Genomic DNA, 60,948 nt, shown 5'->3' with positions numbered 1-60,948 from the left:
GAAAATTGCCAGTTGCTCTGGAACTGAGCATGAAGGCTCAAACTCTGAGACACAGCACTCCCACGCTGGGTGCATACGGGAAGCAGGAAATGCAGTCGTCAGGTACTCTCTGCACCATGGCCTGCAGCATTTCCCAACACCCAGAGCTACCTACAGCCCACTAGCAAGCAAATGGATAAAGGAAATAAGGCAGACACTTCTGTTAGAAACCATGCCATCCATAACAACACGAATAAGCTTGGGGGACATTCTGCTAAGTGAAACAAACCAGTCACAGAACAGATACTACAAGAACCGTCCACTTTTATGAAGCATCTACATTAGAATGTGGCTGCTGGGGGCTGTTCCTGTTCTGCATCAGCTAAAACATGCAGAGTAAGCCTGTGTGTGTCTTCTTGGTCCTGTCATTACAGGAACCCCGCTATTCTGTGGGCAAGTTACTTTTCCCTTGGAGGCTTAACTACTTCCCACCTTCTTGTAGATTCACCCATACCTGGCCAGGGGGCTTGTGTCTAAGTGAGGCTCTAACGAACAATCATAACCTAAAGTCTAAAACAGTATTTGTCCACAGTTCTGGAAGCCATGGTGCTGGTGCTACTCCAAGCCCAATGAACTGCTGCAGGGCACAACCGACCATCTGGGGCTGGTTGTAGTATGCAGGGAAAGGTCAGGCTTCCCTAAGAAGGGAACACACAAGGTCATGACAAGGTTATGATGTAATGACACTATAGAGCGCAAGACTCCACCTCTTGGCCTGTCCCCACTCCACAGCCAAACCCAGACCCAGGCAGGCAACTTACTGCTTGTTTGACTCTGAAGTGCCCAGGCTCACTTGCCCAGGTGCTCTGCCAGCGCCTGAGACTTCCTCTTACTTGTAAGGGAAAATAACAGGAAGGAAGTATTTCTTGCTCCCAAGACCACAAGAATGACAGCTTTGACTGCATAAATGTTACCTTTCATTCTGAAAGACTGGGTCTTGCTATGAAGCCCGAGTTGAATCTTGGAACTCAGGATTCTCCTGCCTCCAACTGCCAAGTGTTAGTATTACAGATGTGTACCACTATGCTGAGCTAAACACTACCTTTTAGTGCACATGCTAGACCTCCCCCTGGTAAGTACTCATAAAATAAGAAATAAATAGGGCTGGGGAGGTGGCTCAGTGGTAGAGCATTTGCCTTGCGTGCATGAGGCCCTGGGTTCGATTCCTCAGCACCACATAAGCAGAAAAAAAGCTGGAAGTGGCGCTGTGGCTCAAGTGGTAGAGCGCTAGCCTTGAGGTGAAGAGCTGAGGGACAGCACCCAGGCCCAGTCTTCAGGCCCAGGACTGGACCGCCCCCCACCAAAAAAAAAAAAAAAAAAAAGAAAGAAAGAAATAGCCACACTGATAAATCTGGGGTTTTTGTTTTTATCTCTTTCAAGGCTTTCAAATGCAATGCGAGATGTCTGTGCCTTCTGTCTGCCTCTGGCCTCCACCTGTCTTCAGTTACTAGTGCCAGAAGCTGATGCCACAGGCTATCCGTAGTTCCCAGATGCCAGGGGCAACCCAAAGTTCCTCACTGCAACCGTCCAGATAAATGGAACGCTGAAGATCCCCGCCGCCCTTTGTCTCTGTTCTCCCTGGGAGAAATCCGGTTTGCAGCCAAATGTGCCTGGGACGTGTTCAATAGATGCAGCCTTGTCCTCTCACACTGTCAGCGTGTGCAGGCTGTGGCTCGAGGCTCCACCGCTAGGCCTGCTCACCTAGACCACTTCCACTGCCCCCAGAGCCTCTGCTGGACGCTGGGGCTTCCGAGGCGCGGGAGGCCTGCTTGGGCAGGCGGATGGGGACGTAGATGTTGGAGGCACAGTGTTCCTTGAGATACTCTCCTCCCTTTTCCTCATATTCTTTCCTGGTGACCCAGGCTCCATTGTCTTCTAAGTGGTCCAAGGCCCATTCCCGAGCACCATACCAGGCGTCCAGCACAGGGTTCGAGGCGAGCTGAACCTGAAACAAGAAGTGGAATGGGGTCTCGCACTTGGGCTCCTGCCATGGATGTTCTGCGACTCGGTGACAGCCCCTCCCTTCGATCCTCAGAAGTACACACAGAGTCCCCAACCAGATCCCAGATGGCGCAGGACAGTCTCTGCACGCTCCCCACGACACAGCACAGAGCACTGGCTTCCCTAAGCAACGGGCCCAGCAGCTCTGCCCTGTGCCAGGTGCTGTCAATCAGAACTTTCAGAAAGGGGTGACCTGAGGGTGACAGAAGGAGGCTTCTAACATGGACATGGGGCCTGGGGTCAGCAGACCTACAGGATCCCTCAACTACTCTGACCTGACCACCACAGTAACCATCCTGCTCCAAGAAGGCTCCTGTGTGTGGATCCCTCCTCACCTCCCACTCCTGTCACCTCTCCTTCCTCCCTCCTCTCCTCCCTCCCTCCAACAGCCACAGGAACTCCAAGCAGGAATAGAGGTTTCAGAATTTCTGGAACAGATGGAGAAAAGGAGGGAGAATAGACACATAAGCCTATGAGAATAACAACTTGTGCAAAGGTGATCCCCCCCTCCTGTGCCCCGGCCCTTTTTGTGGTGCTACAGATGAAACCCAGGGTCTCACACATGCTAGTGCTTTACCACTGAGTCACACCTTCAGCCCCACCATTCTGGCCTAGGAAATGCCAGGGAGACAATGACTATACAGTGCTTGGTAATTTGCCTGATAAAGCAACCAATAAATGGTAACTACCATTACTCCTAATAAGAAATATTGTGGGGCCGGGAATGTGGCTTAGTGGTAGCATGTTTGCCTAGCATGCATGAGGGCCTGGGTTCAATTCTTCAGTACCAAATACACAATAATAAAATTATATTTAAAAAAAAGAAATATTGTAACATCTATGGTAAGTAATAGAATTTTACACAGCCACAAAAAGGATGTTTTAGAGGTGGGTGTGCTGGTATGCATGTGTAATCTCAGCCACTTGGAAGGCTGAGATAGGAGGACTGAGTTAAAGGACAGCCCAGGTAAAAGTAGCATAAGACCCTACTGGCAAAAAAATGAAAAGCAATAGAACTCTGGGAATGGCACTTGTGTGAGCCCCTGAGTTCAATCCCTAGGACTTAAGGAACAAAAGAAGGATGCTCTGGAATGTATTTATTGACAGAAAACAGCTGATCACAAAAATTTGGAAAAACTAAAATTCCTGCAAACAAAAAATCAATGACCTCTTAAAAGGATCAAGTACCATGATCAAGTTACCTTTATCCTGAGGATGCAAGGGTAGTTCAACATATGTAAATAAATACATATAATACATCACATATACAGGACAAAAATTACATGCTTATGACACAGAAAAAGCCTTTTATGATAAAAGCTCTAAAAAAAACTGAGAATAGAAGGAATGGTCCTGACTGGTAATTTGGCTTAGTGGCAGAGTGCCTGCCTAGCATGCATGAAGCCCCAGGTTCCTCAGTACCACATACACAGAAAAAGCCAGAAATGGCGCTGTGGTAGACGGTGCTCAAGTGGTAGACTGCTAGCCTTAAGCAAAAGAAGCTCAAGGACAGTGCTCAGGCCCTGAGTTCTAGCCTCAGGACTGGCAAAAGAAAAAAGAAAAGAAAAGAAGGAATGTTCCTAAACTTAAAAGGCATAACAAACCTAGAGTCACTGTGCTAAAATGAAGAAAAACTGTTACCATTCCCCCCTAAAGTCATGATGGGACCAATGTGTCCACTGTCGTCATTAACAACATGGCACTAGACAAAAGAACATGCATATTCACAGGCACGTACCTATATATACACAACAATATAATAAATATCTACAAATGTATACAGACAAATATACATAAAGCATGATCGTAATTGAGAGTATTCAGGGGGCTGAGGAGGGGAGAGGGAAAAAGAAAGATGGAGGGTAGCTGATTTCAAAATACACTGCACTCTGTATAAAGACAGCATAAGGACTATCAATATGATTATTGATGAATTATATGAGGAAATTATACGATGAATTATATGATGAAAGGGCTGGGGAAAGAGAAAGCAATAAAGAGGACTATTTTTTTCTCTTTTTGCAGTGGTACTGGGCTTGAACTCAGAGCCTGGGCGCTGCCCTTAGCTTTTTCACTCAAGGCTGGTGTTTTACCACTTTAGCCCCACTCCACTTCTGTCTTTTGGGGGAGAGAGGGGGTTATTAGGAGGTAGAGTCTCACAGACTTTCCAGATGCTGGCTTGGAACCACAATCATCAGATCACAGCCTCCTTACTAGGATTACATGTGTGAGTTGCTGGCACCTGGCTGAGAGGGTTATTCTGAACAAAACATATGCACATCTAAAATGCCACAGTAAAGCCCCTTACTGCAGTCCACACATACGCATGCATACGTACACACACAAATACACACACATCAGGAAAATAAGTTATGTTGAAGGGATGAACACCAGCAGGAGAGGGCAGGGCTAATGAAGGTGAATAAAAATAAATATGGTTGAAGTAGTTTGTATGTATGAAAATATAATATTCAAACACACTGAAACTCTTTTAAGAGGAGGAGGAAGTAAGGTAGAGTAATAAAAGAGAAGAGTTTGATCAGGATACACTGTTTACATGTGTAGAAATGTCACAAAGAACTCCCTTAGACAACCAATGTACACTAATAAAACATGTAAAATGCAGATCAAAGGTCACTATGAAAGACAGAAATGTCGGGGCTGGGAAGGTGGCTCAGCGGTAGAGTGCTTGCCTTGAATGAATGAGGCCCTGGGTTCGATTCCTCAGCACCACATAAGCAAAAAGAAAAAAGCTGGAAGTGGCGCTGTGGCTCAAGTGGTACAGCGCTAGCCTTGAGCTGAAGAGCTGAGGGACAGCGCCCAGGCCCAGAGTTCAGGCCCCATGACAGGACCCAAAAAAACAAAAAAGAAAGAAAGAAAGACAGAAATGTCAATTATGGTTATCTCTAAGTGGATTTGACAATATCTTTTCTTTTTCATTTTACTTTTGCAATCAGAAATCAATGACTGCTATTCTCAAACAGTTAAGTGAACAACTAGTACCTGGAAAGAAGACTGAAAAGGCCTCATCTCCAGCAGTTCCTTTTCAATCCTGGCTTTCATCCCTGGATACATCACATTCCCACCAGTGAGGAAAATATTCTGGACCAGTGTTTCTTGAACAGCCTTCGGGTACCTAGGAGAGAAATGACCCTCTAACTTGATATTCATTGAAGACAATGCAGACATAGAAATGAAGCTCTTCTTTGACTCTACTTGAAAAGTTAAAAAAAAAAAAAATCAACCTGTAATCCTAGCTACTTAGAAGGCGCAGACATAGAAATGAAGCTCTTCTTTGAATCTATTTGAAAAGTTAAAAAAAAAAAAAAATCAACTTGTAATCCTGCTACTTAGAAGGCTGAGATCTGAAGGATTGTGGTTTACAGTCAGACAAGTCAGGAAAGTCTGAAAAACTCCATCTTTGACTAGGCAGCAAAAAGATTAGCTTGAGGTGTGATTCAAGTGGCAGGGCACCAACTGTATTCAAGAAAGCCAAGTAAGTGGAAGGCCAAATTCTAGTCCTGGTAGTAACAGAAAAATAGTCAGGTATTGTTGGCTCACATCTGTCATCCTAGCGACTCAGACTGAGATCTGAGGATCACGGTTTGAAGCCATCCTGGGCATGAAAGTCTGTGAGACTCTATCTCCAGTTGAGCTATGGCTCAAAAGTGGTAGAGTGTTAGCCTTAAGCAAAAAAGCTCAGCGACAGTGCTCTGGCTGAGTTCAAGCGCCAAGACCAACAGAAAGAAGCCAAAACTCAATTTTTATTAGTATCTCTACAGAATGCCAGTACAATGTTTCTGATTATATACTCAAAACCTCAATCTGAATGTTCAATTATCCAAATTGTCCAATATGTTCTAGTCATTTCCTTAATATGACTAGAACTTTTCTGGTTTTCTAACCAGAACCATCACCACAATCAAAATATAAACACTTCTATACCTTAGAAGATTTGCTTCCTCTCAAGTTGTGGGCTCATCTTTCTACTTGGCCCTTTTTTGCCTTGAGTTTTGTTTTGTTTCTGCTTGTTGTTTAGGTTTATTTTTTATTTTTTCTAAATCAATAACAAAGCTAGAACTCAGGTCTTGTGTTCTCACTTGGCTTGCTTGCTCGCTCATGGATGGAGTGCTACCACTTAAGCTATTTTGCTAAGTTAACTGGAGATGGAATGTTGGAGTTTTCTGCCCTAGATACCTTCAAATCAACTATTTTGGTTTGTTTTTGAGATGGAGCCTCACTATGCTGCCCAGGCTGATCTTCCACCCATGGTCTCAAGTGATCACACCTCAACACCTCAAGTAGCTGGGACTAAAGGCCCCAATTATACCTGAATTTTATCTTTAATATCTTTTTGTTATTTGTTAAGAGTGTTTGATCATTTTCTTATCCACTAATGAGACAAACTTTAGATCTGCTCAAAGTAGCTACAAAAACATTTTCCTTAACTAAGTGCACTTTCTCTATTCTACCCAAGGCATCAAGCACTACTGATTATGATCCCTGCTTGTCCAACATGAATCACAACACTCTCATCCAGGGAAGTGTGTGTGTGAGTGTGAGTGTGTGTGTGTGTGTTAGGTCCCTATAGAAATGTAAACTCTTCTATAAATAGATAGCCACAGGAAAGAAAACATTTTCATAAGCATTGCAGTATTTTGAGAGTGACTTAAAATCATTAGTCTTACCAGGTGTGGTGGCACACACCTTTAATCCCAGTTCTCTGGGAGGCTGAGGCAGGATTGCAAGTCTGAGGACAGACTGGGATACATAATAAAAACACTGTCTAAAAGATAAAGAATAAATAAAACTACTAGTCTCTAATAATGTGAAGCTTTACAAAAAGCTAGTGCCCCTGGGACCATGCTGTTCAAATTTCAGAGAAGTTCTAAAAGCTCCTCCAACAAACCGGTACACCCACATCTAGAGAACATCTGCAGAGCCCCTATATGCAGGCCTGGTGACAGAGACAGTGACTACCTGGGCACAGCAGATAAATAAGTGGAAAGAACTGCTGGGCAGATTTGGCCAAATTTTTCAACCCCAACTCAGGGAGAGTCACCATCTTACCTGTCCAGAATGTACTGAAGAGTCTCCGCCACACCCGCCTGTTCTTCTCCAATGAGAGATGGCTGGAAAATAATTTCTGGAGCTCGAATTCTTTCTGTCCCAACAAACAGCTGATGGTACGCTGCCAAGTTAAACACGGGCTTTAAAAACCCAAGGTTTAAGAGATATTTTTAGACCATAATGATACTCACCCCATTTGCCACTTTCCTACACTATTGCAGGGGTAGTTTCTGCCCTGTGTTCACACCAGAGAGCAGGTCCAGCCTCTCCCCAGCTCTCCTGACTTCCTGATCCAGTTCTCTAGCCTTGTTCAACCATGGAGCAAACCAGCTTTTAACACTGCAGGTGCCCTGCTCCCATCCCTGAGGCAGGAGCTTCATGGAGAGTGGTGGCGCATGTCTACCCAGGGCTGGCTAGGTCCTTATTCAGCTGGAACACCCCCTGAAGGCCTCAATGACAGAAACATGGACACCAATGAGGCCAAGTGTAGTGGCACCAGCACAACATAAAAGAAAGCTCTACACGCCAGTCTGCAAGCCCAAGACTGCAGTCACTCGGCCACACACTCCTGCCAGGGCAACAGCCACTTAGATTGTGGTACTAGACTTCCTGCATCAGGAAATTCTGGCTGATACTGGATATATGGGTACCCCTCTTCTAGAAAAGACAACCAGGATGTTAGAAACAGCCTGGCCAGGCATTTATGTCCACAGGTTCAAAGTGCATTCATGGTCTGGGTAGCAGAAGCCAAACCTGGACAGTGGCAGCAACAGGCTTCTCCACTTCAGATGCTTCCTCTGAGAACAAGGGCTCGAAATCATTCATGCTGTCCACGTCCTCCAGAGATGGCTCCAGGGGCTCCAGGTCAGGGGTCTAAAAGCAGAAGCCAACTGAATAAACAAAACCAATCTCCCTGCCCCTCCCTTCTATCAGATCACAGTCCTCAAAAATGAATTAGGATCTTGCTCAATGTTCCAAAAGCTTATATAAAAACTGTAAATCTTTCCTAAGCCACTGAAAAAAAGAACACACATAAACAAAAGACTAAAAAGGCAAGAATGGGCTGCTTGTATTGCCTTCCTTTCCTTCTTACATAACCTTCACCAACTCCTGCCTTTTTTTTTTTTTCTTTTCCAGTCCTGGAGCTTGAACTCAGTTTAGACACTGTCCCTAAGCTTCTCTGTGCTCAAGGCTAGCACTCTGCCACTTGGGCCACAGTGCTACTTCTGGCTTTTTTTGAGTAGTTTATGGAGATAAGAGTCTCATGCACTTTTCTGCCCAGGCTGGCTTCAACCCACAATCCTCAGATCTCAGCCTCCTGAATAACAAGAATTCCAAGTGTGAGCTACTGGAGCCCAGCAACCCCTGCCTTCTTTAAAGCCTTCTAGTCATGCCAACTGCAGGTTAGGACTTAGGGAGACAGGTGGCTTGGACCAGTGACACACCCACACCCACTATTACGGGGAACAGGGTGTGACAACGGGGGTCCTTCAAGAGCTAGACTATCAGGAAAGCTACGCACATCTCTAAATAACAATGTGTATGCCAACACCAGTAAGCTTAACCTCCAGTCCCTGACAGCATGTGACTCAAGGCTGCACTAACAGTATGTATGCCAACACTAGTGAGCTTAACTTCCAGTCCCCTACCCCAGGTAACTGAAGGCTCCATGAAAGCAGAGCCCTTCCTATCCATGGAGCCTCACTGAGCAGCTTTTGCTAGCCAACAGTGACTCCAGGTGAAACCTGGGCATGCTGGCACCCACTAAGGAGGGCTCAGGAGCTGTAGGTTTGGTCAGATGTGGGGCCTGAATTCAGGGCCTAGGCGTTGTTCCTGAGCTCTTTTGCTCAAGGCTAGTGTTCTACCACTTTGAGCCACAGTGCTACTTCCAGCTTCTTCTGAGTAGTTTATTAGAGATAAAAGTTTCAGAATTTCCTGCCCAGCCTCCTAAGTATCTAGGACAGGTTTGAGCCACAAGCACACAGCTCTACCTTGTGATTCTTACTCTCCACTCTCCCTCATTTGTGTTTTATCTTGACCCTTCAACCTTCTTTGTCTCAAGGTTGAGACAGCATCTTAAATCCTAAGTTAGGCTGCCCAATCTTCTGGCTTCTCTCTTTGCTGACTGCTCTTTCAATCCATCCCCCTCCCTCCTCCCTACCCCCAGCTCCCTGGGCAAATCTATTAGATGCTGTCAAAAAATTCATAAACCATGTACAAAGCACAAGTTCTGTCCTTAGGGAACATTACAATGGAAGGAGGGAAGAAGCCAATGATCGGCTACAGTGCATCAAATAAAACATGAGTGAAAAGGGGAAGGGAGAGTATGACAAACTATGAAACAATACACTCAACCCAAAGGAGCAGGCCAGGCTCAAGCAGCATCACATAACAGGTATCAGTGGTCCTGCTAGCCTACTGGTGGGTGCACTCCCCTCCCAGGAGTGAGGTCTTCTGGCCAGACCTAACGGTGGGACAGTTTCAGAGCCATCACCATCTGCACCACTATGATCCTACGAACATCACTCATCTCCTGTCTCCTCTCACACTTGCTCTCAACCCCTTGGATGGCTGCCTTCTCCACTCTGTGGCCTCTAAAGGGTGCTCCCTCTCAAGGCCCTCATCACCTCGGGTTTGTTGTCCACCACATCCACCTCGAGGTTGACCTCTGCCTGAGGGATTTTCTGCTTGGCTTGCTCCACAGCCGAACTGAGCTTTCGTAGGTAGGACTGCAATTCTTCTGGGGAGTCCATGTTCAGCTCCATTAGAGCCTTGTGAAACTGATCCATTTGGCCATCCTCTAGAAGTTCCTGAAACCAGAGCAGTCAGAATTCTCCCTCAAAGACAAACAGTGCAATCACAAACCAGGAAGAAAGAGAAGTGGCTTAAAAGCCAAACAAGGAAGTGCAGCCGAGGGGTTCGCAGGACTCCCCAGCACCTTTTCCCAAAACTACATGCCAGCCTTCCTCTCCAGCTGTCTAGGCTAGCATCACATTCTGGTTTCAGGACCATTTGATATGGTGACAGATGTCAGAAATGCTGTCATTTGTGGGGGAAGGAGTTACTGCCTGAAGATGATGATGATACTGTCCCCTGATCTGACCCCAGACAAGTGTGTGTCACTGTGAGAATCCATCCAGATGTATACTTTGCCCTAGGCATGCGACACTTAACACCTGCTGTAACACTGGGCTCAACACTATTAATCTCTCTGAGTTTTCTCTTTTTGTGGTGTGGGGTTTTAAGGTCAGGGCATCACACTTGCTAGGCAAGAGCTCTACCACACGCCATACCTCCAGCCCTATAGTTCTGACCTCGATTTTGAGGATCCCAGAGGTGACTTAGATAGATGACATTTTTTTTGGGGGGGGGGGGGGGGAGTCCAGTCATGGGGCCTGAACTCTGGGCCTGGGCGCTGTCCCTCAGCTCTTCAGCTCAAGGCCAGCGCTCTACCACTTGAGCCACAGTGCCACTTCCAGCTTTTGTTTTTCTGTTTATGTGGTACTGAGTAATCAAACCCAGGGCCTCATGCATGCAAGGCAAGCGCTCTACCACTGAGCCACCTTCCCAGCCCCTAGATGACACATTTTTGACTGGAGAAATCAGAGGTGTCACCTTCCAGCACATGCCGTCACCTGTACATAGAGCAGCCGGTCCAGCCGCTCCTGATCTAGCTGCAGCTTCTCCTCCCGCCGCCGGGCATTGAGCTCCTGCAGCCTCCGCAGCTGCTGCTGCCGCCGCTCTTGCTTTTCCTCAGCCGTCAGGGTGCTGCCCAGGAGCTTGCTGGAGAATGGGAGCTGCATCTTGTGGACATTGTTCTCATAATAATCAGGACACCGCCACTTCTGCAATTCTTCAAGAAACAATTTTGGAACCGGAAATGCAAACTGTTAGAACAAAAATAAAACTTTCTTTTTTAACAAGTTCTGCTTTCTCTCAAAAATGTTCAACCTTTGAGCCAGGTACCAGTGGTTCAAGCCACTGAAAATAGAAGAATCATGGTTTGAGGCCAGTCCAGGCAGAAAAGCTTATGAGACCTTTCTTTTCAATCATAGCAATGATGTGTATGTATCAAAACAAACAAACATGTTTAACTTCAGGAAAAAGCTGTAATATGTTGTACAATTCCAAGACCTGTATTAGAGGGAAGTTATAAAGCAACCTTTTTGAAGAGACACTCTTAATCTAAGTTATCAGTTCTTTAAATAATTTTAGATAGTGAATACTACAAAGGGGAAGGAGGTGCTAATAAAAAGGGGGGGGTGGAGATTTGAGGCCATGTAAGCAAGTAGAGCCACACTGGCACCAATGTAAGGAATGCCCCAGGACACCCTGAAGCTGCAGGCACAAGTCCATCCCCACACTACCTTCCACGTAGTCCTCAGCAATGTAGCTGTGCTCATGCAGGATCTCCTCCATGCGGCTGAGAGTGATGGCCGCCAGGTGCCCAGGGTACTTCAGCTGCAGGAGTCGCTGGAGGTAACCAGCTGCCTGGCTTCCTCCAAGATTGATGCGTTTGCAGTTTTTGGCATCTAGTCTATAATCAAGCAGCAGAAAACAACACTGAAAATTCTGGCAGCATAGAGGACAAGCTATGGAACATGTTGGGAGAAACAGGTGAGTTTAATTTAGACAAAGAAACAGACTAACAGGGGGACATAAAACCCCACAACTGAAAGGCACCAAAATTTCCTTGGTCCAACCCTTAGCCAGGAAGGAATTCCTAGTCCACATCTAGACAGACATAAGGCAATCTAACTCCTAGCCAGGATTTCAGAAAGAAACAAGGTTCAACAGAAAGAACGCATATTCCAAAATCGGCAATTCTCAAACCATAGTCTTCAGACCAAGTATCCTAGAATTAGCTGGGGAAAATGTCAAATGAGCCCATTCCAGAGCCCATTTGGTCTGGGGTAGACCTGGAAATCTGCAGCTTAACAAGCTTCCCAAGTGATTCTAGTGCAGGCCACATTTGAAAAGCTCCACTCCACTTCTACTAGTTCAATCCAAGTGAGTAACTCCACACAAACCAGCCTCCTGTAATCTCCTATGGCTAGATCCCTTTCATATGAACCCAAGTGGAAAACCAGTGTTAACTTTTCTCTTTTGGCTAGCTGGCTGGTTTGTTGGTTTGTGACAATGTCTCCCTATGTAGCCCATGCTACAGCTCTGCCTTTGCTCCCAAGAAGTGGGGACTACAGTACAACACCAGCCTGGCTTCTAAGTTTATTTTCTTTTCTCTTTATTTTTGGTTTTTTTGTTCGTCATGGGGCTTGAACTCTGGGCCTGGGTACTGTCCCTGTACTCTTCAGCTCAAGGCGAGCACTCTACCACTTGAGCTACAGCGCCACTTCCGGTTTTCTAGTGGTTTATTGGAGATAAGAGTCTCATGGACTTTTGTGCCCGGGATGGCTTTGAACCACAGTCCTCAGAGCTCAGCCTCCTGAGTAGCTAGGATTACAGGCATGAGCCACAGGTGCCTGGCCTAAGTTTATTTTCTTAATTTGAGAAAGTAGGAGTAGCAGATCACTAAGAAGGGGCTGCAGGGCTGGTAAGGTGGCTCAGTGGTAGAGCGCTTGCCTTGCATGCCTGAGGCCCTGGGTTCGATTCCTCAGCACCACATAAAAAGAAAAAAGCCGGAAGAGGCGCTGTGGCTCAAGCGCTAGAGCGCTAGCCTTGAGCTGAAGAGCTGAGGGACAGCGCCCAGGCCCAGAGTTCAGGCCCCACAACTGGACCCCCCCCCAAAAAAAAGAAGGTGCTGCATATTGGAATGCTGACATAGTGGTAGAGCATAAACTTGAGCTTAAGAGCAGCAACCAAGGTCCTGAGTTCAAGTTCCAGGACAAGGTAGGACAGGGCAAAAGAAAGGACAGCTAAGGAAAAATGAAAGGAAAGGCTGATGTTACATCATACCTCACCAGGAGATGCCAGCAGAGAGCAGGATATTTTCCAAACTAATTCCCGAGTCTTCAGGAAAAATAATTTTCTCTCAATGCAACATAAAAATCATGCTACTGCCGGGCACCAGTGGTTCACACCTATATTCCTAGTTACCCAGGAAGCTGAGATCAGAGGATTGTGGTTCAAAGCCAGCCTGGGCAGGAAAGTCCATGAGATTCTTATCTCCAATAAACCACCAGAAAACCATAAGTGGTGTTGTAGCTCAAGTGGTAGAGTGTTCACCTTGAGCTGAACTGATGAGGGACAGTGCCCAGGCCCAGCGTTCAAGCTCCATGATCAACCAAAAAAAAAAGTCATGCTACTTTATTTTTTGCATGTTCTCCTTACATAAAGAACTCTGGGGGCTGGGAAGGTGGCTCAGTGGTAGAGCGTTGCCTTGCATGCATGAGGCCCTGGGTTCGATTCCTCAGCACCACATAAGCAAAAAGAAAAAAAAATCTGGAAGTGGCGCTGTGGCTCAAGTGGTAGAGCACTAGCCTTGAGCTGAAGAGCTGAGGGACAGCGCCCAGACCCAGAGTTCAAGCCCAGGACTGGCAAAAAAAAAAAAAAAAGAGGGAGATTGGGAATGGTTCAAGTGGTAAATCAAGCATGAGGCTCTGATTTTAACCCCAGCAGTGAAAAAAATTTTTTTAAAATACAAAATACAACAGAATGCAAAGCTGGTATAAATTAAATGTATCCAATGATTCATTCAAAACATTTTTATTGAGTTGTCTACTAGCTGCAGACACTGAATTAACCACCTCCCCATACAGTAGAATTATAACCTTCTAGAAGTATGGATTTAGAAAAGAGACCATTTACTCCAACTCCCTCCAGGAGATCCCAGAGAACCAGTGCAGAGACTGACTCAAAGTTACACAGTGATGCAGGTCAGAGCTAAGCCCCAGTCTGCAGTCTACTATCTGCTTCCTCCTCTCTAAGTGTAATAGGCACCAAAAACATCTCAAAATAACCCTCAAATGCCCAGGAACAGCTCACCTTCCTTCCAAGATGGGTAAAATGTGAGTACACTGGTGTCCAGATGAAATGATGAGCCCACTGGAGGCTGAGTTCTTTGGCCTATTGTGGTAAAAGCTGAAGAGGCCATCGATCCCATAGGCAACCTTGGGAATCCTGTAGCATTCAAAGAGGAGCTCCGACATCATTTGGCGTGAATACAGAGGGTTGCACACAGGTTCAGTCAAAACGATGGGATGATCCACACAACCCTACTTTGAAAGAAAAGGACAAACTCTGAGTAACAATAGATAGAGCCCCCAAATTCTTACTGCAGAGCAGATATGCTTTAGGGGTCTAAGTAAAAACCTGTTTAGAAGCAATTATAAAACATCCATGTCAGTGGGCGCTGCTGGCTCACACCTGTAGTTATCCTAGCTACTCAGAAGGCTGAGATCTCAGAATCACGGTTCAAAGCCAGCCCAGACTCTTATCTCCAATAAACCACTCAGAAAACCAGAAGTGGCACAGTGGCTCAAAGCACTAGCCTTGAGCTGAAGAGCTGACTGACAGTGTTCAGGCCCAGAGTTTAATGCCCCATGACCAACAACAACAAAAATCTATCTCATCTGATTTGGACTTCATGTTGGAAAATATCAAAGTAGGATCCACTTAAGACTATTTAAATAGGCCTCGTCCAAACTGTTACTAAATTGTGATGACTCTATCTTCAAGATAGCTCCAGCACATAGGTTATTGAGGGGAAAAAACAACCCTCTTACCTGCCCCCTATTTCCCTGACAGCTCCCTTTCCACATAGTAGCTGTAGAGACCCTCTGGTGAGACAAGTCACAACATTGCTCTGCTCAACACCTGAAGTGCAACACTCCCTATTTCATGTACAGGGCAAAAACCTACAAGGTCTATACCTCGCTGGCACCTGGCAGGCAGTACCTGTCCCAGACAATCCCCTTCCCTGTGGCTGTCCTACCATGACGGTCAGATCACACTCGGTCCCTCACTCGCTTTCTCCAAGTCCTTCCTCAATCAAACGCTTTAGGCAAGCGCCCATCTCATAGAAGAACTGCAGCTCCCTTCCTCCTATTGGAATACCTTCGCCTCAACCACCGGACGTTTACGGCTAGGCTCACAGATGTATTCCAACCGACTAAACCCGCACGTAGCGGATGCGAAACGCAACTTGGTGAACAAACGAACGAATGAATGAATGAATGTGCCCTTCTACCCCAAGAGTTCAAAAGCGGCCTCGGGCCAGAGTTCCCGGAAGGACCGCTAGGACGTCTGCCCCGCCCACCGCCCCGCCCACCTCGTCCTCCCCCACCGCCAGCGCCCCGCCCTCGCCCCGCCCTCCGCCCTCGCCGCCCCGCCCCTCCCACCGCCAGCGCCCCGCCCTCGCCCCGCCCACCGCCCTCGCCCCGCCCCCCCGCGCCCTCACCTGCGAGGAGACGCCCAGGTGCTGGAAGCTGTAGTCCAGCAGCAGCTCCTGCAGCTCCAGGTTGACGGGCACGTTGCGGTCGAAGGGCGAGCGCAGCATCCAGCGCAGCGGCTCCAGGCTCCCCAGCGCGTGGCCCACCTGCGGGCCCGCCCCGCCCCGCGCCGCGCCCCGCCCGCGGGCGCACACCGCGCGGAACTGCAGGCGCGGCTCCAGGCCCGGGTCTCCCCCAGGGCACGCCCAGCCGGCGCGGGCCTGGAAAGATCCGTTGTCCAGCACCAGAGGCAGCGGCCCCGGCGCCACGGGCGCGGCCTCGGGCACGGGATCCGGCGCGGCGCGGGCGTCGCGGAACGAGAACACGTTCGCAGCCATCTTGGCGCGCCGGCCCCGCCCCTCACGCAGTACGCGCCGACGCCGCGAGTTCCCGTCCGCGGCGTGACGCCGCGCGGCTGAAGCCCTGAAGTACCTTACAACCTGCGCTGGCCACCTCACCTCACTCGCCCCTGGCGGCCTAGCCAGCACTCGAGGCCTCTCAGCCCCTTAAGTCCTAGCTGAAAACTGCCTGTCTCCCAAACAAACGGCTTAACCACGCTCCTTCGCTCTCATTGGACTACTGGCCAGGAAGCCCCGCCTCCCTCCGGAGCGCCGTTAGGCCACGCCCTTCGTGGAGCCCAACCTGACACCACCTCTTTGATGGACACGCCCATTTCCGGGAACGTGCCCCACCGCCCCGCCCCTTCGCGTTTCCCTCGGCCTGTCCAGAAAAACTTGGTGCCAAACGCTGGGGGTACGTCGTTGTTCTAGTGTTGTTCCCTGGCCTGGCCGCTCACTATGCAGATGCGTTCTCTGTGAAATTCATCAGGCTGGCCGCCTAGTATTTGTGCACCTTCAGCATATATAGATTATATGTACATACATTTATTTATATATTTTTTAATTTTATTTTTTGCCAGTCTTGGGACTTGAACTCAGGGCCTGGGCACTGTCCCTGAGCTTCTTTTGCTCCAGGCTAGCACTCTACCACTTGAGCCACAACACCACTTCTGACTTTTTCTGTTTATGTGGTATTGAGCAATCGAACCAAGGGCTTCATGCATGCAAAGTGAGCACTCTACCACTGAGCTAACTTAAGTGCTTTAAATGTCTTTATTCTAGCCCAGTACTTGATTGAAAGTCTGGCTAAATTCTACTTGGAAATAATTTTGCTTTAGAATTGAAAGCATTTAAGCCGGGCACCCATGACTCACACCCATAATCCTAGCTACTCAGGCGGCTAGGGTTGAGGATTGAGATTAAAAGCCAGCCTGGGAAGGAAGGTCCGTGAGACTCTTATCTCGAATAAACCATTCAGAAAACCAGAAGTGGCACTGTGGCTCAAGTGGTGGAAAGCTCACCTTGAGCTGAAGAGCTGAGGGACAGGGCCCAGGCCCAGAGTTTAAGCCCCATGATGAAAAAAAAAAAAGCATTTCCTTGTTTTCCCCCAGGTTTGGTTGTGTTTCATTTTCTGGGGAATTTGAATTTAGAGCCTCATACTCTCCCTCAGGCTTTTCTCTAAGCTGGTACTCTACCACTTGAACCCTACCTCCATCTCTGGCTTTTTCTGGTTAATTGGAGATAAGAGTCTCTAAGTTAGCTTAAGAGAGAGAAGAGAGAGAGAGTGTAGTCAGGACATTTTCTGGTTAATTGGAGGTAAGAGTCTGGAAGTTAGCTTGTGTGTGTGTGTGTGTGTGTGTGTGTGTGTGTGTGTGTGTGTGGTCAGACAGGGCAGAAAAGTCTGTGAGACTCCTATCTCCAATTAACCATCTAAAAAATGGAAATAGAGGCCGGGCGATGGTGGCTCATGCCTGTAATCCTAGCTACTCTGGAGACTGAGATCTGAGGATCGTGGTTCAAAGCCTGCCTGGGCAAGAAAGTCTGTGAGACTCTTATCTCCAATAAACCACTCAGAAAACCAGAAGTAGCACAGTGGCTCAAGTGGTAGAGCACTCACCTTGAGCTGAAGAGCTGAGGGACAGTGCCCAGGCCCAGAGTTCAAGCCCCACAACCAACAAAAAAAAATTAAAAATTAAAAATTAATGGAAGTAGAGTTGTGGCTCAAAGTGATAGACTGCTAGCCTTGAGCAAAAAGTCTCAGAGAGATCACTTAGGCCCTTAGTTCAAGCTCCATGACTGACCAAAAAAAAAAAGTCTCAAGGACTTTACTGCCTGAGTTGATTTTGAGCCATGATCCACAGATCTCAGCCTCCTGAGTAGCTAGGATTACAATGCCACCAATGCCTAGATATTGTATAGCTTTTTATATATAGCTCATTTCAGTGGATTTTTTTGGTAAGGGCCCCTTTTAGATTGGTTGAAGGCATGTACTACCAAAGAATGAGTGTACCTCCTTTCAAGCACCCTAGAAACATCACTAGTCACAAGCTTAAACTTCATCTTAATCTCCTGGCCTTCTCCATACTAGTTAAGCTTAAATTCTAAGCCCACGTGATGTTCAGATACACAAGGATTACTTTTCTTGGGAACTATCCTTTCTCACAGAAGGATAAGAACACAAATATTTCAATCATCTTTATATGTGGGGGGCAAATTGTTTTGGGCCACCCTGAAAAGTTCCAGCAGGTCTTAGCATTATCTGAAGCATGGTTCTGACTGATGTCTGAGGGTCAAACCTTCATCTCTTCCAAGGTGCCTTATTAAGAATAAACATCTTGGGGCTGGGAAGGTGGCTCAGGCTCAGTGGTTGAGCGCTTGCCTTGCATGGGTGAGGCCCTGGGTTCAATTCCCCAGCACCACATAAGCAAAAAGGAAAAAAAAGCCGGAAGTGGGGCTATGGCTCAAGTGGTAGAGCGCTAACCTTGAGCTGAAGAGCTGAGGGACAGCGCCCAGGCCCAGAGTTCAGGCCCCACGACCAGACCCAAAAAAAAAAAAGGAATAAACATCTTGATTATGGGGGATAATAAGTCACATAGGCACCTGATAAACCCCCAAAGAAGGAAACAAGTCATAGAATCTGGAAGATGAGCAGTACCTTGGGGGGGCTTCACAAAGGCCCAAGAAACTTCCCTTTCATATCTCCCCATCACCACCATTCAATTTATCTTATCTGGAGAGATCAACACTTTTGTTAAAGGTCCCCTTGACTCTCAATGAATATCAAGACCCCTTTGAGCTTAAAGCATGGACCACATAACATCATTTAGATCTCCAAGACCTGTCCCAAAGCCTCTATAGAAGATGCCAATGGAGCTCTGCCCACAGGTCCTCACACTGGCTTCTGTCAACATTCCAAGGGGCGCAGAGGCTGGAAGTGCTGGGTAGTTAACAAGTCCATAAGCAGCCCTCTACCCACAACTGATAGAATTTGGAAGACAAAGGCCTAGGTACCCTGGTCTTCCAAATGGGATCACTCTGAAGTTTCCTGAAGGGTGGCTTCAAATAGATTAAGGCAAAGGTGTCTGCCCATAAAATTCCTTGAATTGCTTTTCTTCCTTCTCCTTCCTTTGCCTCTCTTCTGTGTTACTGGGGCTTCCTGGTATTGATTCCCACATGAATGACTTCATTCAAATGTGTCAGATGGAGCCTAGTGTGGCAATGTAGACTGGAGAAGCCCCATCAGAAGCAGCCTCGCTCCCTGCATCCCTTATCTTTGTTTCTGCTTCAGTGTCTCTTCCACTTATTTTTCATACTGTGTTCTTGGACTCTCCCTCTTCATAGCACCCTCTTCAGAGTCAAGGCGCCATCAGAACTGTTTAGGTGGTAGAATACATGTGTTCAGCATAGACTCTCGCCTTTTTTTTTTTCCTGTATGTTAGAATAGTTGTGTAATATTGGAAAGGGAAAAAGAAAAAGAGCAGTGGGAAAGATGCCCAAGACAGCCTTGGACATCTAGATATTCCAAGTGGGAAGATCCAAGCTACTCATGTTCCCATTCACAGAGAAGACTGAGACTACCTGAGGATGGCTTCCTCCTTGATCAAAGCCTCTCTCTAGATCTCTGAAGTCACCTTACCCCCAAGGGCAAGGCCTGAATCCTCTTCAAGTTCTCAATGGTCCCTATGGACCAGATTGGCTCCCTCCCTCCTTCTCTCCTTCCCTTCATGCCACTGTGTAGGAATCCTTCCATCCTAAGATAAGACATAACATACAAGAAAACATGCTCCATAACAGAGCATCCTTGTGGGTTTGGGGAAACAAAAAGCAAAGATTCACTTTTGAAATGCTATGAACTAGAGCACTGAAAATAACCAATAAATAATGATGCACAAGCTGGGAGGGGGGAATTTAGGGAGACAAGAAGCAGTTAGGACTCTGGGGTGTCCTGGAAAGACACTACCCAATATAAAGGTGGAGAACCTTCTTGGAGGACCAGCAGCTTATGCTGTCATGGCTGGAGGGTGGGAGGCTGTTGAATTAGGGCCATCTTGTGACTATGTAGCTGAGGCTTCTGGGTTCTTGTGACAGGACGAGTCTTGGTGGTTATAGGCTAGAAGAGACTCTAAGGTCTCTGACCCTAGGGTCAGTACTTCAGCACATCTCTATGTTAGGTAGGGATGGCCTCGTAGGTCCATAGCAAGTGAAGCCAGGATAAGCCCTAAGAACTGAGGAGGACACCAGGAACTAAGGCAGAGTCCTCCTGCCTCCTCAATTCCACCCTGCAAGTGCCAGACTTGGTTACTTCCTGGGACTCAGATTCTCATGATGATCCTACTATGGCTAGGTTAAGTCAGGACTTCTTCCTTGCATCTTCTGCTCATGCATTTTGGGGGTTGTTGAAGGTGGTGACAAAGGGATGCCAGATCCCATCTACTCCAGCTCCCCATGTTTCACAGAATCCTGAATGCCAATTGAAGATTAGAGTCCTATTGACTAGGCTGCAGAATTCCCTTTGGGGTGTCTAGGGGACTGGTTCTTTGGGACCTACAAACACCAGGATTTGTCCTTTAAGGACCTAGACTACTGGAAGACACCAAGATGGGAGCTAAGACCCAGAGGAGTAGATCCAGGCATGCCAGAGACACGGCAGCTGATACAGGGTGGTGTTCCCACATCCCCTTCTCCTGTAGAAGTCTTGCCTTTTTCTTCAGGGTATAGAATGAGCCTTCAACTCAGAGCATACCCAGGGTCCATAGAGGCACTGAGATGCAGATGAATGAGGCACAGGCATGAGCAGCCAGTACCATCTCCCTCCAGGTCTGGAAGATACCAGTAGTCATGGGGGATAGGAAACTGAGAACTCTTTAGACTGTCCTACAACCTGAACACAGAATTAGCGTAACAAAGAGGAATTCAGCAATGTGGGATCCCAAGTGTCCTGTTTAAGGAATCAGAGATGCTGAGGGAACTGGACATTAGGGGGAGGAGTTCCCCTTCCCCTTCTACTCCCAGAACCAGAATGACGCAAGGTCACCTCCGTCTCAAGTGAATCACAGAGCATGCCCACATGGATATTCTGCACGCATGCATGCATGCACACACACACACACACACACACACACACACACACACACACACACACACACACACACCACAGACTCCCCACCTCACACTCATATATTCTCATTTTTCCTCCCTCTTTCTCTCCCTCTTTCCTTCTGTCCCCCCTCCCTCCTAGCCAGGAGATATGACCATCTTACTTTAGTACTCACTGACTTCGTTCTTAAATCACTCTAAGAGACCTGTGCCTCGGCGGTAGCTTCTCTCACCGCGAGGGAGGAAGGGCTCTGTGCAGTTTAGTCTTGCTCCCATATTGAAAGTTCACCAGGAACCTTCCCAATGATCCCAAGAGGGGAACTCGTGAAGGCAGTGCATGTTTTGTCCCTGGAATTTGGTTCCACTGGCTCTTTTGGGTAATCCAGACAAATGCATTCTTGGACAGACTGCACAAGTTCCAGGAAAACGAGAACTCAAATGGCTATTGATCTATAAATGGGGCCTCCACTTGGACTTAAGGAGGGGGTGATCCTGGATGAGAGATGCCTGAAAGATCTGTTTGATATGAGGGGAGATACACACCTGCTCCTTCACAGTTTTCTTCACAATTTGCACTTAAGATGTGAATTTCTGCTTGTCTTGGTTAATGGCCCGGATCCCACCTGCTGGACAAGAAGCTCCAGGAGGGCATCCAACATAGCTCTAGCCCTAAGGGGCTGTCAATAAATGTTTGTTAAAATGGTGGTGTCCTGGCACCCACCTGTAATCCCAACTCTCAAGAGGCTAAGGTAAGAGGATCTCAAGTTCCACTTCACTCAGGATTACTTAAGACGGTCCTATCTTTTAAAAGTTGAATAAACTTGTAGAGATTTTGTCCCATTCTGAACTGCTTAGGAAGGCATTGTTTTTTTTTAAGTTGAATAAACTTGTAGGGGTTTTGTTCACACATGCACACACATCCCACTCTTTTAAGGATTGGAAAGTAAGAGATTCAGAGCAAACGTTGTCCAGCTGGTTTTGTTTTTGTTGTTACTGTCTTATGCCAGTAGTGAGGTTTGAACCCTGGGGCTTCCTCCTCTGATTTGGCTCAAGGCTGGCCCTTTACCATTTAAGCCAACCTTTAATTCCAGTTTTTTGCTGGTCAGTTAAGAGATTAGAGTCTCTCAGATTTTTCTGCTTGGATTGGCTTCCAACTGTGATCCTCAGGTCTCAGCAACCTCAGTAGTTAGGATTATAGACAGGAGCCACCGGCACTCAGTTAATTAAGACAAACTATTACCTTATACTCCTCTTCCCTCTCCTTCCTCTAACCCCAGCCCCTCCACCCCACTTCCCTCTCCCCCTCCCCCCTCTCACACACCTCTAGAGCCTCCTCCTTCGAACCCCAGCAGCTTCTCCCCTCGCTCTGGCTTCACCCAGCCTTCGCTGGTGGGTCCCCAGGCCAGGCAGCCAGCCAGCCAAACGCGGCTGGTGTGAATGGGCAGAACTGACAGGAGGCCGCGCGAGTCTTTGTTTCTTCTTTATTTGGCGGATATATAATTATGCACCGCACTCTAGAGATAGATTTTTTTTTCTGATATACATTTCATCTTATTCACCACGAGCACACCACACGCACAGTAGAACAGTTCCACAACCTGATAAATTGCACAAGATGAGTTTGGATTCCTGAACACCGGGTAGGCAAACCAGGCCCCCTCGCCCGCCCGCCCGCGCGGCGGCTCCCCCCGGCTGCGCCGCAGGAAACGGCGCCCACCCGACAGGGGAATTTCCCCGACAGCCTTTTCCCTCCCGGCGGCAAGGTTGTTGAAATGTCTCGGGGATGGGAAGCGCTCTTGGCTGGGAATGGCTGGAAGCTGTAGATTCCGAGCACTAGATGGCTATGGGAATGTCCCCACCCCCCACTTCCCAAGGTCAAGTTTCCGCGCCTGCGAACTGCGCCCCTTCTCCCCGCCCGTCCCCCCCACCGTCCCCCCCCACTGGGCGATCGGAGCCCCTCGAGGAAGAGCCGAAAACACAACCCACAAACGCACCCCGCCTCCTCCCCCCCTCAAAAAACAAAGCAAAACAATTTAGGGTGCTGTAGGAAAGAAACGCAGACGCGATGGGTCGTGGATTCCCCTCCCACCCCTCCCATCCCCCCCCCCCCCGAAATCAGTAACTAGGAACCAGAGGTGGTTAAAGCTCGGCTTCCCTAGCGCGGCGGCACGGCGCACGGGGCTGGAGGGGGAAGGGAGGGGAGGAGGAGGGGGCTGGAGGGGGAGGGGGCTGGAGGCGGGGGCTCGGGCGGGAGGGGAGGGCTCAGGCGGGGCTCGCTCCGGAAGCCCTAGTCCTCCGCGTTGGTTCGGTAGGCCTCGATCAGGCCCTCGAGGGAATGCACGAAGCCGGACACGCTGCAGATGCCACCGATGACGAAGATGGCGACGTCGAAGAAGACTTGGTGCCACAACAGCTTGCGCCAGAGCAGGCGCAGGTGGAAGAGGCTGGGCAGCAGGAAGCAGAGGCCGGCGCCCGTCAGGCTGCCGGTGAGGCCCATGAGCAGCGCGAAGTGCGGCACGTAGATGGCCATGAGCAGCGTGAAGACCACCAGGGCGCAGCGCAGCGTCAGCCCCCACGACTTGAGGCGCCCGTCGCCGCCGTAGCAGGCCGGGAAGAAGGCGCGGCTGCCTTCCTGGAAGAGCGACTTCTCCAGCACCTCGACGGCTGCGAAGAAGGGCAGCGGGTAGGACAACAGCGCTTTGGCTACCAGAAAGATGTTGACCACGGCGCGGATGGAGCCGGGCAGGTTATCCGTAATGACCTCCTTGGTCTCGTCGGCCCAGGTGAGATAGGCGACGAGCGCGAAGAGACCCTTGAGCACGCAGGCGGCGATGTGCGTCCAGTTCATCATGCAGTGGAACTCGCTGGGCTGCTGCATGTTCCCCTCCAGGGAAGGCAGGAAGATCTGCGACGTGTAGCTGAACACGATGATGCCGATGGAGATGGGGAACTTCTTGACATCGATGTAGAACTTGACCTTCTCCCAGGCCCAGTCACGCGCCCTCGATAGGCAGTAAGCGATGACCAGGATGTTGATGACGAAGTGAGCCAGGGTGCACAGCAGACTGAACTTGGACACGGCCTTGAGATTCTTCAGGAAAGCGCAGGGCAGCAGCACCGCCGTGGCGATGATGGACCAGGACTTCTGCGACACGGGCAACCCCGGGAAGCTGTTGTACATGAGGTTGCCGCTCACCACCACGTACAGGATGCAAGTCATCACCAGCTCGATGATCTGCGCCACGTTGACCACGCGGCCGCCCAGCGTGGGGAAGCGCGGCGCGCAGCACGCGTTGGCGATGGCCACGTACGAGTCCCGCACGCGCACCACCTCGCCGTCCTCGTTCTCCTCGTACAGGCACGCGATGAGGATCTTGCCGGTGTAGCAGCACACCACGGCGGCGAAGATGATGAGGAACAACCCCAGGTAGCCGCCGTGAAGGATGGCGTAGGGTAGGCCCAGCACGAACATGCCCTGTGGAGCAGAGAAGCAACCAGACCCGTGGCGCTTCAGCGGAGACGGGAGCTGGGGAAGGAGGGTCCTGGGGAACGGGGTGGGGAGGGAGGGCGTGGCTCACAGCTATCGCTAGGGGGCGCCGAGGAGAGTAAAAATTGTGCCTGAGTCACCGGGCTGGAGAGGTTAAGGGAGGGAGAGGGTTGGTTGGAATGGGGGTGGAGGTGGGGGTGAAAGAAGACATGCCTGGGAACCTGAATGTTGAGTCTCCTTGGAGAGGAAAGTGCTCAAGGATGGAATCGAGAAGGAAAGGTGGGACTGGGGGTGTGACTGGACTGAAGGTAGGGGGTAAGATACTTGGGGTGTTTCCTCGGAACCAGCAGGAGCTGGACGGAGAGTGGTCAGAAAGGGGTTCTCGTAAAGAACCTGACTGAAAGAGTGGGCGCGGCTGCGTTTATGGTGAGTGGAGTGGGGTGCGCGCTAATGAGGGAAGCAGCGGCCGTGGGAGGAAAGAGAGGAGGCAGAGAGGAAGCGGGGCTGAAGGTGAGGGGGGGGGCTACGGAGAAGCCGATGGGGTAGGGGTTGGGGGGGGTGTGCGTGACAGCACTTTGAAGAAGCAAGGAGGCAGGGCCTCGGAGACTGGGGCTCCGGAAGGAAGAAGGTGCGGTTGGAAGCAACCTTAGTCTTAGATAGAGACTGGCGCGCTTGCGGTGGAGAACGGTGGAGACCTAGCCCCGGAAAGGACGATCGCTGGGGGAAACCCAACCCAGAGTGGGGTCTAGGGCCCCGAAGCTATGGTGTTGGGCTGGCCAGGCTGAGGGAACGACGGTTTATGATGTGGATGGGGGGAGAGGGAGGAAAACTAACGAAATCTTGAGTCCTGGAGGCCTGCGCGCCTCCAGTCTACGGCCCTGTCTTCTCTCTTGGGCCTACAGAACGGGCCTGGAAAACGTCCTGAGGGAAGGCGTCGCCAACAACCAAGGAGGAGGGTTCCCCCACTCCTCCACCAATCCTGCCCCTAGACTGTCAAGGCTGTCTCGCCCTGTCCAGAAGCAGGAGGTGCCCTGGGGTTAGATCACCTAGGCACCCCACTCGCCAAATCAGTGGATCGGTGCAACCCCGGAAAAACTACATTTTTTTTTTTTGCCTCAACGATCTTGCGTTCCCAAAATGCCCGCGGGGCACAGCCAGAGAATCCAGAGGGGCGCAGAGCTGAGGTCTTTTCCACCCCTGAATCTGAGACCTCTGGTCCCCCGCCGGTTCCCGGAGTCGTTAGGAGGACTCCAAAGCCCTGTGCGGGGAGTCCGGCGCCGCCTGGTGGGGAGATGGGGCTGGGGCTGGGGGCTGGGAGTGAGGGGGAAGAGGTGGCTAGACCAATGGCAGTTCTAAGCCTCCGGAGGGGGGCTTCGCCAGGGTCACGTGGAGGCGCGGACCGCTTCTGCGGTGCAGCCGGGATTTCGGATCAGAGGGGCTGGTGTGCGCGCGGCTGCATCGCTGGAGTCCCGGGGATCATGGGTGTTCCTGTGTGCACGTGTCTGCATGTCTCCAGTGGGGTTACACCCGGGAGAGCCCACGGTGTCCTGTCTGCCTGCGTGGGGGCCTGCGCGTGCACGGTACGTGCTTGCGATGTGAAGGCGCGGGCGCTTCCTTGAGGGAGGGGTGTGTGCAGGTGGGTGGCGTGTGTGCAGGTGTATTCAGGAATAATCCTGTGACCTATAGAGAGGTGCGTGTCTTGGGCGTGTTTGTGCGTGGCGGAGGAGGCTGGGGGCAGGTGTACCTGCCTTTGCGGGTGTGCATGCTTTATGCGTGTGTGTCGGGGGCGGGGGAGGAGCTCCCAGCTCCGCGGGATCTCCCGCATCCCAGGCGGGGGCCTCTAAGCCTTCTCCTCCCTCCCCCCCAAAAAAACACCGCAGCTGTGAATCCATTCCGAACTCCAAGGCCGTACTCTTCCCGCCAATCCTGATTTTTATTCTCCCTCCTCCGTTCTCGCTCCCCCTCCCCTAACCCTACTCTCAGTTTCCTTCCCTTTTGCTGCGTCTCTGGACGAGGGTCGCCCACCCAACCCCGGCTTCGCTGTCCTGTCGCTGGGGCAGTGGGAAGAAGGGTGCAAATCAGGGCGAGAGACACCACCTGGTGTGGGGGTGGGGGCGTCGATTCCCGCGCATCGTTAGGAGGGAGTCTGGGAAGGGGGAGACCGAATCTCAGGTACTGGTGGGGGCATCGAAGCCCAGATCTCCGTGCGATCTGTGTGGGGGCAGAGCCTGTGTGGGGGTGTCGGCAGGCAGAGCTAGGAATCCCGCGCTCACCTGGATGGCGTTGGTCACGTTCCAGCCCGCCTCCCACGCCGTGATCTTGGGCTTGTCGTGGCCCCCAAACTCGCCTCCAGCCCCCAGGGCCTGGTCCTTGGAGCCCGAGGGAGGCAGCGGTGCGCCGTCGCCGCGTTGGTAATGGATGTCTCCCTCGACGGGCGGCTCGGCCCCCTCGTCCCCGCCGGGCTCGCCCTCGGCTTTCAAGATGTCCATCTGTAGGCCCTGTCGGTGCTCAAAGTCGAGGTCGTCGCAGTGCGCGAAGCCCACGGCCTCCTCGTCCGTGGCCGCCTGGAAACCCATCCTGGCAAACATGCCGCTCACCTTGGCCTGGGATTTGTTAGACACGGACGTGGCCACATTGGACAGCTTGCTGCGGAGTAAGGTGGCCATGGCGGCGGCGGCGACGGGGCCCGAGGAAAGGACAGAAGGGACCGGGGACGCGGCGGGCGCGCGTCAAGACCGCGAGACGGCCGGGGGTGGCGGGGTGGGGGTTCGCGAGGCTGCTATCTCCGCTCGCTGTCCCTGCGGCGCCCCGGGGCGCCCTGGCTCATGACCCCGTCCGGATGTCTGTCGTTGGACCGAGCAGATTAGCAGCGGGACCGGCCGAGCGGTGGTGGCGGTGGCGGCGGCGGCTAGTGCACTGCGGAGCTGCCGCGGGGCGCGGGGCTGGGCTGCGGAGGGCGGCGGCGGCGGCGGCGGCGTCAGAGCCGCTACGCGGGGCTGGCGCGGCGCCCCCACCCGCGCGCAGCCCAGTGCGCTCCCCGCCCCTCGAAGTCAGGCGGTGGTGGAGGGAGGGAGAGGGGAGAAGGGGAAACTCTCAGAGCCAGGGGGCGTGAGGAAGGGGCGAATGGGCGAGAAAGGTGGCACGAAGGGATTCAGAAGGGGGAGACGGGCGAGAGAAGGGCGCCCTTGGGAAGGCGGCGGCGGGAGGAGGGCGTACGCCGGAGGGCGCAGGGCGGGAGGGGTGGGGGGCCCCCAGTGCTGCATTTCTGGAGGAGGTGCTAAACTGCGATCTTAGCCCTTCCCACTTCGCCGCCGCAGGGAGGGAGGGGTTCGGGGGTGGGCTGATTCACACGGTCCCCGCCCACGGCCAACCCTCCAATGTCCGGGAGCCGTGTGGGCCCCTGGTTTTGTAGCTAAGGTCGGATCCGGGCGCACGGAAAGCCAGCAGGACACACAGTGGCTCGCGCGTCTGGTAAAGCGGGCCGTCTAAGCGTGGGTTTGTCTCCCTGGCGCTCCATCCCAGTTCTTAAACCTAGCCACAAATCCACCTTGGAAGAAGTGGCCGGCACCGATCACACTCAAGGATGGATGTTCACCTGGGGCTGAATCACCTGGACGATCTTGGGACGCGGCGATGGAAGCGATTCTCTGGATCGCTCACCACCAACCACTCTCCACATTCTCGGAGAAAGGAAGCGAAAGGTTGGCTTTTCGATTTTTTTCTTTTTTTCCGTTTGGGAGACCTGGACGGAAGCAGGACCCTGAGGATGCTTCCCGGTAGCCTGGTGGCAGGTTGGTGAATGCCCATGCCCAGAGAGTCGGGAGAGACGCAGCAGCTCGTGCGCGGCTGGCGCGCGGAGGGTTTGGAGCGCACAAGCTGCCAGTGCGCTCAGCCCGGCCTAGCCCGCCGCCATCCCGACCGACCCTGAGCCTGGGGCTTTCTGTGGAGTGTGGCGTGCGTGTGTGTGATCCACGAATTAGAAGCAGATCCAGAGACAAAGACAAACACTGCTTCCGACACGGCTGTGGGCTCCATCTGTGTGAACTCCGAGGGTGAGATTCGGTAACCGTGTATAGGGGTTTCGTGCGCCATTGAAGTCTGCGCGCTGCGGAGCTGGTGTGTTGGAGTGTGTGTGTGTGTGTGTGTGTGTGTGTGTGTGTGTGTGTGTGTGTGTGTGTGTGCATGCGTGTGCGTCCTGCACGCCTGCGTTTACCCCCCCCCCCCCGCCATGAGTCCCTTTGTAGTTGTCTCCACGCAGGTCTCCCCATTCTGTGTGGGTCCCGGCATAGGTCCCAGCTGGACTTGCCTGGGACTTGTGAGCAGTAAACCACAGGATTCAACTTTTGGCAGCCCCAGCCTAGAGGGGGAAGCAGCGCTGTGCTTGAGGTAGGGAGAAAGTGAAGATAAGGATAAAGGATGTCACTCAGTTGGTCTCCTCTCTGGAGGCCCCCTTTTCCCAGGGAACCCCAGCCTCTTCCTTCCCTGCAGTATTTCTGGATTAGCTCACATCAGCGCACAAGTAGGGCGGCCTGAGGGCCTAGACCAGCCAGTTGGAGCTGCTAGGACAAGACAGATCCCTCCATCACCCCCACTCGATCACAAGTACAATCACACTCTTCTGAGACTTCTTTTCAGATCTCTCCTTTATATTGGGCAAAAAAGCTCCTCCCCACCCCCTGCCCTCCTGAATTCCCACCAGGAATGGGATGGGCAAAGCTCCCATCTCTTAAACGCAGAAACCCTCCCCTAACCTAAAGAATCCTCTTTGAACTGCAGCCACTTAACAAAAACACACAATAATCCTAAACTAAACAAAACCTCTCTCTAGAGCCTTTCCCTAAAGACACCCATTTTACTTCATGCTAGGATTCACTCCTACTAGATAGTGATCTGGTCTTCTAAAGAGGCTTGAACTAGAATGGACCTCACACCCCAGAGAACTGTCAGTGCCCTGTCACAGGAATGCCTTTGCTCTCCATCTCCCATCTCCCACTTCCTGTTCCTTCCGGGCCCTCTGTTCCTGGTGGAACTACTTAGCTTTATGATATGACCAGGGCTTGGACTATCTTTGTGCCTCCTCCACCACCTACATACTCAGACATTGACATGGCCATCAATGTCTTCTTGGACAAGTGAGGCCAAAGTGCTTTACTTTCCCTTTCCTCTTTTAGGATGTTTGTTCCCATCAAGGACTCAAGGTAGGAGGTGATGTTAGTTTGTCACAGAGAAATGGGGTCATTTGCTTTATCCCCTTGTTCAGTGCATCTTTTCATCACCGTTTACTGTGCATGTGACTGGCTGTTGTGGGAATTACCAAAACCATGAAAGCTACTCTTTCTATATTCCCCAACCCCATTTGTTGAGATCTGAGAATTGGGTCTCAATAACTGGCACACAAGCCAGTGATCCTTTCTTTCATGCTTAAACTCTGAGAACAGAGCCTCCCATGCAATTTTATAGAGAAACAAATGCACACTCATGCAATGAAATGCCCTGCTCAAGGTCACACAGAACACAAGTGAAAGCTGGATTAGAACCCAGGAATTCTAATACTCCCTCTAATAGGCCTTTCCCCCCATCACCCCATCTTTCCAGCCTTTCTCCCTGATATTTGATATTTGATATTTGGCCTTCTCACTGTCCAAAGAAATAAAATTCAAAGTCAAATCTCAGTCCCTTACTGCGATTAGTTGTTAATTTCTGGAGAAGGAAGGCCTCTAGCTTCCTTTTTTCCAGCTGTTTGTTATGAATACCTCTTCCTAGGCTTAAGGCTGCCATTCTAGCTCCCAAGCAGCTCAGGGTTGATGGGGAAATCTTGCTTCACGGTGTACTGGCTAGGTAACCACATACTTACCTTTTTCTCCTTTTCTCATCCCTGAAGTATGAGAATAACAACAGCTTCATAGATTTACTGGGAGAAGCTGATGAGATACTGCATATATGTGCCAAGTGTCGAATACTTTATTATTCAAATGTTTTGCTACTGCTGTTGTTACCACCCTCAAATGCCATTTCTCATTGTATGTGGGGGGGGGAGGGGGAGTGTGAGAGAAAAACGATGTGATTGGGTCTGTAGTCTGAATGAGTTCAAATGTGGCACTCTTTGTCTTTGCTGCCTGTGTGCTTAACCTTTTCATTCCTAAACTAATCTGGAATAGAATTAGGAAAACAGAGGGCTGGGGACCTAGCTGGTGGCCTCAGGTAACAAACATGATGACTGACCTAGCTGGTAATGGGATGTTCTGTGCTGTGGTGAAGCCATCTTCTCTGGTAGAAGTGCAGCTTCTACCAAAAGGAATCTGCACAGCCTGCTTCCCTGAACTGAAATACATCTACATGCATTTACACACACACACACACACACACACACACACACACAATGACAACACAATTGATGGATGCACAAGGAAATGAGGAACCATATACAGACTGACAGTTGAACACATACAGGTTCAAGGACAGGCAGGCACACAGACACATGCAAGATTTGTTTACAAACCCTGGCGACCACACAAAGAAGCCAGGACAGACACCCATGGATCCATCCGTGTGGGCAGTCACCCAGATAACAGGCTTAGACACATGGCAGTATAAGAACAAATACAAACACGGACAATCATATACTGACAGACACAAGAACATACACATTCACACTGAGGCTAACAGTGAGAATGAACCTAGGTGATCACTGAAGGGGAAGAAGATGGAACAAAGGAGAAAGGAGACATGGGGACATTAAAAGGAACAAACAAGAAGAGGGCAGAGAGGAAGGAGATAGGGCAGAAGGTACCAGACAAAGCCACCCGCTAGCAGGACACAAAAGACCACAAAAGATGCAAAGGTACCACAGACTTCTGCATTGACTGGGAGACTGGAAGAAGGAGGATGTGGGGAGGTGGTAGTTGCTGTCACTGCCCAACCTGGGCGAACGTGACCTCTTCAGGAGCCACCTAGGGTCTCACTATCTTAGGGGACCTGGGCTTGCTGAGAAAGAGTAATGAGGGGCTCCTAGGACTTCTGCCATGCCCCATGAAGCAGGGTCTTCTGGATCTGTCCCCTGTAGCCAGGAATCACAGCAGTGGGCATCTGACTCACGAGCTCAATCCCTCAGCCTCTGATGCATTCAGTACCCAGGGGGTTAAGTGCCTGGCTAACAGAGGTGGAGGCCACTTTGGGGGAATACGCAGGGTTAAATTGAACTGGGCTTATCTCCCAGAGCAGGCAGCATCATGGGGGAAGGGGGAAGCCTGAAGCCCTTGAATTAATGGCCTGGAAAGCCAACATCATGAGCATCATTTCGGGGCTGAATGATCACAGACAAACCCCCTCCTCCTCCCCAACTGTGGCTCAGATCCCTCCTCTCCCAGAGCAGGGTCTGCGTGTGAGCCTTCCTGCTGAGGGGACCCAGCACTGGCTCCCATACCATATATCACACACACACCCCTCCCCTGCCCAGGGACTGGGGAGTTGGTGAAGTTTCCCTTTAGCCCAAGAGAGCCAGGCTCATCTCATCTGTGCCAGAACCCAATTTCCTGCTGCTGTGTGCAAGGGCACAAGCGAAGAGAAGGGCAATAAGGCTGAAGGCTCCAAGTGGGAAGCCTCCCAACTGCCCTCCCCACCCCCACCCTGCCCCAATGAAACAAAGAGCCTGGTTCTTCCGCCCTCAGTGGCATAAACCAAGTAGGACCAGGGAGGGAGAGGCGCTGCCTCTGCTAGCCCAGGGAAAAGCACAGTCACTACATCAATGATGGTAAATCTTAGCCGGTTTTTGCTGAGATGGGAGGCCTAACCTCTCAGAGGCACCCAGATAAAGGCTGGATGACCTCTCAGAGATAATACCCCGGGGAGTTCTGCCTTGGTGAGGGAGACAGGATTTCACGACCTCTGGGATTCTAGGTTCCTGATTTCTATTCTAAGAGCTCTGGGAGCAGGAGACATGAGGACCCAGGCCTTGCTCTTGGTAGCCTTCAAAAAATCATCAGAAGCCAGGCACTGGTGGCTCACGCCTGTAATCCTAGCTACTTGGGAGGCTGAGCTCTGAGGATCACAGTTCAGACTAGCTCTGGCAGGAAAGTCCGTAGGACTCATCTCCAGTTAACTACCAGAAAACCGGAAATGGCCCTGTGGCTCAAAGTGGTAGAGGGCTGGCTTTGAGCTGAAGAGCTAAGGGTCAGTGCCCAGACCCAGCGTTCAAGCCCCATGACCCACCAAAAAAAAAAAAAAAAAATCACCAGAAAGCCAAGTACCAGTGGCTCATACCTGTAACCCTAGCTACTCAGGAGGTTGAGATCTAAGGATCATTGTTCAAAGCCAGTCTGGTCAGGAAAGTCCATGAGACTCTAATTGATCACCAGAAAACTGGAAGTGGCACTGTGGCTCAAGTGGTAGAATGCTTGAGCTGAAGAGCTCAGGGTCAGTGCTCAGGTCCAGAGTTCAAGCCCCCTGACACCACCACCAATAATAATTTTTATTTTTTTATTTTTATTTTTTATTTTTTGGGTCCGGTCGTGGGCCTGAACTCTGGGCCTGGGCGTTGTCCCTCAGCTCTTCAGCTCAAGGCTAGCGCTCTATCACTTGAGCCACAGCACCACTTCGGGCTTTTTTCTTTTTGCTTATGTGGTGCTGAGGAATCGAACCCAGGGCCTCAGGCATGCAAAGCAAGCGCTCTACCACTGAGCCACCTTCCCAGCCCCCAATAATAATTTTTAAAAAGTCATCAGAAGCCAGGCACTGATGGTTCACGCCTGTAATCCCAGCTACTCAGGAAGCTGAGATATCAGAATCACTGTTCAAAGCCACCCCAGGCAGGAAAGTCTGTGAGACTCTTATCTCCATCTCCAATTAACCACTAGAAAACCAGAAGTGAAGCTGTGGTTCAAAGTGGTAAAGTGCTAACCTTGAGTGAAAGAGCTTAGAGATAGCACCCAGGCTCTGAGTTCAAGTCTTATGACTAACCAATGCAGATAGATTAGATAGATAGATAGATAGATAGACAGATAGATAGATAGATAGATAATCACCAGAAGCTTCCCAGAACTGCAAGAGGAGCCAGAGACCCGATTGATGGATTAGAGCAGCCATCCCTGTCCTTTTTTGAGCAAAGGGCCTTCTTTTACCTTTTTTTTTTTTTGGTTCAGTTGTGGGGCCTGAACTCTGGGCCTGGGCACTGTCCCTCAGCTCTTCAGCTCAAGGCTAGTGCTCTACCACTATGAGCCACAGCGCCACTTCTGGCTTTTTTCTTTTTGCTTATGTAGTGCTGAGTTGCTTATGTGATGCTGAGGAATGGAACCCAGGGCCTCAGGCATGCAAGGCAAGCGCTCTACCACTGAGCCACCTTCCCAGCCCTCTTTTACCTTTTCTTATACTAGGAGACAGGAGCACATTAGCCTTCTCCCCCACAGGGTCTCCAGCACACAGTAGACACTCAATAAACACCCTTGAGGGACTGAATTAAATGGATGTCAGAAAGTTATTTTTTCCCTATGAACTTTTAGTGTACTCATTTGAGGAAACACATATATAGTGTAACTCTTCTAAAGTAAACATGTCTTATATGCACATCATCTTCTGTGTGGTTGAAAACCATATGGGAAAACTACTGAGGACTATGCCTTGGATGCCTGACATGCAAAGGATGGTAGGTCTAATCTCCTGTTAGTATAGAGCTGAGGTTTATCAAGTTCTCTCTGTACCTGAAGCTACTGAGAACACACTCTGAGAACTGCCTACTTCTTCTCTCTCTCAGTTACCAGGTTTCATCCTGTCTGGGTCATTGCAGGGTGCTTTAGGCAGGCCTGCAGGACTGGACATAGGGAGATGGTCCTGGATGATTGGGCAGCACAAGCAGGGGAGAAGGGGAAGGTGTGGGGGAGGGGAGGGTGGGTTGTGATGGATCATGGGGCCAGGGGATCTGACCCCTTGCTTCATGTAAACACTTCCAGCATCTGCCTTTGCTGCTCAAAACCTATCCTCATCCATAACTAGAACAACCCACCTCACTGAAGGTTGTAGACTGAATTGTGACATTCACATCTTGAAATCCTAATTCCCAATGTGACTCTATTTGGAGACAGGGCCTGTAAGGAAGTAATAAAGGTCCCAGGAGTCCTAAAGGGTAAGGTGCTGATCCCACAGGATTAGTGTTGTAAAATGAATCAGGCTCAGAGATACAAAAGATAACTGGATTTTTTTCCCCATAGGTGGAAGCTAGATCTAAAATACGAACATACACGATACCATATACACAGAGACACACTGACTGAAGAATGGTATACTTAGGAGAGGAGTCCAAAGCTGTAACTGTTCTGAACAACTAATGAACTGCTTAAAGTAAAAATGAATACCAGGAATCAGCAACATATTTGGGGGAGAAGGGATATAAGGGATGGTACAGAAAAGGAGGGAGGAAGTGCGAACAAATGCAGTCATTACATTCATTGCATATTATGTAAAAATTGAACTATGTGACTTGAGGTTAGGGGGTGAGAAAATTGAGGATAATGATAGAAGGGGTGGCATTAATCAAGATGCATTGTACTCAGAACCTGACGTAGGGAATTCCAACCTCTTTGTACAGCTACATACTAATAGTAATAATAATAATAATAATAAGGGAAAATAGAAGAGGTACCAGAGCTCTCTCTTCTCTCCCTCTGCACCCATAAGGACACAGAGGAAGGGTCCCCTCAGAGCCAGGAAAAGAGCCATCACTGGAAAGTGTCCCTTTGGGCCTGACCTCCAGAGCGGTGAGAAGATGAACGTGTACTGTGTGAACTCCCAGGCGAAGACCTTGTCGTGATTGGATGTTTCTGCCAGCCCAGGACCAGCATGAACTCAGGGGCCAAAGGCTTTTCTAGGTCACAGTCCCTTGGACATCTGATGAGGCAACAGATTCTCTCTCCAGAAACAGATACCAGTGGTTCACCAGGTTTCAAATCCCCATGGTCCACAGCCTCCAGCCTGAAAAACCCAATCTAGAAGCTTCTTCCCACTTCTGTTGAGAGCTGGAGTCACATGAGACAGATTCTAGCATTCGGATTTAACAAATACTTATTCTCTACCAGATTGAAAGCTAAGTACTTGGCCTGAGTTACATCCTGTACAGTCTTCACACATCTCCTTGAGCCCATTTTACAGATGGGGACACCTGAGTACAAAGAGTTGAAGCAACTTTCCCCAGGTCTCACAGGTAGGTAGTGGTGGAGCCAGGATTTGAACCCAGGATCAGAACTGTTTTTCGACCTCAGCACTCACAGACTTGGGTCTGTGATCTATCCGTTCTAGGAAAGGGCTACAATCTGTGTCTGTACAGTCAACACGTCCATTTTCAGCCATTCTCTGTGTATTGACTATTGTATGTGTCTACTGTAGTCTGCTCCCCGCCCCCATGTCCTTCCTAACTACATAGACAACTGGGACAGGGAGGAAGGAGGCCCAGGACCAGCTACACAGGAGACGCTGACAAGAGTTTGTGGATTTCATTATGAGTGAGATGCCTGAGCTTCTACCCTGGCCTTTCTCATTCCAAGAATACCAAGGGAACCTGCCTGGCTGGTGAAGACTCCTGTTTGTATTTTCCTAACCTTGGGGTGTGTGAACTCATTCTCAGAATTGGTTAATTTGATATTACATTAGTTTATATCTAAAACAAAAAATCCAGTTGGGTGCCAGTGGCTCATGTCTGTAATCCTAGCTACTCAGGAGGCTGAGATCTGAGGATCAGGGTTCAAAGCCAGCCCGGGCAAGAAAGTCCATGAGACTTTTTTTTTTCTGTGAGACTCTTATCTCCAATAAACCACTCAGAAAACCAGAAGTGGCACTGTGGCTCAAGTGGTAGAGCGCTAGCCTTGAGCTGAAGAGCTGAGGAACAGCGCCCAGGACCAGGGTTCAAGCCCCACAACCAACCCCCCAAAAAAATAATCTGGCAGATTTGAGGCTTCTTGGGTGACCAAATACTGTTTTAATTTCCATGGGCCTTATAACAAAAGAACAGAGGGGGGTTAAATGCTGACACTTAGGGAAGCGTATTCACTGGGAGAGGGCAATTTAATTTCAGCAACATGCCATCCATCACATGAAAATAACTGGGCTCTTTTGAAAAATTTCTAAATTCATAGTTCTGTGATGCCGTAGCATATTGCCTTTGCCTTTCCAGTTAGGTATTGCTAAAAGAGTGAGGAGCTTATACCTGGCTTTATGCTTTGTGCATATTTCAGTAAAATTATAATAAAGACCATCTACCAATTGTTGGGAGGGGGCTGTGATTTCTTTTTCTTCCCCCCTTTCAAAGTGACTTGTGTGCTACTCAAGTGTGAGAGGCGTGCATTTAATTCATTCTGACCAAGTAGAAAATAATCTTCACACCAGCCACCTGGACGGGTCTCCATCCTCAGCTCTGCTTCCCCACTGATGCCTTCGAGGGGAAATATGACAGCGTAATGAACAGTTGTACGACGTGCTATAAAAAGGCAATTAAGGGAACTATTGGACTGGGACAAGCCAACGTGACCTGGTTAATAGCTCTGAGCCCAGCTAGACCATTGGGGGGAGGGCGGGTGGTGGTGGTGGAGGGAGACAAGGGGAAAGGGGGGGGGGGAGGGACTTGGTGTTTACAGTGAGAGGCTGAAGTGGTTCAAGCAACTGTCTGTCAGTAGTGAGGACCTTTCCCCTCTCCCCGCCCCATGATGGCTGGGGGACATGTTGGTTCAGAGGTCTGCTCTGCAATCACCTCTGCCACTGCTGGTGGAGTGACCCTGGACAGGTGACTCCAACTGTCTGAGGTTCAATTTGCGCATGTATTACACGGGGGTAGAAAGGTGCTTCAGCTGCAGGAGGATGGGGAGGACCACTCCTCAAAGGGGTCCGTGTGGGAATCTAAACAAAAAATAAATCCAAAAGATGAGGAGGAGGGAGCCATTGCTTTGTGTTCATTACAACACCATGGGTGGGTTCGAGGCTCATCTGCCAGAGGTAAAGCTGTCTGTTCAGATCTCCAGAGTGTGGTCTCCCCAGGACCTTGGTATGTCCAGACTACCCCTCTCTCTCATTGTTCCCTCCCAAGCATCCTTACTGCTTAACCACTTTCACCTATGGTGACCTTCAGGAGGGGGCGGGCCTGCCTCCCATTGGAGGCACACAGTAGGTGCTTGGTGGATGTTTGTTCAATGAATTATGGTTAGATAAAGCACCACCAGCCACAGGGCCTTTCTCTGAGAGCACTCGGCCTCCACTGCACTGTGTTCATTCTAACACCGGAAATGGGTCCCCACGTTCCTACTGCTCCCTCTCACCAAGAAACTCTGAGAGGCAGCCCAGTGACAAAGGAGCAATCAGAACTCATTAATGCTCATTTAAGGGTGGCTGGGTGATTGGCTGAGAATCCCAGAGTGTACCTCACTCCCGATCAAGAGGGTCTGCGTCCCTGGGCTGGCAGGCGACTTCTCTCCAGCTCCTAGTCTCCAGGGGAGCTGTGCCAAGTGGGGGATGGGACTCCCTGCACACCCTCCCCCAGCAGCTGTGACCTTGCAGGCCCCGGGGCTGGCCTCTCAGACACTGCAGCTGCCTGGGAGGCCCTGAAGATCCATCATGGAATTTCTAAGCCAAGTTGTCCTTCCCCGTCACCTAGCTGCTCTCCAATGAAGTACAAATACCCCCTCACCCCACCAGCCCATGGTCCTCACCCCAGTCTGCCATGGCAGCCTCCCATGCCACAACTCAGCTAGACTCAGTTCTGACTATGGTGACCTGCTCCTAGACTACCCTTTGTTCAGAAGATACAATTTAGTAGCCAGAGACTGGATCCAGTCTCCATCCACTCTTTGTGGCCAGGAGACTTCATCCACTGAGCCTCAGTTTCCTCATCTACTCAATGGGCACAATCACACATCTCAAGGTGGCAGAGAGGATCAAGGGAAGTCAAGCATCTATAGGACTTGACACTGAATCCATCCTTTATGTATGTTCCCTACTATGACTACTCATGCCCAGGCCCCTGCTTGGATACGTCTCTCCCTGTGCTTTGCCCACTTTAGCTCTCTGCATGATGGGTATGTGTGGTATCCTGGTGTTCAGCACAGAGTTCACCAAGGAGGAGGGTCTGCACAGGCCTGTGGTCATGTGACAGGGTAGATAGCCAGGCCAAGACCAGATGGGAGGGAGACTCCATGCTGTCCAATATATACATTAAGATCTGCCTCTGCATTTGAGCCTCTGCTTCGGTGTCTTGGGACCCCTCTGTGCCTCCCAAGCCGGTCTCCCCTTCTCTCCCCTTCCCCCTCCCCAGCCTCCCTCCCCCCTTTCTCTCTCCTCTCTCTCTGTGATTAATTGGATAGAAGAGTCTCACAGACTTTCCTGCCTAGCTGGCTTAGAACCATGATCTTTAGATCTCAGCTTCTGGAGTAGTTAAGAGTACAGGTGTGAATCATTAGTACCTGGATCTCTGCAATTTTGTTCGTATATTACTGAGGTTTGAACTCGGGGCCTTGCACTTGCTAGGCAGGTGCTCTACCACTTGAGCCACTCTTTGCTCATTGACCAATAGTCATCACAGTGGCTGCTTGTGGATGCCTTGCTTTTCTACCTAGTATGCTAAGTATCCCTCAGGTCTTACCCTCAACCACTAGCATAAGTCCAAAGGAGCATGTCATGGCCCTGCCCTGGATGCCATGCTGAAGATCTCTGCCTTCTACTTGTTTTCCCAGGTCTCAGTGCTGGGACTCAGCCTTGGAGCCCTTGGTGCTCCATGCCCCTCAAGACCACGTGGGTCACTTCTATACCTGATGTCAGATCAGGACAGGTGGCTTTCCCTGCCCCAGAGGAAGATATTGGATGAATAGTGCAATGAAACAGGGACAAAGGGGCATCTTTTTTTTCTTCTTTTTTGCCTCCTGAGCTCCCAGTCTGCCTCCCTCCCCAGGAGAAAAGTCTCTCCTAATGTCTCTGTTCCCAACAGCCACTATCAGCTGGCCTCCTTCAACCATTATGGCAGTGCTCAGAGACCATGGGCTTCCAACAAGAGAGATGTGGAGTTTAGGGAAATGATTTTGGAAAGCTCCAGGCTCCTGGGAATCCCTCTAATGCTTTCTGGTTTAGGATCAATAGATGTGGAGATCTCCAGCCCGTAATTACACCAAGTCCTTAAGGAGATGACCTACAATCAAGTATTAACTAGGCATTCATCCTCTCCCCTCCATTTCCCTTCCTTCCTCTCCTCTCCCTTCCTTAGGCATTAATTAAGGGGAAGACTCTCTTTTTCTTTTTCTAGGTCTAAGACCAGGACTCGAACTCAGTACCTGGGGCCCCTTTTGCTCACTGGCTAGCACTCTACCACTTGAGCCACGTCTCTAATTCTTTCTTTTCTTTGCAAGGGAAGACTCTTACATGGCATTTTCTTGGATCTGAAGTTTCCTGTTTTTCCCTTTTCTCAGTTTATTTGCAAATAAATAGATATGGGCATGTTTGTGTATCTATTTCGCCTTTAACTACTGTGACTGGTTTTCTAGGCAACCTCCCATTTACCTATATAACAAACATGGACAGACAAATTCATTGCTCTTTTTCTTTTTTTAGAGGTTCTGGGGACTGAACTCAGGGCCTTGCACTTACTAGGCAAGCAGTTTCACTGAACTAAAAACTCTAACCCCTATTTGGCATTTTTTTTTTTGCCAGTCCTGGGACTTGAACTCAGGGTCTGGGCACTCTCCCTGAACTTCTTTTGATCAAGGCTAGCGCTCTACCACTTAAGCCACAGCGCCACTCCCCGCTTTTTCTGTTTATGTGGTACTGAGGCCTTGAACCCAGGGCTTCATGCATTCTAGGCACAATCTCAGCCCCTATTCAACATTTTCAAGATGAGAACAGACAGTGGTCTCAACTTCTCCCTTTCCCTCCCTCTTTCCCCCTCCCTACACCTCTTCCCTCCTTCCCTTCTTGTGCCAGTCCTGTGGCTTGAACTGAGGGCTTGGCACTGTCCCTGAGCTTTTGTGCTCAAAGCTAGCAATTTACCACCTTGAATCACAGTTCCATTCCCAGATTCTTGTTAGTTAACTGGAGATAAGAATCTCATGACTGTAGAGCACCAGTGGCTCACCCCTGTAATCCTAGCTACTATTCAGGAGGCTGAGATCTGAGGATCGTGGTTCAAAACCAGTCCAGGCAGGAGAATCTGTGAGACTCTTATCTCCAATTAACGATTAAAAAAAAACCCCACAAGTGGCTCTGTGGCTCGAGTGGTGGATTGCTAGCCTTGAGCTGAAGAGTGCAGGGACAGTGCCCAAACCCAGAGTTCAAGCCCCACAACTGACCCCTCCGCCCGCCCCTCAAAAAAATCTCATGGACTTTCCTGCTTTGGCTGACTTTGAACTGCAATCCTTGGATCTCAGCTTCCTGAGTGGTTAGGTTTATAGGCATGAGCCACCTGCACCCAGCCCTCTTTTTCTTTAAGCTTTATACTTACTACAACCCACACCTCCAGGTAGATCTATCAGTCAGTCAGTCATCAGCCAGTCAGCATTCTCTCATTCAGGCTCTGTGCTGGACTCTGTGCCTGGTGCTGAGCTGCAGAAATGAATTAGCTTAGCCCCTTCCTCAAGGTTCCTAGGGTGGAGCAAACCAAGCATAGCTGTGAATCAGGGAGGGGAGACCGAGCTGGCTTTGGGGTCTGTGCCTTCTGTTTTGCATGTTATCGATTTGAACAGTTTCCTGTTTTCTTCCCCTTCCCACCCCAGGACCCTATACTTGCTTGTCTGTCAGAGGGATCCATTTCTCCTGTCAGAGGCAGTGTCTTTTCAACTTGTTTGGAAGACTTTTTAACGTTAATTTACTTTGTTATTATAGAGGTGATGTACAGCAGGATTACAATTACATGAGTTAGGTAATGAGTGTATTTCCTTTTGTAGAGTGTCTTCTGTTCCCTTATTCTCTCCCAGTCCCTCCCATCTCTACGCACGAGTTGTATAGTTCACTTTCAGCTGTGTCCAGTGAGCTTGTTTGGAAGACTTTTAAGGATCTCTAGCAGGAAAGTGTGCCTTAAGTTTTATGAAAGTGATTTACTATCAACATTTAAATGACTCTCCTGAAAACAAACCCCAAATTACCATTATGTTCTTAATCCACAGAATGGAAAACAATAGCCAATGGGATTGGTTAGGTGGCAGAGCAAGAGATTTCAGAAGGTGCCTGAAATTTTGTGAAGAAAAACTTTCTTAGTGACTTGAAGTTTGCTGCATGCATTGGGGGAAAATGGTATGAACTTACGATGTGCCTAAGACAATCAGAATCTTAATGTTATGTTGGAACAAGGCTGTAATAGCATCTCCCCTCTAAAGACACGCCACCCTAAAAAAAAAGACACACCACCCTCTATTTATTGGTGTTCTGAAATAAATGATGTCCTGGAAACTCTTTGAGGAGGGTGTGCCCATCACCCCCACTTTGCAGATGAGGAAACTAAGATATAAAGAAGTAATTGCCCAAGACAAGTAATTAGTAAGTGATATAAATGGCTCTGTTTGCTTCCAGAGTCTGTCCTCAAACCACTTTATAATACTATTCCCTTACAGCCTATTCCTCCTCTCTGGACCTCAACAGTTTTCATCAGTAAAATAGGCTTCAAAGTTATATCAAAGGATTGATTTGAGTTGGGCTCCAGGGGCTCATGAAAGTACTCTTAGCTACTCAGGAGGCTGAGATAGGAAGACCTTAGTTTGAAGCTAGCCCCTTGCAAGAAATCCATGCAATTCTTGCCTCCAATTAACCAGCAAGAAACTGCAAGTGGAGCTGTGGCTCAAGTAGTAGAGTGCCAGCCTTGTGTGAAAAGCCAAGCAAGAGTGTATGGCTGACAGTGCATGCTTGTCATCCTAGCTAATCCGGAGACTGAGATCTGAAGATGGTGTTTTGAAGCCAGCCTGGAAAGTCTGAGAGACTCTTATCGCCAATTAACCACCAAAAATGCCAAAGGGAAGCTGTCACTCAAGTGGTAGAGAGCTAGCCTTAAGCCAAAGAATCCCAGAGACTGCATCTAAGCCCCAAGTTCAAGCCCTAGGACTGGAACGTGTGTGTGTGTGTGTGTGTGTGTGTGTGTGTGTGTGGCATTAAATTCAAGCCCCAGTACTTGCACATGTATACAAATACACACACACATACACACGCAACTAATTTGAGGATTTAAAGAGACAATGCTTATAAAGTGTGTGGGACACTGCCTACTGCACTGCTGTTAATATTATCTGAGAGTCATATCAACAATGCTACTAGATTTAGGCCACTGGGAAGAGTCACTTAGAGGCAGGGCCTTGAGGAGACAGTGTCTTGCAGTGGGAGAGGCAGGAAAAAGGTAAAGGGGTCAGGGAAGATGGGTCAGGGAAAGCTCATTGTTTTAATAAACTCACCTCCACGTCACCCTCCCCCCTCCCTGGAGCCAGTCCTCTGCTGGCATGCCAGGCTCCCTCTGGGCAAGGGAGTGTGTTGTGGTCGGGTTTCCATTACACACTCGGCTGAGCAGAGGAGAAGGGGAGCGGAGGCCGGCAGGCAGTAATTAATTGCCTATTTGGACTCCTGCTGTTGTCTAGTGGAGGGATGCTGGACAGCTCCTGCCTGAGCCTGGGAGGGAAGGGGCCCTTCTGAATCCACAATCAGGCGGGGAGGGACCCAGGCAGCAGTCAGCCGGCCACATCTGCCTACTTTGATGAAGAGACTCAAGTTCTCGCCAGCCAGCATCGTGAAGCGTGGTCTCCCCCGGAGGGCTCTGCCTGGACGCTGTTTTGAAGGCTGACAGGGTGGCTTTCTGCCTTAGCCTCACCAACAGAGCTCGATGCTGAGTAACACATTGCACAGGGCTCTGGATTTCAGTCCTGGTTTTCACCTACACAGTTGTGTGCCAAGGTTAGTACCAGCCCTCTCAGGACAGCAACTCCCTCCTTGTTAAATGGGGAAAGCAAGGCAATAGCTCCCCCTCATCCCCAACTTACCTGAGACTTTCCTTTCTGGGGTTGCAGTTATTACCCACTGTTAACTGGAAGCTGGGTGTAGTATTTGTTTGTGACTCTGTCAGAAGAGGGGAAACCACATTCCCATACCTTTTATTATAGCACAGTGGTATCACAGTAATGATAATGCATCCCTTACCAGGCCTAATTTATAAATCCAATTTTTATCATAGTCTATATAGGGAAATAAATCACAGTATATAGGTATATGTGGTATAGGTGGAGTCAACCCTGTGACCCATGACAGAGACGTGACTCAAGTTCAGCCATCAATGGGACTTTTTGTTTTCCCTCTAGCATGATTGAGGGGGAGAAAAAGTGTGTTCCTTTCAAGTTTAAAAAGTCTGAACGATACAATGCCTGTGTCCGATGGATAAGCTCTGGAGGGATACAGATGGTACTTTGCAAGTCTCAAACACAGCATATCTACAAACACAGTCATCATCTTTATTTCCATCATCATGATCATCATCCTCATCATCACTATCATTTCAACCTAAAGATATTTGATTAATCCAGCAGCATAGGAGCCCTGGATTCTGAGGGCAAATGAGAATACTCAGAGGGAAGGATTATCACAATGAATTAGTAATGTCTGCCCTGAATGCAGGAGGAGAAGCCATGCACAGGTCATGTTGTTTTCACCCCTCTTGAGTTGGAGATGAATGGATGCTCAGAGCTAAGTGACACCTCTGGTTTTATAAGCAAATGTGAGACCTCAAACTAGAAGCCAACAGAGGACTCATTGATACAAGAGTGAGTTTACCCAATCAAAGGAAGAGTTCATGAGTCCTTCCTGCATCAACACACAGGGGTCAGCCTGGATTTATTAAAGGGCTCCAAGAAGCTGCTACAGCTCTTATCATCTGGAGTGATCCTAGATAGAGAGCTGGTAGAATACTCAAAGGGGACAGTTGAAGGAATCTGGGCCTGGGGTTCTGAAGTTGAGTTCCTTTGGCCTGGGTGGTACTCCATTCACTCCCATTGACTCCGCCACTTATGGTTTGCTGGCTGGCTGGATTCCCATCTTCCACCTTCATCTTAGAGATTATGGCTTGGGTTAAGAATCTGTAGCATTCAGTCCTTTGTAGTGCTTCTACCCATTTTGTGTCACTAGCACCAACTTTCTCATGCAGTGTGTGTGTGTGTGTGTGTGTGTGTGTGTGTGTGTGTGTTGCTGGGAACTGAACTCAGGCCCTCTTGCATGCTAGGCAAGTGCTTTGCCCAGCTTTCAGTTGTATTCTTGCCCAGACTTCTCATCTGAACTGACTGCTTTTGCTCTTGTATTTCCTGCAGTCTCTACCTTCTACAGAAGCCACAGTGGCATGATCTAAGTCAGATCCTGCCCCCTCAGCTGATACCCCTGGTGACGCGCATCTCATTCACAGCCATGGCAGAGACCTGCCAGTGGCCCTGTGGGATGTAACTTCCTCCTCTGTTCTGACGTCACTTCCTCTCTGCCTCTTCACACCCAATGTGCTGCTTCTTGCCACTCCATATCTTTCCCACTCCAGGAATTGGTACCAGCTGTTACATGTTCTAATGTCCTGGCCCTCTAGTGACCAGAAGGTTCACTCCTCTTTGGTCTCCTTTAGGTTTTCCTCAGCTGCCACTCCCTGGTACTTTTGGGCTGTCCTGTGAGGGAATTGGAGATGGAAACCTCAGGCTGAAAAGAAGCAAATCGGCTCCTTGAGATGGGCTGTTGCCAGCAGGCCCTAGGCCTACTCACCAAATTGAGAGGAGCTCAGGGGTGATGGAGGGAATGTAGGGTGGTCCTTCAACATCCTGCCACCATGCCTTGCTCCATTGTCCAGGCCCAGGGCCATCACCAAGCCATTATGCAACCCTACCTTGTGACCCAGACAGCTTCAGAATCCTCCTTACCATGGTACCCTGGGCATCCATCCGTTCATCAGGGGTAACGTCTGAAATGGAGCATATTTGCTGCTCTGTGGAGATCCGGGAATTCATGGGGGAGACCCAGAGCTTGGGGAAAAGGCTGTCACAAAATGACCTCAGGACAAAACCTGAAGTCTACTTACAATGGCTGGCCAGCCTCGGAGCATCTGGGTCCCGTTGAACAGAAGTCATTTTTCATGCAGTACATTCCTGCAGGAAACTGCAACGCAGATGGCAGGGCTGCCCTAGGGAGAAAAGCTGGTTTTACTGGAGACCTACAACATCTGATTGTATCCATGTTGCTTCCAGACAGCCTGAGCGGAGGAATTCTGTCCAGATGGAGCTGGGAAGAGGAAAGCCTCCAGCACTGGAGCTACTGGAGTTGGAGCCAAGTCTTCCAGGCCTGAAGCTGCCTCCCCGGGCTGCAAGTGTGGCCTTGGCAGGGGTCTTTGGGAAGGGGGGGGGGCAACAGTTCATGTCCTCAAGAACAATGCTTTGGACATGGTCTCCTCGGAAGGACCCATCAAATGGATCAGACACCTCAGAGACCAGAGAGGAAGTAGGTATGTGGAGAGAAACATCACTACTTCTTATGCGCTCAGGAGGGGGAGATCTCAAATACTCAATGTGGGAAGGGCTCTGGCACTCGCACTCACAGACATTCTTTCTGCTGGGCAGCTCCACCCAGCACCCCTTTATTCTCCAGGCTGAGGAGTTTTTGTCTCAGGATAGGAGTCCGAAGAAATCAACTCTGATACAACAATGGAAACGCCAGTATTTTGTTTGACGGGTCTTTTTTTTTAATTCTAGAAAGAAGTCAGGCACTGGTGGCCCATGCCTGTAATCCTAGCTGCTCGGGAGGCTGAGATCTGAGGACTGTGATGTGAAGCTAGCCTGGGCAGGAAAGTCTATGAGACTCTCATCTCTAAGGAAGCACCAAAAAGCTAGAAGTGGATCTGTGGGCTCAAGTGGTAAAGCACTAGTCTTGAGCAAAAAAAAAGCTCAGGGACCATGCCCAAGCCCTAAGTTCAAACCTGAAGACCAACAAGAAGAAGGAGAAAGGGGAGGAAGAGGAAGACGAGGAGGTAGAGGAGGAAGAGGAAAAGAAGGAGGAAGAGGAGGAGGAGGAGGAGGAGGAGGAGGAGGAGGAGGAGGAGGAGGAGGAGAAGGAGGAGGAGGAAGAGGAGGAGGAGGAAGAGGAGGAGGAGGAAGAGGAGGAGGAAGGAAGAAGGAGCAAGAAAGAAGGAGGAAGAAAGAGGAGGAGGAGGAGAGAGAACAAGGAGAGGGGAAGGGAAGAGAGCCACTTAAAATAATGACAGCGGGACTACTGATCACTTCTGCTGTGGCAGTTAGGGCCCATTTCCACTGGGGACCTCTGGAAGACAGCACAAAACCAGAGGAATGACGGAGCTGAAGTTGCTCTCTACTCACATTCACCATTGGCCAAGGGCTGCTCCCAGGAAATAATTCCCAGACACCTTTATCTATCTCAGAGGCCAAGGAATGAGAGTCCTCAGGGACTGGGAGAGTCCGGCACACCCTGGAGTGGTGAGGGGTTAGGTAGCATGGCCACAGCACTGGTTACATCCCTACATCACCCTTCTCCATCTTTGCTTCCTTTGCTCTTATGCGCTCTTCTTTACTTCAAGCCTCTTGCAGTGCGCTTCCTGTGCACAGCGCCTATCCTAGAGGTTCTTGAAACTTGGTGTTCCTTCTTTCTTCTTTCTTTGTTTCCCTCTCTCTCTTTCTTTTCCTTTCTTTTTTTTCTTTCTTTTCTTTTTTTCCCTTTCTTTCCTTCCCTTTTTTCACTCTTCCTTTTTGCCAGTGCTGGGCTTGAACTCAGGGCCTGGGCACTGCCCCTGAGCTCTTTTGTTCAAGGCTAATGCTCTACCACTCTACCACTTTGAGTCACAGCTCCGCTTCCAGGTTTTGGAGTGGTTAATTGGAGATAAGAGTCTCACAGGGACTTTCCTTCCTGGGCTGGCTCCAAACTGCAATCCTCAGATCTCAGCCTCCTGAGTAGGTAGGATTACAGGCATAAGCCACCAGCTCAGTCAGTGTTGCTTAAAGTATGGTCGCCCAGCTACCTAGGATTCTGGTTGGAAATGTAGATGCCAGGGGCCGGCCCCAACCCCTGCTAAATCACCACCTTTGGTAAAAGGTCTAGAAATATGCATTCAAGCCAACATCCCAGGTGCTTCTGTAGAAGTGGAAGTTGCTAGTGCAACCCCCTGCATGGTGTGGCAGTCGGGGTAGGTGGGTCAGTTCTGGCACCTGCAGGCCCTGCCCTGGGATTGGTTATCGTGGATGCACCTCAATTTCTTTCAGGCACCTGTCTTTCCTCCAGCTACTGGATCAGCTGCCTAATGGGCATCTTCCCCACTATGGATGGGTCTGTTGTAGGATTCAGGGCTCTATCCAAGAGTTGAGAAGAGGTACTCCACCCTACCCACGTCCAGTCATGTTCGACACTTCTAGTTGATGTTCCTCAGTATAAGTCGATGTTCCTCAGTATAGCCCTGGCCCACCAGGCAGGGAACCATATTTAGGCTCTTCTGTTACAAGAGCAGTGACAACAAGGTGTCTCACCAAAGCACACAGTGTCCCCTCCCTTTACTGTGTGGATCACAACCCACAGAATACCAACAGCCATGCCATTGCAGAGGGGGGGACCTTTGTGTCCCTGGATGGACCACACAACTTCAGAGATAGTTTTACAATGTGCACGAGCATGCATGTGCACACACACACACACACACACACACACACACACACACACACACGAGGAGCTAGCTGTCTCATAGGACACTGCCAAACCACACACAGTAATGTACCATCTCAGCAGGCACACAAATGGTCACAGCATGGGTAGAAAGACTATTAGGACAACATAGCATGCTAGCCATATGTTCATTTAACACAGTGATACAGTCTCATGCTACACAGTTCAGTGACACAGCAGGACAGTGTTGCACACGTGCGTGCACACACACGCGCACAGACCCCCACACACAGCCCACACCAGCATTCACTTTTGTAAAGAAACCCACACATTTAAAGCAAAGCAAAGCAAAGAAACCCATACAGATGATCGCCCCAGAACACCACCAAGGCATGGTCATGCTCTTAGCACAACAACACATTCTCTTAACAAGCAGTGCCCAGTCTTCTGGTCAAGAGTATGGAGAGGCCGTAACTCTCAAGGCTCAAGTCATTGATGCAGCCACCCAGTGCAAGGTGGGCCCAGGAGTCTGATGGAGGGGAGAGGCTGCTTTTGTTTGAATAGATGTCTCATAAAGGAGCTGGGGTATTGTTGAGCTGCTTTCCTGAGCTGATGGATTCCTGAAGCTCAGGAATCTGGAAGATTCAGGAGCAGACCCCAAGAGCAATAATCGCTCCTCTTTTACACTCTTCTACCCTTGCTGATTTCTTATTTCCCGGCTGCTGAGCCTGCCTCCATCCCCAAAGTGAATGCCCTATTTGAACAAGAAGGGCAGATGCCGAATAAATATTTGTGCCTTCAGGCCTTGCTTGGCACTTACTGGGTTGGGGTTTCCCACTGAGAGTGAGAAGAAGCCGTTGCCAGGCAGACTCTGCTCGGCTTGGCCTGGATTGGGAGGTCAGGGCTCAGGCTGGAAACGGTTCTGTCCTGTTCCTGTCCTGCTGAGATGGTCCTCCTCCCAATCTCCCCCCTCCCCCACGGCCTACACTTCCTAAGAGTGGTCTACTCCTGTGGCCATACTGCCCATCCTCCTCCATCCCGCTGTAATCAGGTTGCCACATGCCACCCTCAGCCACTTTGTGGCCTGCACTACCCTGCTGAAAATGCTTTCCTCCAATGTGTAACTCCCAGCCAGTATCTGTTTCCCACTGCCTTTTCTATCTCTCTGCTTGCCTCCTCTCATTTTTTTCTCCATCTCTTCCTTTGCTGCCCTCTGCTAAATTCCTCTGTAAGGATGCCCACTTGCCAACCTGTCCTTTCTGCTGGTGATCATTGTGGTGATTAAGAGTACATACCCAAGCCAAGCACTGGTGGCTCACGCCTGTAACCCTAGCTACTCAGGAGGCTGAGATCTAAGGATCACAGTTCAAAGCCAGCCTGGGCAGTAAAGTCCATAAGACCTTATTGCTACTTCACCAACAAAAGAGACACAAGTAGAGGGGCAGGAAGAAAATCAAAGGGGAATGGGAGGCAGGACCTGGGACAAGACCTAGATGAAGTTCTTGCTCTGATCCCTGATAGCAGAAGGAAGGTGAACTCGTACTCTCTCCCTTCATTTATCTCTTTAGCTCACTGGATTCACACCCCCTGTCTGGTCTCATAGACATTAGAAACTCATTTAAGTTGGTGCAGCTGAAAACCAGATAGTAAAAGTGACTTTTCCTATGATCCCTAAGTCACTCAACCAGCTTGGACCAGGGAAAGGATTAGAACCCAGGCATCCTAACACCATACTCTGACTGATCAGAAAGGAGAGGAGTGTGCCCCAGTGGGGGTAGGGGCCAAGCTGGAGCTGCAGGGGAGGAGAAGGGCCACAGGACTAGGGTTCAAGTGTGAGGTCTGCAGCGTAGTTTCATAAAGGTGTCATGAGAAGACCCCCCAAAATGCTCACCCTCCCAATTCTGGAGAGAGAGAGTGTGTGTAAAGGCTGAGTCTACTGCCTGAAGAGAGCAGAGGAAGCGCTGCCCACCTCTCTCCACCCTCCCTGCAGCCTCTCTGGGCAAGAGGGTAGGAATGGAACTTCTTGTCTGTTATCATCCATTAACACCTGTGCTCTGGAGAGAACATGGTTAATTCCAGAGATCCAAGGTCAGAACATTGGCTGCATAATAGAGACAGGGGTCACTGGGTGACCAGGGGGGGTTCTGGAGGCCCTCAGGGAGGAAGAGGAGTCCTGGAGAGGCAGAAAGGGTCAGAGCTCAGCCTCAGCTCCTGCTGCTATATCCTGTAGACTCGGAGCCAGTCCTTCCCTGGGTAGAGGGGTAGCTCTTTGTTCCCTTATCTCTGGAAGCCAGTGGCAGCCTTGTCCTCTAAGGCTGTGGATAACAAGGAATTGTTATCACCTTGTGCCTTCCATCAGCAAGGCTGCAGGGCTGTTGATTTCTGCTGTACAGTACCGGAGCGCCAACGGGAATCTGTTCTAGGCCTTATCTCCAGCCTGTGTACTCTGCTTGGATTCCATGGTTCTGGTCCCTAAGGGGCCATCACTGAACTCACAAGTCCTTGGGGCACCTAGATAAGGCATTCACTGTCAATGCTGAATAGGTGTGGGGGGGGGGGCTCTAAAGTCAAGGCTGATGAGAGAGGAGTAATGACCAGGTGGCCATCTCGTAGCCAGGCCAGCATCTGTGGGGTTACTGTGCTGCCCTGGACAAATCAGAGACACAGAGCTTCATTTGAGAAATGTTCCCATAGTCCTCACTCCGCGGCGTGGTCTTTCATTTGTGTATCGTTCTCTTCTCCCACTGAACGAAAGAACGAAGTATGTCAGCACCATGGACAGAGCTACAAGGCTTTGCAAAGGCAGGGAGAGGAAAAGGGAGGGAAAGAGGGAAGGAAGGAGAAAGAAAGGGAAGTAGGAAGGAAAGGGGAAGATAGGTAGGAAGGAAAGGGGAGGATATGAAAAAGGAAGTAAGGGTGAGTTCCTCTCCAGGCCAAGGTCTGATGTAATATTTGTGAGGTTCTACTTGTCAGCTTGCCCAGTGATTGAAGAAGACGGACTATTTGGCTAAGACAGGGTGAGTGAGACTAGAGGTCCTCATGATCTTGGATACAGAAGGACTGTGGAAAGGTAAATTAGACATTGCACAGCATCCAAAGAAGGTGAAACTAAATGCAGTGGGTTCACATCTTTGCTTTGCAAAGCTAAAATAATCGCAGACAAGAAAGAAGGGTAGAGATTTATTAGCAGCAGCAGGGAGTTATTTCCAAAGCAATGTCCTGTGTACAGGTAAGAGGATTTTTTGGGGGTGCCTTATGTATTCATATAGGAAATCATATACCTGAGCATTCTCTATTTAAGGCCATAATTCAAGAAAGAAAGACCACAGACTAATTTTGGGGGTGTGCTTAGGGCAAATTCACAGAGCACATGTTCCAAAGGTTAAACCGATGGACAGAAACAGTTTGGGGTTTGCTCAGCTTGGATTACAACGTTTCAGCTGAAAAGAAAGGACATTTTAGTATAAGATTTTGCCCATCTGAAGTGCCTGCCTCACTTTCCAGCTGCTAAGGGACTTGGAGGAGCTGGCAGTAAGAACACAAGCACTTGCTATACCATGCCTGCCACTCACCTGACCCAGCCACTAACCTTGAGGAGCATATCCTTCATAGAACAAGGGAAACACTGGTGGCTCACAACCGTCATCCCAGGTACCCAGGAGGCTGAGATGTGAGCATCGTGATTCAAAGCCATCCTGGGCAGGAAAGTCCATGACACTCTTATCTCTAATTAACCAGCAAGAAGTCAGAAGGGAAGCCAAGGCTCTGAGTGAAAAAGCTAACGGACAGCACTCAGGCTATGAGTTCAAGCCCCAGTATCAGGGTGCCCATGCATGCACATGTATGTATGCACACACACATACATACGCATACACATCATATGCAACTTCATCTGCATTTTCTTGTATTGCTAAGGATCAAACCCAAGGTTTTGCACATATTAAGCAAACACTTCACCACTGAGCTGCATCCCCAGCCTAGGACCAAAGGCATCTTCCTTTTAAAGATCAGGAGATTGAGGTGTAGAGTCCAAGATCTCTCTACAAGCACAGTCCATACCACCCTGTCCCTAACCTTGTGGGCAATGCCAAAGTAGACACATTTTTGTGCCATTCCTGAGCCTTGAACATAGATCCTGGGCACTGTCCCTGAGCTTCTTTTGCTCAAGGCTAGCACTCTATCACTTGATCTACAGTGCTACTTCTGGCTTTTTCTGAGTAGTTTATTGGAGATAAGAGTTTCACTGGCTCTCCTACCCAGGCTGGCTTTGAGCTACAATCCTCAGATCTCAGCCTCCTGAGTAGCTAGGATTACAGGTGTAAGACACCAGTGCCCATCTTGGATATCTTTTTTTAAATGCAGAGATTAAGCTGTATAAGTCTCACACAAAGCATAGGCTGAGCCACCAAATGGCAGTGGTAGTCGGAGATGCCAGGCTCAGATATCACATTGATTAGAAATGACCATAGATGGGACATCTATCCTGGAACTAAGTCCCATCCTGATCATACCAGGTTCCCCTTGCACAACTTCTGGACACTCAAGATTCTCCACGATTCTGGCTCCTCCCATCTCCAGAAGCAAAGTCTGTGCCACTTACCTCCTCAGACAAACCAGTGAGGCAGAAAACACAGATAATAAAGAGAGTTAATGACAGGCTTTTCCCAGCTGCCTGAGCTGGCCCTTGGGGAGAGGGAATCAATGAGCTCTTGTGCCAGATTCTCAATTTCTTCATCTTTTCAGTCCTGCACAGCCTCCTTCCCTGCCTGCTTGCTGCCTGAGAATGGATAGCATAAGCTTGTGGGGGGAAATAAGGCCACACAGACTCTGGGGTTTCTCTGGGTCTGTGATGGGAGCAATTGTTTTGACCCAGGTTGTATAAAATCTGCCCAGCTTTCCTCACAAAGAAACTTCCTTGGGAATCCCATGACAGTGGCATACATACACAGAGGGACCCATTCTGGAACTTGTGGCTAATAAGTGATACCATTCATAGTAACTAGCACTGAAGGAAGTGGTATCATGTATCAAACACTACAGGCATTACCTCATTTAGTCTCTCCAACAGCCTTTCAACCATGAAATGATGAGCATTGCCATTTTACATAGGAAAAGAGTAAACTCAGAAGTGGTTTTCTCTGTCTAAGATCATACAACATCATGCAATAAGTACTTGGTAGATTTAATATTTGAAGCCAACCCACTAATACTCTAAGATATAGATGAATTACACTTTGTCATGTGGGACCATCTGTCTATTTCAATAATATAAAATCTGGCAGAGTCTCTAGGCAAGTATCTACTATTTCCTGTTGGAATGCTAGCCCTTTACAAATGAAGTCTTGGTTACATATTCTATTTTTGGGGGGTGCCAGTGTAAGGAAATATTTCAAGTACTGGGAATATGAATAAAGAAAAGAAAGCAGGGCACCAGTGGCTCACACCTATAATCCTAGCTACTCTGGAGGCTGAGATCTGAGGACCATGGTTTGAAGCCAGTTTAGGCAGAAAAGTCCATGAGACTCTTATCTCCAATTAACTACTCAGAAAAATCCAGAAGTGGCGCTGTGGCTCAAGTGGTAGAGCACTTGCCTTGGACACAAGAGGCTCAGGGACAGTGTCCAGGTTCAGAGTTCAAGATTGGTTTTTTTTTTTTTTTTTTGATCCAGTCGTGGGACCTGAACTCTGGGCCTGGGTGCTGTCCCTCAGCTCTTCAGCTCAAGGCTAGCACTCTACCACTTGAGCCACAGCACCACTTCCAGCTTTTTTTCTGCTTATGTGGTGCTGAGGAATCAAACCCAGGGCCTCATGCATGCAAGGCAAGCGCTCTACCACTGAGCCACCTTCCCAGCCCCCTCAAGATTGTTTTTATTGTTCCTCCACAAAAATTATTTCCAGGCTTTGAAAAGTATTTTTTCTTTTGAGACTTAATAACCATCTATGTTTATGTTTTGGGGGTCTTATTTTCTGTGTTTAAAAATGTTTTATCTAGCGTGTTTAAAAATGTTTTATCTAACCAAACATGGTGGTGCACACCTGTAATCCTAGCACTTGGGAGATAGGGGCAGGATGTCAGCCTGTTTGAAGCCATCTTTAGCTGCACAGTGAGTTTGAGGCCACCCTAGAATATATAGTGAGACCCTGTTTCAAAAAAAGAGAGAAAGGAAGGAAGGAAGGAAGGAAGGAAGGACAACAGCACTATTGTCATAGAAGGTGATGGCTAACTTTTGTGATTGATTGAATGAATAACAAGATAGTACAATAACTGATAGTGTCTGTCATTTGGCTAGAAATAAACCCATGAGAGAGAGTGAACTTTGGACCGAGGGCTAGAGACCAGGCGTTACACCAGGGCTTCGCCAACAGTCAAAAGAGCCTCTGGCCCAGCCGTCAGCACCCTGGACAGTTCAACAGCAATTATCTGAGTCTCCCGAGGAATTCTTGACTAAACAGAGAGGCGTTTTTACATTATCTTTTCTCTACTTCGCTATTTAAACAAGCACCCCCTGTGCACACACAAGCCCTTCTCTTTGCCCTCTCCAACCTCCCCCACAGATGACTTAAGCTGGCCTGCAATTCCCCAGCAAAAGCATCAGAAATGCCAATTTTAATTAAAAGTGGAATTTTCAAATCCACCCCAAAGCTCAGATAGGATATAACACACGTGCTGCCCTGTGATCTCTCTGGCCGCTTTGCTGATTAAAATGGGTGCTGCTCTAAGTGCTTTGTCAAACCTACACATACACACACACACACACACACACACACACACACACACACACACACACACACACACACAGAAATTGACATTTACACCTTTATACCAACAAGAAAGTGATATATTAGATTCACCCCTCGTGCCACAAAAGCTTGATCATGGCTTAAGGGAGGCATTAAACCAACAGGTCCCAAGTGGGTAGCTCTGTTTCAACACTTCAGTGTTTAGGGCTCTTTCTTGGACTGCTGGTGGTGGTGTAGAATTCACCGTGTTCCTACCCCTCCACCCCCACGTTTGCAGTCAGTGCAGAGATTGAGCTTCCAGGGTAATAGTTCTCCAATTTTAGTGATAAAAGGTTAAAAGCAACAACCACCACCTCTTTAGAGACAGATTCCTTGACTTGTACTTCTAGAGATTCTCCCTCAATCATTAGGGGTGTGGACCCAGAATCTGAATCTTAGCAACCATCAGCTGATTCTGATGGAGTCTTTAAACTGTACTCGGAGAAAATGTGTTTCAGTAATTTGCAGAAAATTGACCACAAGGCTCTGTGCTCTGGAGTGAGGTAGGATGGAACTCGGTACAGGTTTTCTAGAAGCAGGATCCTGTGGAGCTCTGACACCTGGATCGTGGTGTCCTTGGGCAACTTATTTTCCCTCTGTGGAACCTCTTCTCTTTGTAAATCAAAGATCGTGCAACAGACTCCCATGGTTAATGCTTTTGATATGCAAAGATCTTCTGCAAACTAAAAATGAAAAGGGAAACTGCTGGATGACCAAGATGGGTAAGAGCTACAAACACGGGCATTCCTTAGAGAAGGAAACAAAAAGAAGAAACAAACATTTGAGAAGATAATCTAGTAGTGACCAGACTAATAATAAGTTCAGTGTTATTTTAATTCTGTTGTTGTCGTTGATGATCTCTCTCTTTCTTTTTTTTGTGTGCCAGTCCTGGGGCTTAAATTTAGGACCTGGGTGCTGTCTCTGAGATTCTTTTTCTCTAAGGCCAGCACTCTACCACTTGAGCAACAATGCTACATCCAGCTTTTTCTGAATAATTTTTAGCAGATAAGAGCTTCACAGTTTTTCTTGCTTGGGTTGGCTTCGAACCACAATCCTCTGATCTCAGCCTCCTGGGTATCTAGGATTACAGGTATGAACCACATTACATGGTTTATTTCCTCCTCCTCCTCCCCCTCCCCCTCCCCCTCCCCCCCTCCTCCTCACCCCCTTATTTATCATCGTGTTGAGGGCAGCGGAGCCCTATGACATAATAGCCAGGGCTTAAAGGGTGTGGAGAAACAAGAATTCTCTATGTCACTGGTGAAACTGTGAATGACTGTAACTGTTTGAGAAGGTAACTTGTCAGGGGATATTAGCATACAAAGTGCATTTTTTACTCAGCAACTGGGCTTTGGGATTCTGTTCTACAGAAAGATAGGTATCAGGGAGTGTAGATGTAAGCAATAGGCATTTACTGAACATGGCTGACTGAGTCAATTCTGCTGCATCCAAATTCAAGACTATTCTGCAGCTATTCTATGAGATCTACTTAATGTGAAGCAGGAAACTTTGCAAGGGCTACACTAACACAGAGGGAAAAGTCTGGAAGGTACAGACAAATGTGATTGTTTGCCCAACAGGACTCCAATTGCTCAAGAAATAAGAGTGAGCATAGACAAATGGGAATGTACCTAGATAAAAAGTTTCTGCACAAACGTTGCTGCACAACCAAAGAAACAATTATGAGAATCAAGAGCTAACCAGTGGAATGATATCTTCACTAGCTACTCAATAGATAAAGAATTAAAGAAATGGGGGCTGTGGCTCACATCTGTAATGCTAGCTACTCAGGAGGCTGAGATCTGAGGATCACGGTTTGTAGCCAGCCTGGGCAGGAAAGCCTGTGAGACTCTTATCTCCAATAAACCACTCAGAGAAAACTGGAAGTGGTACTGTGGCTCAAGCGGTAGAGCACTAGCCTTGAGGACAAAGAAGCTCAGAGACAGCACCAAGGCACTGAGTTCAAGCCCCAGGACCGGCCAAAAAAAGAAAAGAATTAATATTCAGAATACACAAAGAGTATGGTTCAAGTAGTTACATGACAACCTTGAGTAAAAAAGTCAAGGGAGAGTACAAAGACCTAAGGTTAAGCCCCCAAATTGGTATACACACACACACACACACACACACACACACACACAGAGCAAAACGTGCAAATAGTTAAAAAATTAAACATCACAAGAATGAATAATCCAATTAATAGCTTAATATATGGGTAAACAAATTTAACAAATAGTTCTTAGAAGAAATATAAATAGCTAATAAACACATGAAGAAGTTTTCAACATCCTTAGCCATAAAGGAAATACAATTCAAACTATACTAAGATTCCACTTCATCCCAGTGAGACTGGCAATCACCTAGAAAACAAACAATAAATGCTCCTTTGAAGAAAAGGAACCTTTATACCCTGCTAGTGGTAATGTAAACTGGTATAATCTCTATGGAAGTCAACATGTGGTGTTTCAAAAGACTTAAAACAGACCTGCTCTCTGACCTTGCTAAATCACCATTGGACTTATATCTGAAGGAATCTAAATCAACATACAATATACCTGCATAACCATGTTTACTATAGCTCTGTTCAATATAGCCAAGGTGTAGAATTAGCCTAGGTGCCCAAAACTGATTTGTGAATAAGGAAATTTTATATATATATATACTACACCATGAGGAAAAAGGAATTACGTTATTTATAGGAAAACAAATTAGAGATCATCATGTCGAGTGAAATAAGCCAAGCTCGAAGAGCCAACCAGAGTGGGACACCAATACTCCTTTCACACTACATCAATATTTCTTTATGTTCAAGATTCAAGGTCACACAGAACCAGGCTCAATCTTCATGGGAACGGCCATTCTTCTGTATGCACTGCAGACCCTCAAGGGAGAGGCCCAGAACCCTGAAGTTAAATTGTGTTTGTGTAACAAGATTGCTCCCCTAGACTCTAACCCACCACAAGACTTGCAACAAGGGGACAAGGCAATGCACACCCTTCCTCCTTCCCTCCCCTCCCTCCCCCTCCAGGCTCCCTCTGGGCATCATCTCTCTTGTGCTCAGGAGTGCTCAGGTGCACCCAAGAGTCTCCCAGCACTAAGCCATGTTGTATCTAATAAAGATGACTTAAAGGGAGTCCACAAAGATTCCAGGCTCCAGGCAGCCTCTGCCACTGTCTAGCATGTATGGGCACACACATAACCAAGCAGGACGCTGGTTCCACAAAGTTCCCTGAGAGTCACCTCCAGCCCTCCCGTTGTCAGGCCAGACTTCTCATAATCATATCCAAAGTAGAAACTCAGGTAGTGGGGCTAGATTGACATTTTTTTTTCTTTTTTGTTGTTTTTTTTTTTTAAAGAACATATCACAAATCCAGAAAAAAATCTCAAGGACATAAATATACACAGCTTATTTAATAACAAATTATAATTCCACCTTCTATAGCCAACCATTTCCTCCCTTTATTTCATAACTTTATCACAGTTCCACACATCACCTAGCAACATTCTTGTCTGGGCTTGAACTCAGAGCCTGGGCATTTTCCCTGATCTTCTTTTGCTCAACAGTGCCACTTCCAGCTTTTTCTGAGTAGTTTGTCGGAGATAGGAGTCTCACGGCCTTTCCTGCCTGAGCTGGCTTCGATCCATGATCCTCAGATCTCAGCCTCCTGAGTAGCTAAGATTACAGGCGTGAGCTCCCAGCCCCCAACACCAAGCAATATTTTATTATTCTTTCATTTTGCAGTGCTGGGGATCACACCTAGGGCCCTGAGTATGTTAGGCAAGCATTCTCCCACTGAGCTCTACCCCCCAGCCCTCCAAACAGTATTTCACTTTTGCCTGTCTTGAAAGAAATTGACTCATGTATGCATTTGTTAGTGTGATGCACAGATGATTTACCCAGGCTGCTGTGTAGCCTGGTTCATTCATTTTCGTTGTGCTGTTGTACTCTGTGTCCAGTGATTATGTCACAATGCATCATTCTACCCTCCATAGGTTTTTGTGTGTTTCCAGTTATTGGATATTCAACCCAATCCATGTAGCTGTGGTCATATATGTATATATATATATATATATATATATATATATATATATATATCCATTTTCTATATATACAACTGTCTCTAGAAAGATGGAAATTTCTGGGTCAACAGGCTCACATTTCCTCCAGCATTACTAGCTAACAGATTCCAAAAAGGCTTAAGCAATTTACAGCCCCCAGAAAGCAAATGAAGAATTCTTAGCATGCCAGAGTCCCACCAGAATTCAGTGTATGATTTTTTTTTCCTTTCTCACTCTCTTTTCAGAGAGCATTCCCTTTCTCTATTTTCTTATTGATCTTGCCAGCTCAGGACCACCTTACGGCCTCTTCCTCCTGGAAGCCTTCTGTGGCTCTTATGATCAGGGTTATTTGCCACCCTGCCTTGCCCTCTCTCCACTACCCTCTCCATAGCAGGTATCTCACGACACTAATGCTGTCTGTTTGCTGCCATGTCCCCCGTACCACCTTCCACTGCCAGACTGGACAACCCCTGAAGGCAGGGAATGCATCTAGCTTAGTGTCTAGTCCAGGGCAGCTGCTCAATCCATAACCTAAATAAACAGGTGAAATACATTTCTCCCCTCTGTCCATGATTCTCCCTAACCATTGTGAGGCCAGGTGAGTATTGAAGAGTTTTCAGACAATTGTTGCCAAAACAACAAATAATAACTCTAGGGAAATTAATTGTCTGAACTGGCTCTTTCATTAATAGCTCATCAAAGGGCTGTGAGCCCCCAGGGGTCTCTTAAAAATAAGTAAGTGATCAGCATGGAAGGAAGGGCTTCCTGTTCCCAGCACCGCACCACCAACACACAAACAGACACACCTCCTGCCAATTGCTGGGCCCGGCCATTTAACACAGTTATTACCAACTCCCACTTAGTGAATTAGGAGCAAGAGCCTCCGGAGAGCTTTCAAAGATCTTCAAATGGATGTTTAAAAGCCTGCGGCTGCTCAGACAGGCTCAGCTAATGGCATTTATTACTTGGCAGATAGGATATTTACATAAAGCTGGATTTTTATTAGAACAGTCAGGTAGTTCCTGGGGTGGGGGTAGGGTGCAGGTGGAAGGAGAATGAAGGGAGAAGATAGGAACATTTGACTTCAATTCCAACAGGTTCCTACGGTAGGACTGGTTAATTGCCGTGCCTCAGCCAGGAGTTGAGTAGAGTGACCCTGGGGCAGAGAATAGCCTTGGGTTTCCTTAGAATGGAGGACTGGGTACCCACACACTCATGGTCACCTATCCATTGGCTGGCACGTGGAGAACTCTGCGTCTTACGTGAGACTTAGGTGGAGCTCAGCCATCATCTTGAATGAAGGTGGTTGAGGGTGTTCATTCTCTCTGGGCTTTGATGGTTCTGGGGCAGGGGATGGGACTGCACGAACCGGAGACATGGTTTCCACTGGTGAGTGAAACTGCGCATGCTCAGAAGGCATTCTCTACTGGGAATGCCAGATTCATTTTTCCCATAATGTTACCCATCTTCCACTAAAGACATGCACATTCCAACCAAACCAGAGTTTTTATCACTTCAATTAAGCACATTCACTGTTACCTTGCTTTGGGGGCACTATTGCAGGGGGCGGGGGGCTGGGATGCATGTTTTCATAAGGAGGAAAGGGAAATACTTAGTAGATCACACAGTGACTTAAAAATACAACTGCCAAGAGAGCAGAGATCGGCAGAGAGCTAGATCCTGTCACTAAGCTACACAATGCGTGCGTGTGATCGTAAAATGTGCTTTTGAACTGAGTGCTGGTGGATCATGCCTGTAATCCTAGCTACTCAGGAGGCTGAGATCTGAGGAAGCAAGGTTCAAAGCCAGCCCAGATAGGAAAGTCCAAGAGACACTTATTACTAACCACCAAAAATCCTGAAGTGGAGCTGTGGTTCAAGTGATAAGAGTACCAGCCTTGAAAAGGAAAAGCTAGAGGACAGTGCACAGGCCTTCAGTTCAAGCCTCAGTATGTAGGCGTGCACACACACGCTCACACACACATACACACACACACACACACACACACACACACACACACAATGGAATCCAGTTGTTACTGGCTTCAAGGAGTCTGTGTTAGTTGTCTGTTGTTACATAACAAAAC

The 60,948-nt window shown here is 48.8% G+C and overlaps 2 protein-coding genes across 3 annotated transcripts; both read right to left on the bottom strand.

The window, feature by feature from the left end:
- Window positions 1-1,396: 1,396 nt before the first annotated feature.
- Window positions 1,397-16,065, bottom strand: Actr5 (actin related protein 5). 2 transcript variants are annotated; one of them, XM_069988345.1, is made up of 9 exons: window positions 15,467-16,065; window positions 14,053-14,282; window positions 11,478-11,647; window positions 10,746-10,963; window positions 9,738-9,920; window positions 7,864-7,983; window positions 7,111-7,250; window positions 5,044-5,176; window positions 1,397-1,984 (listed from the first exon to the last, which is right to left on the bottom strand). In XM_069988345.1, exons 1-9 carry the CDS (start codon window positions 15,833-15,835, stop codon window positions 1,727-1,729), a joined length of 1,821 nt encoding a protein of 606 aa, XP_069844446.1. In that variant the 5' UTR covers window positions 15,836-16,065; the 3' UTR covers window positions 1,397-1,726. The 2 variants fall into 2 exon arrangements, 1 of the variants encoding a protein (XP_069844446.1); XR_011365158.1 differs by having other exon boundaries at window positions 1,899-1,984; window positions 7,111-7,231.
- Window positions 16,066-22,880: 6,815 nt separating this feature from the next.
- On the bottom strand, window positions 22,881-27,325 carry Slc32a1 (solute carrier family 32 member 1). Its single transcript, XM_069988320.1, has 2 exons — window positions 26,693-27,325; window positions 22,881-24,407 (listed from the first exon to the last, which is right to left on the bottom strand). Exons 1-2 carry the CDS (start codon window positions 27,083-27,085, stop codon window positions 23,220-23,222), a joined length of 1,581 nt encoding a protein of 526 aa, XP_069844421.1. The 5' UTR covers window positions 27,086-27,325; the 3' UTR covers window positions 22,881-23,219.
- Between the last annotated feature and the right edge of the window lie 33,623 nt (window positions 27,326-60,948).

This window comes from Dipodomys merriami, unplaced genomic scaffold (genome assembly GCF_024711535.1).
Source record: "Dipodomys merriami isolate MVZ:Mamm:240054 unplaced genomic scaffold, mDipMer1.0.p SCAF_354, whole genome shotgun sequence".
In the NCBI taxonomy this organism is placed as follows: Eukaryota; Metazoa; Chordata; class Mammalia; order Rodentia; family Heteromyidae; genus Dipodomys; species Dipodomys merriami.
This window is presented reverse-complemented; position numbering and strand designations above follow the sequence as displayed.

Coding starts and splice junctions, on each gene's coding strand:
- Actr5 (XM_069988345.1), bottom strand. CDS start 15,835: ATGGCTGCGAACGTGTTCTCGTTCCGCGACGCCCGCGCCGCGCCGGAT. Junction 7,984..9,737: donor TGGTGGACAACAAACCCGAG/GTGATGAGGGCC, acceptor TTCTGCTTTTAG/ACCCCTGACCTGGAGCCCCT. Junction 5,177..7,110: donor CTTCAGTACATTCTGGACAG/GTAAGATGGTGA, acceptor TTTCTCTCCTAG/GTACCCGAAGGCTGTTCAAG.
- Slc32a1 (XM_069988320.1), bottom strand. CDS start 27,085: ATGGCCACCTTACTCCGCAGCAAGCTGTCCAATGTGGCCACGTCCGTG. Junction 24,408..26,692: donor ACGTGACCAACGCCATCCAG/GTGAGCGCGGGA, acceptor TCTGCTCCACAG/GGCATGTTCGTGCTGGGCCT.